The sequence below is a fragment of the Xyrauchen texanus genome, chromosome 50 (assembly GCF_025860055.1).
Source record: "Xyrauchen texanus isolate HMW12.3.18 chromosome 50, RBS_HiC_50CHRs, whole genome shotgun sequence".
NCBI lineage: Eukaryota > Metazoa > Chordata > Actinopteri > Cypriniformes > Catostomidae > Xyrauchen > Xyrauchen texanus.
The window spans coordinates 16,162,531-16,226,293 of NC_068325.1; the positions used below are offsets into that span (position 1 = coordinate 16,162,531).

Here is a 63,763-nt window from a genome sequence, read left to right on the forward strand (position 1 = left end):
GAGCACTACAGCAGATCGTGGGGCAGATTACAATCACAAGTGATCCTCCCTATGCCCTACTCACTCTGAAGTGCAGAGCCCTTGAAGTGGGTACTATGAAGGAAACATGGCATTACTATATGAATGTACCCTTCGCTAACAGCCTTGTGGAAGAGCCCTTAGAGAAAATATTCATTTTCTCACTTTCGTTTTGAACAAGCTTTCGAGTGGGGTCCCCTCCGGCAGCAGTGCCTTTCAAGAAGTACCTCAGACAAGTAACAGGTCGGATAAAAAGTCCACTCCATGTATTGTGCTGTAAGTTCATCAAGAATAATACTCGACCGCTACCACATTGTGCTGATTTATTAATTATAATGGGAGTGGTCGCTTTCAGTGATAGACATCCAATTAATCTTTTGTAGAATATTGATATAAACGGAAAGATCTGTCTGGTTAAGCCAAAGCCAGTTTGGTTTTGTTGAAACTAATAAGCCATCACTTTCAGAAAAATACCATTAGGTTACCACTGTACTGCCACGCCCTTTACGTATATTATGCAGTCTGCGTAGGGCACCAACTCCCTAGGGGGCACCGTCATGCCCTAGACAGAAACAGGAAACAGAACCTTCACCGGCAGCCCTTTCTTGGATGTTATACATTATTCAAGGACCCTATAGCATTCGCGGTACACAGTTGATCACTCTGCGCTCACACTTTCTCAGCATGCATTCGCACCATGCACCACGTTACTAGGGTAATGCCATGGTACTGAATGATTGATCAAGTACATATTTCATGATACTGTCTTGGTACTCCAAGGTACTTTAAAAATATCACGTGTCATGTCTGAAATAAATAAATAAACAAGTGTATTTGTAATGAACGATAGTGAGACAAACAGAACCAAGAGCAGTGGAAGAGTTCAAATTATTTATTAACAGTAATAATGAGCATTCATTGGGTTGGGGAATGTGAAAATCCTGTCTCAGCTTAGTGAGATGCATAACAACGCCCAGCAGAGATGAGCGAACTTCACTCCTCACACGCGGGCAGAGACAAGGTATCCCCCTTGGAAGACCAGCTGACATGCAGCAATGCTGCAAGGCAACCACACAACCGAAACGCCTGCAAACAACAGATACACGAGACAGGACCTACTAGGCAGAGAGAGTGAGGTTAGTACCTCCTGGTGTACCTGGCAGAGTTACTTTGCCGGAGGTGAAACTGAACTATGAGGGCGTGGTCCAGGATGTCCCGAGCCAGGACCCAGCTTCTCTCCTCTAGTCCATAACCCTCCTAGTCAACCAGGTTTTGGAATCCTCTAATCCTCCACCTGACTTTGATCAGTCTCCTAACCGTGTATACCAAAGACTGCTCCAACACCAACCTCAGACGCATCCACCTCCACCACAAACTGACGTGCAGTATTGGGAGTAACGAGGATGGATGCGGTAGAAATGTCAGTGAGTATTGGCGCTGACTACCACCCCTGGTGTCGCAAGTTTGAATCCAGGGCATGCTGAGTGACTCCAGCCAGGTCTCCTAAGCAACCAAATTGGCCCGTTTGCAAGGGAGGGTTGAGTCACATGGGGTAACCTCCTCATGTTTGCTATAATGTGTGGTCATCTCTCTCGGTGGGGTGCGTGGATGCCGAGGAGAATAGCGTAGGCCTCCACACATGCTATGCCACGTGATATGATGCACAGATTGACGTCTCAGATGCGGAGGCAACTGAGGTTCGTCCTCCACCACCCGGATTGAGGCACTACAGTGCCCCTATGCCCCTATGGGTGTTAAAAGCCGTCTTCCACTCATTCCCCTTCTTAATCTGGACAAGGTTATAAGCATTGCATAAGTCCAAGTTTGTGAAGACTGACATTCCTTGCAAGAGTTCGAAGGCTGAGGACATCAATGGCAAAGGATAGCGATTCTTCAACATGATGTCATTCAGCCCTCGATAATCTATACCTGACACAAGGGCAACCAACAGATACACGAGACAGGACCAACTAGGCAGAGAGAGTGAGGTTCAAGTCAAGTCAAGTCAAGTGGCTTGAGGTTAGTCCTCAACATCAAGCAACAATCTAGCAAAGATACTGAGAACACGTTGGGTTTAAGAAGGGAGTGAATTAGGGGAGAGGTGTTGCTCTGCATGCTAATCAATGGCATGATCAGAGTTCCCCCGGGAACAATCAGTGTTTCCATGGAAATGCAGATCATGCATGCCGGCAAATTTTTTCTGTCAAATTCACTAAACAGTTTACATTTTTAGGAATCACACTGTAAATCGTGTTCTGCGTAATTTTTTGTGGTATTTGCGTACTGTGCTAAGTGTCAATGGCCCATAAACGTTTTGATTATTTTTTTTCTTTTTTTTTTTCTTCATACAACCATTACTACTCTTACTACGCAGTATTTATATTTATGCATTTGGCAGATGCTTTTATCCAAAGCGACTTACAGAGCCCTTATTACGACAATCCCCCCAGAGCAACCTGGAGTTAAGTGCCTTGCTCAAGGACACAATGGTGGTGGCTGTGGGGATCGAAATTATTTTCGATTGACCGTGGTTTGGATACACAGCACTCCTACAAAATGAACAAGAACAAGAGAAGAGCTAAAAAGATTAGCTACTACACGGCCGAGGCTGCCAACTGTGATTATCCATAAGCACTCGTAGGCAAGCTGTATTAGTCACAAGAAAAATGAGATGGGAAAATGTGGCAAGAATGTACTGGAGAAACTGCAAATGTGAAAGCATCAGACACTAATCTCTTTATGTTTAATATACCCTTTAAATATAGAAGTGAGGAAAATCGTTTGTATTGCCTAAAGATGGGCACTGGACAGTAAGGAAGGGCTTGCAGGAAAACTGCAATGTTATAAGTGTAATTATGGCTTTTTATGAGATGGACTACATAGCCATTTTAAAACATTTTTAGTTTATGAGGCACAATAAAAAGAAGAGCAAGCTGTTCCGGATGAATTTATGGAGAACTATTTTCTTTGTCTGTTTAATAACGACCACATAATATAATTTTGTCGTTTGTTGGGACTTTCCAATTCCAATAGGCCTAAAATTCTATTTAATAATATTATTTGATTAATATGAATATTATTTTATAATTTTTCTTTGTTAAATGGTTAAGCTTGATGAATGCTGTCAACATAGTGTAAAAAAGGTGAAAATTCATGTTTTAGAAATGTTTTGTATTCAAATTAAATACAAACTTAATAAAGCTGCACTTCTTATACTGTACACTGCATATGCATGTATAAAATTATTCATATAATTATAATAATAATAATAATAATAATAATAATAAAATAAAATCAGAATATGTAACCAGACTGCAAATAGGGTTTGAAAAGCAGGGTTTAGCCAAAAATGAGGCTTGTTTGGAACCAAATGCTGGTTAGAAGTTATTGATAAATTTACATTTACCATATATTAATGGAAAATATTTGTTTGAGTGTTTTTCTAACAATAGCTTCACCAACAGGGATGAACGGATGAGCCAAATGCAGTCAAAACTACAATTTGTGCAAACATTGAGAAAATGTTCCTGCCATACACTGTAGAAAGTGTCCACATTATTTTATAATTTTGTATTATACTTTATATTAAATATGAGCTGTTTTATTTTACTTTTATTTTATATGGGGTTTGCAATTTTTCAACCCTTTTAACAAAATTTGAGACGTCTGCATACTGTTTAAAACTTAGATTTTTGTGCTTTTGTTAGTTTCTAGCAATAAACATTACTTAAATTTAAATCAAAATTAAAATTCATGAAATGGAAAAAAGATTTTGGTCATTATTATTAGTTAATAATGTGTTTAAAATACTTCATTTTTCATGCCTTGTAAACTTTGTTAATCCAATATATCTAATAGTTCTCACAAGGAAAAACATGGGATTTGTAACAGTCCACCAAAGTATGGCCTATTCATAAAAATGTGCCTGTTACATACAGCACTTCTGCAAGCTGCGACTAAATTGTGGCCAAAAATTCAAAAACTTTTTGACCAAAGTGATCTCTTGTCCCTCAACAGGGGGACTGACATTCATTAGTCTATCGCAGCAGGCCCTAAACTCCTTCCTCTCCTTAATTTGACCCACTTGTGCCAACAGCTGCCTCAAATTAACGTGCTTCTTCGGGTATGCAAATATATGCAAATGTGTGGGTGAATGCCCCCACTAAGCTTTGAAGACAGAGTACGGTAAAAAGAAGTTAGATAGTGCGCCAGAAACATATAGAGCAAATTTAACCAATGATTACGTATGTGTGATTAACGATATAAGTACCCCCCATACATGTAATTTGTTTATTAGGTTTTAGATGTACTGTATATTTTCACATGTAATGAACTATTTTACAAACATACCACTTAGAAATGTGTTTAAACTGTTATGAGACGTAGTCTGAATTGATTACTACTAGAGAATAAATAAAACCTTTTGTATCTAGAATATACTGAAATCTGAAATATGGCCAAATATGAACATATAAATTCCACTTATATTTGGGAAAATATATGTTAAATATATGAAAACTGCAATTTTTTGTATTTTGAAATGTGTTACAAATATGCACAAGTTTCTGTGACTTTTTTTTTTATATCTGTGAAAACCATATATGAGTGCCATATAACATATTTCTGCATGGAATTGTTTTTTGGTTTTGATTCCATTGACAGATTCTGAAATTCAAAAATGTCGGTTGCCAAGCTAAAAGCTTCACATAATTTGCAGTTGTTTAACTACAGTCAATGTACACATTTTAACTTGCTACACCGCAAGCTACTAACAAAAAGTAGCTAACTTTATTAAAGGGGTCATGACATGAGAAACCAAATTTGCCTTGATCTTTTGGTATATAAGAGGTCTTTGTATCATTAAAACGTCCTGCAAGTTTATTTTAAGACGTCCTCCCCATTCTAAACGAATCATTTATTTAATCAAGCTCAAAATACAGCTCGTTCTGGATTCATGGTTAGAAGTGACGTGTCGGTTAGAAGTGACGTAACAGCGTTTGCATATGACCGCCTCCAGCACAAGATAACTACGCTTTAAGCGCAAAGACAACTACGCTCATTTCAGTATCGCCGTCGCCTCACAAGTGTTCAGTCGATGGACAGCGAGCTCTGACAGAGACTACTTGTGCACAGGAAAATTACGATGCCACACAGATGTGCTGTTCCTGGCTGTGGTCAAACAAAACCTCTGAATAAGCTGCCGAAAGATCCAGACGTCAGGGAAAAATGGATGCAGTTTATTTTTTGCGGACGTCCCAGTCACGGCAGTGTTAACTTAAGCGTTTGTTCTGTACATTTTAAGGATGACTGTTTTGAGAACAAATCTCAATATGATGCTGGCTTTGCCAGAAAACTGTTGCTCAAAGATAAGTCCGTGCCGAATATTCTGGGAACAACGACGACGCAAACTGTAAGTAATCTATTTTAAACTTTAAACTACTTTTTAAAGCGCAATTTCATTCATTATGAATAATCACAGTGTTTTTACTTAGTTTACTTGCATATTGTTCTGGCTGGGAGCGTCAATAATTGATACATAGGCACTGACGTTAGCCAATCATAACAGTGGGCGTTAACACTGAAGTCTTAAATGGAAAACGCCCCCAAAACAGACTGTTTGAATCAGAGGATGAGAAACAGGGTGGGAAAAGGTCATAAATCACTAGATTTTAAAAGTTTTTCTTAAAAAAAAAAATATTAATACTATAATTGCACCTAAGGGAACATAATAATACAATAAAAAAAACCATGTCATGACCCCTTTAAAGCGGCATAAGGGGTCAATTGTGAGCCACAGTTTATGTTCTTCTCTCATAGCACTTATGAACGCATGATGGTAAACATACACCATACGGTGATATAATTTATAACGCGATAACTTGCATTGTTTTTAGCGCTAAACAATGCAAGTTCTCACTATCACAGTATTGTTTCAGAGATGAAGGACCCAAACACATAGATGGAACTAAAAGGCTTTATTAAACAAAGAGAAAAAATACAAACAAAAACTCTCCCAAAGTTGGAAAAATTATACTGAAAACTGAACTAGTAAAATACTAGAACCGGCCAAGACTTCTATGGTCAAACCGACAGATTGGGTGTATGACACACAAACTCACCAACAAATAAAACAAATGAGCAGGGAAAACAAGACAGAGGTGAGTTTAAATAGAGGAGAAAATAAAGGGACACGATCTGTAAACGAGCTATGCAACCAGCGCTGCTACGGCAATGCAGCACCTGTGCGAAACGAGTGGAAAACACGCAGGCACACACAGACATGACACAGACAGAGGAAGGGGTAACAATCATGGCCAGTCTGTGACAGTATCCCCCCAATGGACACCTCTTGGCATCCACAGCCAACATCTTAATGCTCCAGCCAGGGGAGGGAGGGTGGGGGAAAGACAAGACATGATCCCAACACCAGAACCGAAACCAAACTAGACAAAAGAGTCAAGTTCCAGACACCATGCTCCGAACACAAAACCGACCAAAGAGCGCATGGCAGGGAAACCACAACCTGAAGCCATGCGCTCACACAGAGACAAAAAACTAAACAGAACACAGACCGAAGAGCACACAACAAGGACACCACAACCCGAAGCTGTGCACTCACACAGAGATAAAAAACAAGGACAGGTAGAGCACATGGTCAGGACAATAACCCTGAGCCATGCGTTCAACAGAGTCTGAATGAATGCCGGCAACCCCTGGCAAGGTACAGATTGGTAACTGGTGTCTGACAGGTGCTGGTCACTGGGCTGAGCAACAGACTGGTGGTTTTGTGTATGACAAGTGCTGGCCACTGGACTGAGCAAAAGACTGGTCGATGGTCGCTGAGGACTGAACAGGCTCATTGACAGCCACGGGAAACTGGACAGGCTCATCAATGGCCACAGGTAACGGGACAGGCTCGTCGATAGCCTCAGGGAACTGGACAGATTCGATGACCACAGGGAACAGGACAGGCTCGATGACCACAGCGGCAGGGGAATGGCCTCTGTGGCTGTGGATGCTGGCAGCGGCAGTGGAACGGCCTCTGTGGCCATGAGCGCTGGCTGCGACTGGGGAGCAGGGGCCCTTCTCCTCCTCTTCTAGATGATCTAAAGCACTGCTGCTGGAATGACTGCCGCCTCCTGGTGGTTGGCAGCAGGCTCCTCCGCCTCCTGGCAGTCGGCAGCGGACTCCTCCTCCTCCTTGTGGTCGGCAGTGAGAACCGAGGTGTCCACTTTCATGTGGGGGATGTCCCCGTCCTCGGGTTGGGACGAGGCCTGTGCCTGTATGCTGTGATGAACGTCATGGCCAGCCTGATTGTCTCGAGAAGACACCCACCCTCACTCTGCTCTGGGACACAAGATTTAATGAGCTCAGTCAGACCTGCCATAAAAAGCTCAATAAGGCAGGCCTGTTTGTATCCCAGACCCGAGGATAGCAGCAAAAACTCTAGGGCATACCTCCACAAAAACTTCTGCCGTAACCCGAACAGCCTCTTAACAAGCGCCACACAGTGGCATGCAGGAGAACCAGATTTATAATAAATAAAAAAATCCATCGTTTTTAGTGCTAAACAACGCAAGTTCTCACGTGAACATGCAAGCCACTGTGAACGCTCAATCCGATTATATAATTTCTAATTATGCAAGAACTTGCATTGTTTTTAGTGTGTGAATACGCAAGCCACAATGAACAAGCTTCTCTCATAGCACTCATGAACAAGCAACAAAGTCAATATTTACACTGAAAAATTACATACATTTCTGGTTGTTTCTCAATAAAACATATTGTATACTTTCAGAAGACTTGGAATATAACACACAGGTCCCATGGGCTGTGTTTATGATACTCTTTTTAAATTTTAAAGTAAGTCCATTGCCATTATTGAAAAGACAGACCACGATATTCAATAAAGCATCTCCTTTCGTGTTCTGCAAAAGAAAATTACAGAATATATATTTTTGTGTGAACTATTCATTTAATTTTAAAACAATTCAACTTTTATTTGCACTCCCCGACACTGACCATTATAGATTTTTTATGTCAACTTAAAAATCAATTTTCCTTTGCCTGCAACACAACAGATCATAGCTGAATAGCACATTACTGAGCAAAACATTGTAGCTTACCCTGTCTATCAAAATGTCAGTGGAATACGAAAAAGATATTGATCAAAGCCTTTCAAAGTTTTCTGTTCTGCTGGGTAAGCACGATTTAATAAAAAATATGTCTTGAACAATGATATCCTGCTCATGAAAGTATTCAACAGCAGATTTAAATTCTTTTTTTGCCCAAGGGTTGATGCTCCCAAATACAACAGTGAATGAGATCAGGGTCCTGAGTAAGGGAGAACACAAGCAAAGCAGAATGTTGCAATACATACTTGGATATGTGCATGCTCCTAAACTTCCAGCATTAATTGGGCTAATTTGATGCGGCCGAATGCATTTTTAGCACGTCTTCTCATGACTTTTTAATACAAGCACCATAAAACTCAGGAAAAGATGGGGGTTGGAATTACTTTTGTGGGTCAGAAGCAGCCTTACTAAAGAATCATACTGCGATTAATCAAGTAGGCTCATTAAAAATAAACTGCCTGTGATGTGACGGTTATAAACACCCACGTGATTGCTTTACTTTTAATTGTGCAGAAATAATCATATCGTTAAACACTGATATTTCTGCTGGAATTCTGAGGTTGTGTTTATGCTATTAATGCAAATTTTAGGGTGGCTTGCCATATAGCTTAATTTTTCAGGTAGTAGTGTAATATTCTATCTACAGTGTGATATTCAGGGGCAAATTCACTATACAGTTGTGCAAGTTTTACACATGTTATATAAATGCAAAAAAAAGGCCTTTCTCACTAATCGCCCACAATCCAGTTTAACCGGGTGCTGATATTTCTTTAAAAATTTTAAAAAGGTAATTGTCATTCTTATCAGTGCAAACCTGACACGTTTCTATGTGAATTTGGTTTCATTGGTTTTATTCACAAAACTTGCCGTTGTTTACCTGGGATAATAAACATTTCACTTAATATAAACAGAATTTCATTCTGAAATTTCATTTCATGATTGTTTATATTTTCTAGTAAACATGGTAGCAGTAATTCATCAAATGATGATGATTAAATTACGGAAAAGTCGCGCAACTTTTTCAGCCATCTTGTTTCCAGAAGTATTTTTCCTATTAATTTTTTCCATAGGGATTTCGTAAAGTACTTCATAAAAGAGTTTTAAGCCATGAGCCAAACCAAACAGCTCTGAGGTGAATCACAACATTACAAATTTTGTTTTCAAGAAACTAAAAGACAAAGGTACAAGGCTGTGTACTGAGCGTCCTTAATGAGAGAACTACAATCACATATAAAACTGTGAATGATGTAATCGAATAAAATCTTTAAATTTAAAGTTGTTGATTGAAAGTATAGAATCTATATATTTAAATTCTATTGCAAAGTATTCAGATATACAGTGCCATGGGAGTGGGCAGTCTCTGCAGTGTTGATTTTTTTTCTCCCCAATTTAGAATGCCCAATGCACTCCAAGTCCTCGTGGTGGCATAGTGACTCGCCTCAGTCCAGGTGGCAGAGGACGAATCTCAGTTGCCTCCGCGTCTGAGATGTCAAACCAATCTTATCACATGGCTTTTTGAGCGCGTTACTGCGGAGACATAGCTTCACGCCATCCACCGCGGCATCCACGCACAGCTCACCACGCGCCCCACTGAAAGCGAACCAAATTATAGTGACCACGAGGAGGTTACCCCATGTTACTCTACCCTCCCTATCTTCCGGGCCAATCTGGTTGCTTAGGAGACCTGGTTCAAGTCACTCATGAACTCCAGGGGTGGTAGACAGCGTCTTTACTTGCTGAGCTACCCAGGCCCCCTGCTGCAGAGTTCTTTGGCAGCGATTTGTTAGCAGCGATTCTCTGATTGGTAAATCTTCACCCTCAGGCTCATGGGTAGTGTAGTTCTTCAAAAGGAATTCCGCTATTAAACTAAATTTTAAAATGAAAGTGAACTAGCGTGGACTGATGGCTTCAGCAGATGCACATACCATAGTTTAACAACCTAAGAGCTTGCGGTAGGTCAGTCTTTAAAGGTTTATAAGTTATTGTAAAAGCGCTCTGTTGTAGTCAAGTACACCTTCAGCATTTTGAAGAGCCAATTCATAACTGCAGTTGTTTTGTTGATTATGTGTAAAAACAACATGCGAAATAAAAGCATAATTAAAGCAACGTGTACAAATAAAAAGTCGATGTTCAGGTGGTTTTTTTGATCATCAGCAAATGGATCTGTTAAAAAATATTAACTAACAATGTCTCCATAAATATGCCAATACAATTACGAGTGGAACCAACATGTGTACTTACAGTCGCTACCCATACATCTTACCGAATGTGTTGGTGAGTTATTATCGGGGAGTTGTACAGTACGCTGACACTATGAGTGAACTGTTTCAAAAGAAAGTCAGTTTGCCTGAGGGCTACAGAGTCTGCAATCTCCAGCAGCAGTTGCCCAGGCAAAAAAATGTGAGACCTCAAACTCCTACACAGCATAAACATACAAACAAAATCAAGTTATATATGTTAAATAATGCAGAAACAAATGCATAAAGGGGTTATGCATTAGGGTTGCATGTTTACATAATGGATTATTTTTTAACTCATGTACATAAGTCTTTTGCACCAAGTAGCTTGACATGGATTTTTACTTGTTATGCAAGAGTAAATAATGACAGAAGTTTCATTTTTGGGTGAACTATCCCTTTTACACACTTTTTGCCCTGTAGAATCCTTTAACAAGCAGCTGGTGAATATGTCTGTGGATTTGGGCAAAAATCAAGCCACGTGGAAGGAGCGAAGGAGAAAAACAGTAAAGCGAGAAAGACAGAGGGTGAGAGGTGCAAGGAACAGGTCTTATGCCCGGGGACAATTCATCACGGTCACAGAGAAGTAGGCCACTGCTAAAAATGAACACTCGAAGCACAGACTCTCTTATACACGGATTTCGGGTAAAAAACATTGAAGAAAATAAGTGCGTCCTCTGTAAATAAAGGGGGGGGGGGACAGTTACTTTAAGCAGAAACAACTTTTTCCCAAATGAAAATCGGATTGGTGTGACTTGATTCAGATTAACAAGTTTTTATGACATTTTAAAAACACAAATTGTTGGTTTAGTCCAACTGAAATCAAAGTGCTTATGACAATGGCCACGTTTACCTGCACGTTCTTACACCGATTATGCTTAATAACGACAGCATAAGTCAAGTAAACGCAACAAACTTTGTTCCTTTCTCGGTGTAAGCTCATGAATGGCGGAAGAATAAACCGGTCGACACTGGTATATTTTTGCCTGTTATGCTGATTTCGCATGGCATGTTAACACATTTACCGGTGTTCTTACCAGATTATAGCATCTAGCGTCAGTCGCTAGTTCGCCTCTTGAGGCCAGGGGAGTGAGGTTTACACACTGCACAGCTACCTACCAGCTGGCTACAATTACATATGGTCACCCTATATTACATTATTTGTTTGCTTGTTTGTTTGTTATTGCATTACAAATGCCATGGAATTGGCTGGACTAGGAAAAAAAATCCCAAGTCCTAAAGGCTCGAGTCCGAGTCAAGTCTGAGTAAAAATGCATCCAAGAATTGGACTTGTGACTCAGACTCGAGTCCGAACTCGAGTACTCCAACTCTAGTTTTCCAAACATTTTAAGAATATTTTATCTATTACAGTATACATTATATAGACATAGTGATAACAGCATGATTTCTGTACTGCATAGTGGGAAAAATGTACAACTTCTTATTAAGAGTTTAAAGACCTCATGTGAAACTCATGCATTTGCTAGTGACTCAAGGTAAGCAAACTCATTGAGAGATTTACACAGTTTACATCAACACATCAGCAGAAGGCAGATTTCTGCATTTCATCTAAAGCTTTCCATGTCCCATGTATAATGCATGTTGCTGAGCTTGGAATACTTGTTATATTGCTTTCACAGTTTATTGCTTCTTTGATCGAGTACGATTGCAGCTGCTTCTAGTTTGCATCTTCCAGTATAGTGCAGTAATGGAATTATGCCTCCCTCTTCACTACATGGAACAAGCTGAGTGTCACTTACTTTTACAGCTAGAAGATTTAATTAAGAGACATAAAGTGTATGTTTTATTGCGTTACTCTGACGATATGGGGTTCAGTAAATTTTGCAGAAGTTCAGAACTTGTAATTGCGTAAGTTAAGCGAAGGGTAATTTTGTACACCTTGCCGAGTTTGTGTTCAAGTGCTTCATTAATTGAGTCAAATGTGCTTTCGAAATGAAAAGCTTGGACGCAGCTGATTTGATTTTATATAAGAGAGGACACTTTAGGATGTGACTTCAAATATGATTTTAATTAAAATCAACATTTTCTTTTTGTTATATGATCACAGAACTCACTTAGAAATGTTTTAAATTTTTGGTATGGTAATACATTCTAGAAGTCCACAGTTAGAGCAACACCCAGCTACATTTGGTATTTTCAGAATGGCATAGTATCATACTACTTGTACTATTTTTTGCAGTAGTATGCAGGATGTATACTGTGCACAGTATGCAAACAGCTACTTCTCTACTTTGTAGCATACTACTGTTTAAAATGAATCATTACATATGGCTTACTGTTTTACATGGTAAAAATAGCATATATACAACCTAGTATGTAGTAAGCAGGATACTAGCATTCTATTCTTAATATGGCCATTGTTTACTTGGTGCCTTATAAATTCTATAGAAACTCCAGATTTCTTTGCACCCATAGTACTAACCATCACTATCTGTTGAATCATTTATTAATGGTCATTTATGGCCATGAACTCATCTGAATCACTGTCGTATGGCTTTGTGGATGGATGTGCTTTTTGACACATTGACGGTACAAACTACATCCATCAGACGATTCATCGTACTGTAACTCCTCTCGGTGGCACATTTAGATTGATGCCAGACGCTTTTCAGAAGGGGGCTGGGAAAGTGATCAAACACATCCAATTAACAAAGGCGCGAGATTGCCCTGAGACCAATCTCCTTGTTAGAACTAATGGTCTGGATTATTGTCAAATATTCATGACTGTCTAACACTGTGGGTAATCTAAGATGGGAGGGCATTTATAAGAGGATTCATAATTAACGACAAAGGCTCTGTGCATTTTCAATGCGTTGTCGATCATCATGGAAATTTAATCTGAAGATTTGTGTCTTGCCATTCATAAAATCATAGACATACCCAGCATGTGTGTGGTTTGACAAATGCAATTCTCTTGCAAATTCCCAATGTTTGGTCCATTTTCCTGGATGAGTAAACCTGTAAATTATCCGCTAAAAGTTTTAAGTCATCTTTTATGAGTACACTAGCATATAGATGGCCTCAAAGGTAATTGGAGTGGCGGTGGCATAGTGGACTAAAGCACTAATCTGTTAAGCAGAAGGTTGTCGGTTCAATCCCCACAGCCGCCACCATTGTGTCCTTGAGCAAGGCACTTAACTCCAGGTTGCTCCGGGGGGGATTGTCCCTGGAATAAGAGCTCTGTAAGTCGCTTTGGATAAAAGCGTCTGCCAAATGCATAAATGTAATGTAAAATATATTTACAGTTAACTTCGAAACACATTTTTGCATCCATATGCACTATTTTTAAAAAAATGTCTTTGTAAACATGCGCTAGATGCACATATTTGACCATTGTGACCATTTGACAGTTTTTCAGCATTTAGAAAATTAGCACCAAGTTTTTAGAGGCTGTGTCAGTTAAAAAGAACTGCATTCGTGGGATGTGTACAGCCCCTACGGAAACTATGTAAATTATCTGATTTCTCTGATTTCACTCTCAAATCTCTCTGTATCAGAATCCTTTGTTCTTTCCTCTTCAGTTCATAAATGAAAGCTGTGCCCTAAGCCCCAGAATCAAACATTTAAAAAACTTTTTCATTCCTTCCTAGATACTTGCATTAGTTCACACTGTTTCCTCTTCACCGTGGAAAACCTAACAAGTACGCACACATATGTTGCTGAGATGTTTGTGAAAGAATGCATCACCTGCAAAGCAGCATGTTCTATTTTAAGTATAATTTATGTGTAGAAACCTTGTACTGTGTGCCTCGTTAAATTATATATAGTATTAAAAATCTTGTTTTGTACAATTTTATCCTTACATTCCAGATTTTGTTTTTAACAAGGAGAGGTATTCAAATGAGCCCAATTGGGTTTTAGACCTCTCCTGCACATAGTTCTCATTTGTTGTTTATTCCTGTATTGTTTTTATTCTCATGGTGCAAACAAACAATCAAACAGTCATAAACTCGCATCACCCCCACAAATGTCAGAATTGCTCCAAATAAGCAGTGTATAAATGTTGCATGTGAATCTCGCGAGATGTTACCACAGAAAGAGGGTTGCCATCTAGACATTACCATCTTTGTCCTTCTCAACATTGCGGTACCCCAGTGGTATACTCCCCTTCGTCCTTGTTTCAGTTAAAGTTTCTCTGAGCTGTACTATTTCTGACCCTGAACCCCAAGACCCCTTGACCGCCTCTGACTCAAAGCAAAAGTTCAGAAGAACAGAACGTCGGATGACAATAAGTTGTGATGGTGCAGAGCTGATCAAATGCAAGCTTCATAAGCTCTTTATCTGTAGCTGTTGCCGAGCGTCCTACTTTGACACCCAACGCTTGACTGCATCTAAGTGGAGAAGAGCAGAGAGAGGGAGGAGAGAGAGAAAAACAGCAGGAGGAGGGTACAATCTGACCAGACTATGTTGAGGAGCCAAAGGCTGTGCACAGCACATTGCTCTTGAGTTTATGAATAAATGAGGAAACTAGGATGAAACGAGAAAGACCAGAGGGTTGTCCCCAGCCAAGATTATTGCTGTGAAGATTTTGGAGGTGAGGGGAAGTGGGAACGTATTGACTTCTTGTATGTCGATACTGAGGACAAGATGAGAGGAAAGTGATTTTATTCAAAAGAAGCTGCAGACTGTTACTTGGTTTATGTGCTGCTGTGGAGGAGTGCGGAGCTTCTAATCCTTCGGAAAAGAGGTCATTTTCTTCTGCATAAACTTACTAAAATTACTTCTAAAGAGTTCTCCCATTTTACCACAAATATGTACCATTTTAATCCATGTTCTTTTCATTTATTCTTAGGAGGGCTTCTAAGGACTGGATTGGGTTTAAGACTTGGGGCATTGAAGACATGTTTGCAGCAATTGTTCAGTAAATAATATGCAAAACGCAAACCAAATACTTTATAAGGAATTCAGTTACTGATGTCTTCGATTTGGACTGACAGACCTCATAGGAGAGCCTTGTCATTTGTAGTTTGTAGATTCACTCTGAGGAATAGTGCTAGGACCTGCAATTTCACTTCTGGCGTCAAATGAGAAATTTAATGCAGCCAATCATTTCTAACCCACACTGCTGGAGAATATGTGGTTTATTCCATCTTCCCTCTCTGTTTTTTTATGCCGTGAGGCTCCTATGTAGAAAATACCAGCCGATAGTTATGCTTACAGACCGCGGGATCTGAAATATTCAAGACTCTGGCTGTGAAAGATGCAATTAACGATTAATGAAAAATTAAGCAGCTGTGATCAATAAGAATAGGTTGCCTACACTGTAAATAATATCTGTAATTTTAATGATTAAAGACTGAAAAGATTCTACAGTAAAATATACAGTATTTTTTATATGTATTAATATGTTAAAAGACAATACAGTAGTTTTTACAATAAAATGTTGTAAAAATTAATTTTTTTAGATGTAAAAAGTATGATTTCCTGTATAATTATGGTAAAAATGTTAAATTATGTTTAACAAGCGAGTACATGTACTTTTTACAGTGAATTATTGTTAAAACTAGAGTAAAAAACAATAATTGGCCGTTCCCATAATATTTCATTATATTTTATGGGAACAGTACGTTTCTTCTTATTTTTAATATCAGTTACGTATATTGGGGTGTTCTGTTTTATATTTGATGTATTGGTGAACTTCATGTCATCTTGTGCTCTTCTGCCATTTTTATGGTGATTAACAATAACTTACAAAGAAGGTTAATATCAAGTTTAACGTTTTTTACTATAAATTTAACATAATTAAATGGATAACACACTAACTGTTGCATCATTATCTGCTACCCAAGGGTGACAAACAGCGCTATACATGTGGGGTCATGCTATCTAGAAAGAACAATTTTTTAAATTAGAAAGGCATTCTTTAACAGCTCTTATTGGTCTCCTATCTCTGACAAATCCTTGGCATAAACCTGCCCAGCTTGATCGAATATTCCACTGCACATTCCATCTTTCTTACCTTGTCCCTGCTAATCAATATGGTCCCACCTCCCCCTTCTAACAAGCCACACGTATGCCTTTCGTGTGTGCTCATCATGAGTAGCATGGCTCTACTGGACGCCTACCTGGTGGAGCAGAATCAAGGTCCGCGGAAGGTGGGCATCTGCATCATGGTGATGGTCGGGGACATTTGCTTCCTCATTGTCCTGAGGTACATAGCGGTCTGGGTGGGTTCCGAGGTACGAACTGCAAAGCGTGGCTATGCCATGATCCTTTGGTTCTTCTATGTCTTTGTATTGGAGATCAAGGTCTACTTCATCTACCAGAACTACAAGGCGGAAGGCGACAATGTTGATGCACTTACCTGCAAGGGTCTGACGGTGCTACTCTCCATTTTTGTACCAGGACTTTATGTTACGTTAGCAGCCATTGACCATATGGAATACGTTCGGCCAATCAAGAAGAGGGAGGAGCTTAGAAGTCGGCTATTCTGGGTTGTGGTGGATCTACTGGACATTTTGGACATTCAGGCCAGTTTGTGGGAGCCTCAAAGGAAATGGCTCCCCCTATGGGTGGAGGGCCTTACTTTTTTCTACTGCTACATTCTACTTCTGATACTGCCGTGTGTTTCGTTGAGTGAAATTAGCATGCAAGGTGTCAACATTGTGCCACACAAGATGTTGCTTTATCCCATCCTCAGTTTGGTTGCTATCAACATTATTACGCTTTTTATACGTGGAGGGAACATGGTGTTTTATAGAGATGTTCGAGTGTCTGGTATACTCATGGGTAAGAACGTCATCGCCATTGTCTTGAAGACGTGCAGCTTTGCGCAGTACTGGAGCCACCTGCAGGAGGCGCCAGCACCTGCTCTCCCACCAGAACTACAGAGGGATGCAGTACCACACAGTTCAAGGAGCGCAGTACCATTGGCAATGCCCTTGTCTGTTACCATGCCAACTCCGCAGGTGGTCATACAAGATCTCACGACACTTCCAGAGGAACCCGAACTTGAGGAAACATGACACAAGGCAGAATTGGAAAACTTGGATGTCCACTAAAGAAATTTAGTTACCGTACAGCTTAAATTGCTTTGAGTTATGTGTCCTAATGTGTGTTCAAAAGTAATTAAATATCATTAGTTGTTAAATGCCATCAAGAAATTCACACTTGAAAGAACTCAATGACCTTATGATTGTACAATCGTAGACAGCTGTGAATAAATCATCTATTTTTGCCGTAGGTGTTAAGCAATGTGTTATATCATCATGTCCTGTATTTATTTAATTTTATTTTTTGAGTAATTATGGTGAAGTGTTTTACATATTTTGGCAGAAAAAACATGAATTTCCTCAACTCATTAAAAAGTGAATGTTTTATACTTATTGGAATTATGCCTCATATATTCGTTGCTTTGATATATTATGAGACTCAGATGAATTATATTTTGATATTAAAACATTGTTTATGTTCATCTCAGTGTTTTATCTCTCTTTCTTGCTGATATTTCTTTTTTCTTACACATTATTGATGTTTGCTGAGGTAAGCATTAGTATCACTACTGCTCATACTTAGGGCTGGGGTTATTTTTCACAACATTTAACCCTAAGTATTAAGCTTTGGCGCATAGCTAGCAACATAAATGATACCTCTAATCCTATCATAAAGCCTACTGAGAAGAGGTGTGCGTATAGTTTTCTTGACATTTGGACTAAAAAAATGGGTGTAACAAAATTATATATACTTCAATTAAAAAGGGTGCCCATATATTTAAGGAGCAGGGAATAAAAATGACTTGGCAGCATGTTTTTTACGGGCTAGCACCACTCACATTTTCTTCAGAAATTGTAAAAATCAAGATTTTTCTACAATGTTGTCATCATTTCAGCCCTCTAAATTTTAAATGTGACCCATTCTTTTAGTTATTAGCCACTGGCTAGTAAATGTTCAGATTTCACTCACCAGTTATTTTGTGTAGTGGTGAAGAAGAACTTTAGCACCAAGACCGAGAAGGCCGAATTCACTGAGTTTGAACAAAATCCAATCATTGCATGTTGCTTACGTCACATGAGCATGCACTCGAAAGGAAATTTCACTTATATTGCTGCAGTGGGTCCGGAGATGTTGCAGTGTTGCTATCGCTTTAGTTGAGCCGTGGTGATATGCCATATATTTACACTGCATTTAACGAGGTCAACTCTGATTTTGGTTAAACTTTTTCACGGACTATTTTCACAACTTTCTCCGTTTTGCAGCCCGGCCACAGACTAGTGTAAAGCGCCTATTGGACACATGTTGGGAAGAAAATGTGTTGCAAAATTAATATTTGTACATCTAAGTCAATACACATTAAGCAAGTATACATTTGGTTTGAATCATTCCGTGTAAAACGAAGATGAGATCCGCACATTCCATTTTCATTGAATAATGTTTTATAATACCCTTCCAGTTAGCCTACTTGCAGTCAGTTGTTGATCTAAAAGTAAGAAAAAAAAAACATTAATTCTAAACATACATGCACAGATGTGGTAAAAAAAACAACAAGTGCGTGACTCCACTCTCACCATCATAAGTACCATTTTAGTGCTTTTTAAGCATATCAATGAAAACTCATAGTCGATATTTGTAAATCTTACACATTATTCATAAAAACTTGAACCAAATGTGTAATACATGCGTACATATATACAGGAAACATTAAAAAGTGCAATCGCATATTATGAAATATTTTAACTTTAACAAACCCTAAAACTAAAGTTTGTTACATAATAAAGTTTTGAAATATTAGCACTTAATTGTTAGGTGTGAAATGATATTTTCATAATTAGGTTCCAACCTAATGAATATTTTGTTTAAAATGTTTATGAAACTTCAAACAGTGACATCTTGTATTTTTACTATACATGCAATTTCATGACATCATGTAAATTGATAGAATGTTAAATGTATATATATATATATATAAAAATCTGATTAAATTAATGAAAATATGGAATTTGGAATAAAATATACACTCTCAAATACTCACATTTTTTAGAAAATTATTAAAGCAAAGACTTTCCCAAAGCGGGACACAAATCCTGATTGTGTTATTCAGTCTGATCATTCTTTGAATGTTAAGAATCTGAAGTCTGTAATGAACTTCTCATTATCTCATTGGTGTGACATGAGTACAAAAGACAGCTTGTCTCTTTCTTCTACAGATCTTGAATGGAGACAGCTCATTTGAATATTGTTGTCAAAATCAAACACAAAGTTCACAAAGTTTGTCTCCAATTCTCAGATTATTATCTACCAATCGGCCACTTCAAACCTCTTTTTCTGTTTAAATGTAACCATAAATCACTTCATAAGTCTGGCTGCTTTTCTTATGTAGGTTAAGCAGATATTTTAGAGTAGCCTTGGCAAAAGTGCTCTACAAGCAATAGTTGTTGAATGACCATTGAAAAACCTCAAAAACAACCACTAGGTCGCACTGCCTGAGAATCAGCCTCGAAAATACAGCCCTCACACCATGGCAATAATAGTCCAATTACAGGAACAAAATTGTGTGAGTTGTTGTTTTGGACAGACGGTGGTATTAGCATGCTACTATTTGCCAAGAAAATGGAGGCCACTCATGCAGCTAGGGATTATGTGTCAGTCAATCCTAATGTGGGGTAAAAATGAAAAAATTATCTGTAAAGACATGGGGTGGCTGCCGGCAGTGCTCTAGTGATGCTAACTACTAAACCACTGCTGATAAATGCATCCTGTGGGAGCCATGAAAGTCAAATCAGAAATAGAGGATAGCATAAAATATATTTCTCTCTCTGGTTATTCTGGGTATGCACATATTTATGCATTACTGTGTGAATGAGAGAAATAACACACCATGGAAGAACAACATTTTTTGTCTATATGACATGTGCACTATATTCAAGGTCTTTTGAAGCCATACAATAGCTTTCTGTGAAGAACAGACCGGAAAGATTTCCATTTCTCCAGCTCTCAAATCAAATATGGTCCCATTAGAAGTGTATGTTTAATACAGTATGCATTCCTGTTTAATGTATTACATCAACTTGCTTTACAACTGGCTTTTGGTGCCTGACTTTGTGAACATTATACCTGAAATGCCCATACGTTCGACAACACTTCCAACCCCAGACACTGCAGGCAGTGACTTGAATTTTGGTAAGCACAGACCGATTTCTGAGGCAAAATTTTCAACCTACCAAGTGAATTCCCATCACTTTTATTTCTGTTTACTTCTATTTCCAAAGAACCTTAATCAGGATTTATCTAGATTTGAAATACAGTGTAAAATGTATGTAATAGGCTAGTGAGAATTCAAGCAGAATCCAAGATGGAAGTATAGAAAAGCTTTAAAATGCTTCCCCCATTATGATTCAGAGCCTTTGGCACCTGTTGACAGAAGCAGTGTGTGGCAATTAAGCCACATTTGAAAGAACATGGCATTTCTACACATTGCTTCTGCTGTCGAAACGCAACTGTCTCAGCTGTGTTTAATTGGACACATCATTATCTATCGGCCCTGCAGTTAGATTCCTGAATTATATGGAGATGTATTTGTGTTCCCAGCACAGAAACAATGGGGGTCTCAGCTCCTCTTGTATCCACTTCAATTAGACTAACATTGTATTTCAGTTAAGCTCCTGTGCCACCTCAGTGCCAGACCTCCAAACAAGACCGAAACACAATGTGTTATCTAGACTGCCAGCCTCTGTACCACCAATCTGTTACTCTGGTTAATTTAGACAAACTTGTCTCAGAATATTTATTTGATAATAACATAAATATTAGTTTAATTGGAACAGTTTTTCATCAGCTATTCTTGACTTGAAAATTCCTTGTTGTCATGGTGATTTATATAAAAAGCTGGTTAATATGGAACTGCAAAAAAACAAAACAAGTAAGACTTAAAACTGTTTATGTTGCGCAGACACCTAGCTGAGTAGATGCAGCATTTTGTGAAAAACAGAAGTTCTCGGTTACTGTTCTCGCCTCTATTAACAGTCAGCCATGATTTGCTCCACAAGTGAAATCATTCAATTACTTTGGATTACTGAAATAAAGCTAGTAAGGGCCGAATGAACTCTACGCAAATACGTGAATGCAGATGCATCTGGCAAAGTAAACACGATTTCACGTGTCATCGCGTTCTGAAATGTGTCAGACCACAATTCATACTCAACGTTGCCACACGGGGAGCTATAGCGAGATTAGTTTAAACTGTCCGCTTCTAGTGTGTTTTTTTCTTCTCCAATACAGTCATGCTGGAGCTACGGTTTGAAGAGAATATTGCTACCTAAATAGTGGTGGTGGCGTAGTGGCTAAAGCACAGGGCTGTTAATCAGAAGGTCACAGGTTCTAACTCCACAGCTGCCACCACCATTGTGTCCTTGAGCAAGGCACTTAACTCCAGGTTGTTCTGGGGGGTTTGTCCCTGTAATAATTGTACTGTAAGTTGCTTTGGATAAAAGCGTCTGCCAAATGCATAAATGTAAATAATAATATATACAGTTAAATGGCCCAAACTTTTGAGGGTAACTCTATCGCCCCCTTGAGTTCTCAGGTTTGTTCCCACCACGGTAACGCAAGAACACACATTAATCATGTTCAACCAGACTGTGCGTTGTCAATGTGATGGCCAAGCTTTCGCATCTGCGTTCACGTACTTGCGTAGAATATATTTAGTTTTTATTTTATATTCCGCTCATCATGTGATCCCAATGTGGCAGCGTTCATGAGTGTGTTCTCAGCAGCATATGTGGAAAAAAGTATATTTTTCGGCAAGTAGTCTCATGCCCCTTAACAATAATTAGTACGAGATGGCGAAATTGTAAGATATCGTACAACTTGGATTGTGGTGCAAAAAGGTACAGCTTTTATTTCCATAGAGACTAACCGATCAAAAAAATGCATTTCAAATGGATACAATACAGGCATCAAATTTTAGATAGCCTCCTATCCAACACTTTATTATAAGAAAGGTAACGTGTGTGGACAAATTTGGTTCCTCATTCCATATTATATTATGTAATAAAATCATAGTTAGGTTAAGGGTTTGGGTAAGGGGTTAGACTGTATGGTAAGGTTTAGATTTGGGTCAGTGTAACCGGTCCTACTCGCCCCGCTCCAAACGGGACTCCAACCTAGGTCTTCCGGCGTGGGAGGCGGGTGCTCTAACAAGGAGGCTAAAGGCTACAGCCTCTAGCTTCAGTCGCTAGTGCACCTCTTGAGTTCAGGAGAGTGAGGTTTACACACTGCACAGCTATCTACCAGCTGGCTCCCGTTACATTAGGATAAATCCAAATAACATCATTCCTTGGTTTGTACATTATTCTCTATGGGACTAAAAGTCGTATATTCTGTACGAGCCAAATTAAGATGCTATGGTTGCTATGACTTATATGACTAGAGTCATGCGAGTGTGGCCTATATCATTTTAAACATATTTTTCAGAAATACTATTCTATGTTTGAGGGGGGATTATCAAGGAAAAGATGAGAAACAATCAGCTTATCTGCAGTAAATGACATGTACAAAGTATCTCACACTGTAACCAAAGAAACTATTTGTTGGATGTTAAAAAAGCATCACCATCTCAACAATGAGACACAGTTGCGATAACTACCTCATACCTGAGGCAGTTCCTATGGCAACATGTGCCTCATGTGATACTATTGATATCTCAAGCTCAAAAAATAAATCTAAAGATGTCCTAAGGAAGAGTCAACAATAAATCATACTTATTGAGAGCATTGTCTATGTTCAAAGACTTAAAAGACTAAACCAGATGCTGGGATTAATGATCAGTCATTTTACTTCTAACTTTCTATATCTATATTTTCATTAGAAATGAAGCCTAAACAAGTGCATTACATTTGTGAAAATGATGTTAGTTTAAGGTTGGTAGCAGGTTAACTGAGTGATGTCATGATACCATTTGGCATTGACCTCCAGCGTTTTTTGCAATATAATCCCAATAGTCATTTTCCCATGAACTAAAGCCATTTATCCACAATTTACCATCAGTATGTTTTAGCTGCCCTTAAATTGAAATTACGACATGTGGATATGTTCTCTCAATCAGTTTTTGGCTTTGTCCCTTCATTTTTTAAAGTAATTTTGAATATATTTATGCATTTTAATTTTCAAGATTCATACACATCCCATAATTAAATAATGACTTGGTATGTTTTATGCAGGCTATAAAATGAATGCATTAAAGTTAAGATACAAAGCAATCTATCTTTAAATCTTTCACTCTTTTGATATTCAAAATGCTGTTTTAGAGAAATAATTACTTTCTTCTAGGCACAAAAGGCGTAATAAACTTTCCATAATGGTGTGATACTTTCAATTAAAATCATTCTATTCAACAACCTGTGAGCCAATATTTTGTCATCTTTTCAATCCTAGATAAGATGTGAGAAATCCAGTTTCTGAGAAGCTGAGGGGGAAATAAAGTCAAAAGTCTGTTGCAGAGTTGTTTTTGTCAGAACTAGTTCTCTTGAGAAGTCTTTAAACCTCATTCTTTGTCTTTGTGCATGAGATTTGTTTTACACATTTCTGTCACATTAAACCCTGATGAATCACTGCCTGATCCAAATTAAACAAGGATGATTTATTGTGGGAGATCATTTCTTTAAAATGAGTATTATATAAGCAGACAGACACCATTATAGTCAATGCTTTTACATAAATCAGCTCTCAGTACTTTTCAGGTTCGACAAACTGCCTGTTTGTTAGATAATTTTTTGTGTTATGTCATTTTTAATCTAAAAATATTCCAGGTCCCAATAGCCACAAGCTAATTTCTTTTGGCACCATTTATTGCAAAATGTTAATTACAACAAAAAGCAACCAAGTCTCATAGAAAGAACATTCCTATAACTCAATTTCGCAAAGCAAGTTTTACATGCCACTTTCTACATTTTGCTGAAGATTTCTGGTGTAATTAACACTAGAGGCGCTACAACAACTGTGCATTTGATTCACTTACACACAAGTCATGACTACAATGGCTCATTATGACTTTATTGACACATATGTTTCGCTCTGTTACTCACACACTCAAACACTTTTACCCTAATGCATCATTTGAAAAACTATACATTTTAACACTTGTATTACAAACCACCTACATTTACACACTTATTCCAATATGATTTGCTTCTGAGGTAGCTCACCTGATAAGAGTGTCGAACCCAACCAAGGACACTTGGAATTAAAGTGAAGCATGCAGAAGGGACACTAAATGACATGTAGCTTCAGTAAATGTGCTTTTCAAGTTGAATTTGCTTTTAAAACATTATCGGCTTAGGTGTTTCTTTAGGGTAAGGATGTCTGTTTGTTCACCTCTCATTTATCTTTTTGAACACTATTGTTTAGGTTTATGTAGGTTAAAGTTTTAAGATAGGGAGGTACATTATACTCATTAAAACATCCATCTAATATTCACCTTAAAACCTTGTCAGATTACAACACAATTTCTCTCACTTTTGGCACCCTCTGCTGGGCATTTCACTGGGAAACTGCAGCCAAACGTGTAATGAAGCACATCATTTTGCTTTACATAAATCTTGCAATTGTCTTGTAAATTTCATGAGATCAGGCTGTGTACAATAACTTGGGCTCTTAAAGGGATAGTTCAACCAAAAAATGAATATTCTCTCATAATTTACTCACCCTCATTCCATCTCAGATGTGTATGACTTTCTTTCTTCTGCGGAACACAAATAAAGATTTTGAGAAAAATAAAGGATGCATGACAGTATAATAAAATGTGAATCCATATCCTTTGTGCATGCGTCAAGTGCAAGGAAGTGCAATCGAGCTTGAAATCAAGACCGTGCCTAGAGACTGCAATGGCAAGATGTACAGCGAAAAATTAGTTATATTTTGGTCTGTTCTCATCCAAAACCGATTTGATCACTTGGATTAAACCACTGGAGTCATATGGACAGACACAATTTACATTTATGCTGCCTTTATGTTCTTTTTAGAGCTTCAAAACGTTGGTCACCATTCACTTGCATTGTATGGACCTAATAAATGTGCGATATTCTTCTATGACTGCCTTTCTACATCCATTGACCATTACAATAGCTCCCATTCATTTTAATAGAAGTGGCCCGTCTCTGCTAAATAGTCTCTGGGAGAACTCCCTAGTTAATTGAGTAGTAGTTTGCAAGACCGTTGTATTAAATCAGCAAAAGTGCAAGATTTTCTCCTTCCTGTTGTTTTCATAAGCTTATGATGTCCAGTGATGAAAAATGTTGATGAAAAATCGAATAATGTTGTCTGTAATGTATTTACATGTCACCTGGTGTTTTGGCGCCATCCACAGGTCGTACTCCGGATACAAATACAAGAAATTCATCAACCAACAGTAGTCTATATATATATATATATATATAATTTTTTTTATGACACAATGTCATCTAATGTATACAGTGTAGAAAAGAATGAACTCATATGTAACAGAAAATCAACTTGAAATCAACTTGATCAACAATTGAGACATATGAGTATGATATACCATAGTTCACATTACTACATTCACCATGCGGTCAAAATAAATAACATCTGAATCGTCCCCTTTTTAATTCATAGATAAGTAATGTGACATTTCAATGACATATTTACCACTGAACTAAAAATGTCTCTGTTTTTCATTTCATAAATCTGGTCACCATATCTAAATATTCACATAATATGCTGACATTGCCAAGACTTTCTGTGTGGTTTAAATGATGGAGGAAATTAATATGTGTCATAACCAAAAAAAGAACACCAGGAAACACTTCTTTGTTTAAATGCTAGAAATTCAATTCAAATTCACACCTTTGATTGTTTTAATCAAACAAATGCCAGAGAACATTTTTAAATCTGACAATAACATAAAACAATTTTGGTTAAAGTTTCAATAAGATTTTATGTGCTAACCTAAATGATGTGCTTTCTTTGAGGTGAATTTGGTCTCCAGGTTGAATGGCCTTTACATTTCCATTCTTAGTGTTGTGTTGCACGGTCTAAGCAAAATAAAGGCTATGCCAGTATAGACTTTTGAGAGACCATTAAAAATGACATTTGGGAAATTAAAGCAAATGCAATTTAACCTTTAAAGTGTTTCAGTCTGAAATAACTTTTCTATTCATCCTATATGACAACCTATACACTTTCTTTTGTGTTGTCATACCTCTGAGCCTAAATCCCCAATTACTGATTCAGTTAAAGTTCACACAAAAATGGAAATTCTGATGTAATTTACGTAAAATCTGTATGTCATTTTTTTTTTCCTTCTGTGGAACACAAACGTTGTTTGGCAGAATGTGCAGTATCAGTCACCTTTCACTTTCATTGTATGGCAAAAAAAATGCAATGTAAGTGAATTGTGTCTGAGGCTATTAGTCCCCAATATTATTCCTAACATCTCCTTTTGTGTTCTGCAAAAGACAGGCTTGGAACATCAAGTTGCACTACACAGGGTGCACTACATTATTTGCATCTGCACAGTGTTCAATCCCTAAATTTGTCCTTGATTCTCTTTTGTCACCTCATTTGTAAAATCTGTACATACATGGTCATAAACAAATCCCCAGCCTTGGAGAGCAGACACGTGAAACTTGGGTGCAGCATCTTGAAAATCCACGTTCCAGTCCATGGTCAGGCTCGACGCATCAGATGGATAATCTGATGGTAGAGAGAAACGGTGCGGTGCTGTAATTCAATTCAAATGGCAGTTTAGTTCTCAGCACTCAGTCAGCTAACACCATTATGGACAGGACTGTCGTTATGTATCAGGGGATATCAGAGAGCTGTCGCACAGTCAGCGACTGTAAGGCAGACAGCTCCCTCCTCATTTAGCAGTAGATTTCCCAGCAGGCCACCCCAAAATGGATTGTTAGATTTTGGCGAGACACATTCTCTTAAGTCTTGCAGAGGAGAGCTTAAAAATGGAGAAAATTAAATTCTAGTTGACTCTCTTGCACTCTTGTGATTCTTAAGGTTTTATCATGATTGTCTATTTGATGAAGTGTTTGATCTAGGCTGGTAACAAAAAGGGTGTAGGTTTTAATCCTGGAAGGGTCAATCCATGAACTAACAACATTAAGCCCTTGAGGTTGATCCAGGGGGACTATCACTTATAACTGTGTAATTTATGTGAAGAAAAGTGGAGAGTCTCCTAGATACGACCATGATTTGAAGCTCCTTGCGCTTGACACGTGCAAAGCTACACATGCTCTGCACATACATCGATCAGCTACAACATTAAAATCACCTGCCTAATATTGTGTCGGTCCCCCTTGTGCTGCCAAAACAGCACGAACCCGCATCTCACAATAGCATTCTGAGATGCTATTCTTCTCACCACAATTGTACAGAGCACTTATCTGAGTTACCGTAGACTTTGTCATTTCGAACCAGTCTGGCCAATCTCTGTTGACCTCTCTCATCAACAAGTATTTCTTTCCACAGAAATGTAAGCACAGCGTAATTCTAGTGGGAAGACTAGCAGCTGTACATCATCACACCATTAGCTAGGTAACTCCTAGCCAATCTCATGTAAGCCATTGCTTTATAAGTCTGCTCACAATCTATCACATTGCTGTTTCAGTGTGCTAACACAGCAACCTCCACCACCCCACCATCACCAGTTGAGTCCCTTCCTGCTTGGGGGTAGGCTCCTTGCCCCTGCCTCCTGTATCTAGCCAGATCTGATGGTTCAGAGTACAGCTTCTTCGAACCACCAGATAGGGTTTACACCAAATAAAGACATTACATTCCTGTTTCATATTCATCAAATACAGTTGAAGTCAGAATTTACATACACCTTAACCAAATACATTTAAACTCAGTTTTTAACAATTCCAGACATTTAATCATAGAAAGCATTCCCTGTCTTAGGTCAGTTAGGTTCACTACTTTATTTTAAGCATGTGAAATGTCAGAATAATAGTAAGAGAGAATTATTTATTTCAGCACATACCCAGTAGGTTAGAAGTTTACATGCACTTTATTAGTATTTGGTGGCATTGCCTTTAAATTGTTTAACTTGTGTCAAACGTTTTAGGTAGCCTTCCACAAGCTTCTCACAATAAGTTGCTAGAATTCGGCCCATTCCTCCAGAATTTGTGTAACTGAATCAGGTTTGTAGGTCCTCCTTGCTCGAACACGCTTTTTCAGTTCTGCCCACAACATTTCTATCGGATTGAGGTCAGGGCTTTGTAATGGCCACTCCAATACCTTGACTTTGTTGACTTAAGCCATTTTGCCACAACTTTGGAGGTATGCTTGGGGTCATTGTCCATTTGGAAGACCCATTTGCGAACAAGCTTTAACTTCCTGGCTGATGTCTTGAGATGTTGCTTCAATATATCCACATCATTTTCATTCCTCATGATGCCACCTATTTTGTGAAGTGCACCAGTCCCTCCTGTAGCAAAGGACCCCCACAACATGATACTTCCGCCCCCATGCTTCACGGATGGGATGGTGTTCTTCAGCTTGCAAGCCTCACCCTTTTTCCCTTTTTTCCTTTTTTTACATTTCTCCAAAAATTAAGATCTTTGCCCCATGTGCACTTGCAAATTGTAGTCTGGCTTTTTTATGGTGGTGTTGGAGCATTGGCTTCTACCTTGCTGAGCAGGATTTCAGGTTATGTCGATATAGGACTTGTTTTACTGTGGATAAACGTAGATTCCTCCAGCATTTTCACAAGGTCCTTTGATGTTGATTTGGGATTGATTTGCACTCTTCGAACCAAACTAAGTTCATCTCTAGGAGACAGAATGCGTCTCCTTCTTGAGCTGTATGATGGCTGCATGGTCCCATGTTGTTTATACTTGCATACTATTGTATGTACAGATGAACGTGGTACCTTCAGGCATTTGGAAATTTGCTCCCAAGGATGAACCAGACTTGTGAAGGTCCACAATTTTTTGAGTCTTTGGTTTGAAGGTAGGCCTTAAAATACATCAACAGGTGCACCTCCAGTTCAGTACACCTCCTATCAGAAGCTAATTGTCTAAAGGCTTGACATAATTTTCTGGAATTTTCCAAGCTTCTTAATGGCACAGTTAACTTGGTGTATGTAAACTTCTGACCCACTGGAATTGTGATATAGTCAATTAAAAGTTAAACAATCTGTCTGTAAACAATTTTTGGAAAAATTACTCGTTTCATGCACATGGCAGATGCCCTAAACGACTTGCCAAAACTATAGTTTGCTAATATGAAATCTGTGGAGTGGTTAAAACATTTGTTTTAATGAATTCAACCTAAGTGTATGTAAACTTCTGACTTCCACAGTAAATGTCATCTAAAACTTTACTGGAGTAAATTCTAAAGACAATTGAGTGTGAAAATCCCAGGAGTAATATACAAACCAGCCCATCTGGCACCAACAATCGTGCCATGGTCCAAACCACTGAGATCAAATTTTTTCTCCACATCCTGATCCATATCTGCATGATCTTATGCATTGCACTACTGCCACATGATTGGCTGATTAGATAATCGCATGGATGATTGTTGGTTCCAGATGGGCTGGTTTGAGTATTTCTGTGACTGATGATCTCCTGGGATTACACAACAGTCTCTAGAGTTTACTCAGAATAGTGCCAAAAACAAAAAACTTCCAGTGAGGGGCAGTTCTGTGGACGTAAATGCCTTGATGATGAGAGAGGTCAACAGAGAATGGCTAGACTGTTCAAACTGACAAAGTCTACAGTAACTCAGATAATCACTCTGAACAATTGTGGTGAGAAGAATATCATCTCAGAATGCTATTCTGAGATGCAGGTTGGCGCTGTTTTGGCAGCACGTGGGGGACCTACAAAATATTAGGCAAGTGGTTTTAATGTTGTAAATGGTCTAAACTAATATAGCGCCTTTTTAACCTTAGCAGTATTCAAAGCGCTACACACTTCATACACACTGCGTCTCATTCACACACACATTCACACATCAATGACAGCAGAGCTGCCATGCAAGGCACTAGCCTGCCATTGGGAGCAACTTGGGGTTCATTGTCTTGCCCAAGGACACATGTGGAGTCATATGGGCCAGGAATTGAACCACCAAACCTGCGATTAGTGGTCAATCTGCTCTACCACCTGAGCCACAGCTGCTCAGGTGGTAGATGGTTTAATCCTATGAAAATGCTTAAATCCCCTTACTGCATGTGAAAACTTGTCGATCCATGTACGTTCTGAAACGCAATTGTCCTTGTGTTTCGTCGCTGGACAGCAATTCAGAGTAAACTTTGCATTGCCTAGGAATGCATTGTGAAGGTTGAACAAAGTAACTTTTATCTTTAATAAAGCTCTCAAATTGAATTACTAGAACAATAATGCTGCTATATTGTGGGCTGCCATCTTGATTGTTTTGGGTTAAATGGATCACGTCTGCGTCACATTAAAAAAAATATGTCGTCCTTTTCAGATATCTCTGTCTTCCCCTTCCTCATCCACTTGGGACAGCAGTTTCGAAAAGCTCAATATTTGCTGTAAAAAAACCACCGTCTCAGTGTGGACGAAAGGTCAAAATGTCGAGAAAAAGATGCATTTTCAAACAAAAATGTTTTAGTGTGGATGTGACCTGAATAAGCACGTTCTATTTACACTTGGCCACATCAATATGTCTCCGCCAAATGGATATGAATCAGATCTTGAATTCCCACAGTACATGCAAATAAAGCAATGTTCTGTTCTGTGATTATGCTAATGCAGGGCAGTGAATTTTAAAGATGTGATATATTACTTGATTCCAATTGACTTTGCCCTGCGTGGGTATCTGTGTATCCTTGAGGCTTTTCTTAGTTCAGATATGTCCATGCAATTCAGCAGCACTTACTGTCAGTGTCCACATTTACATGCACTCAAGAAAATGGTTTATTCCAGGGTTTTTGCAGAAATCAGCATTCTAAAATGTCATGTAAACGAGAACGCTGTTTACCTACGCCATTTAAGGTATTAAGAGAAAACGGTTTAAGACACCTAGGTTTCTCCCATAGAATGCGGCCTAATGTGGTCATGTAAATGAATAAGCAGTGTTTTACAGGTTTTTGAGGAGTGTGCATGTGTGTGAACAGACCGGATAACTAACGTCATAGAATGGAGCCCAATAACACGTCAACAGAGCAGAAAGTATGAAAAATATTGGGCAGTACATTGGGAAAAGTACGTTTACTATAAACTATACTCACACTACTGTAGTGTTAAATATTGACTGTCCCTCACGTTTGCATATATGCGGTCCTGCATTGGGGAACGCCATAGTTTAACATAATAATAGAATAATTTATATATATATATATATATATATATATATATATATATATATATATATATATATATATATACATAAATCCCACTATTGCAGCATAGAAAGTTAAGAAAACAAACAGTAACATCTGTGGAATATATGGAAATAAAGCGAAGCAACAGAGAATAAAATAGCAAACACTTCCTTGGATGCCATGTTTGTTATTAACATAAGGGTCATTGGGAAATTATGTTGCTGTGAAGCTGCTTTCTGAGTAAATGCTGACATAGCACTGTTTGGGCAGAGTAAAGTTTACATATGTGGCTTATGTTTTTCTGGAATTGAGTGATCAGATTTCTATCCAACTTGAATCGACTTGGAGGGTATTTCTATTTAGTCTTTTCATGATCAGTTAGCAATTCGATCAGCAAAAATGCATGAAGTTACCAAGTGTAAATGCCCCTTAGGCCATGTGAGTTTGAGACGACATACAATTATCCATATTGATTAATGCCCATCAGTAAAATAAAAGCATCAGCTATAAAATACATAAATAAAAAAAATTCTGACAATTTTTTTTTTTTTTACCCATTTCTTTTTAAAGATCTGGTTGAATCGATTTGCAAAGCTTTAGAAAGCACTTCACAACAAGAACTTGATATTGGTTAATGCAGTAGTTAACAAGAATTAATATTGAGCAATTTACAGAATTTGTTAATATTTGTTCATTAATTTCCAAAGAGTGGTGGTGGCTTAGTGGGCTAAAGCAAATAACTGGTAATCAGAAGGTTGTTGGTTCAATACCCACAGCCATCTCCATTGTGTCCTTGAGCAAGGCAGGTTGCTCCAGGGGGATTGTCCCTGTAATAAGTGCACTGTAAATCGCTTTGGATAAAAGCATCTGTAAATGTAATCAATGAACAACTATTTTGATAAGTGAACATTAACCAAAATGAATATATGCTGTATAAACTCATTGTTCGTTCATGTTATCTAATGCATTAAAAATCTAACCGATTTGCAAAAAAATGAATCAGACTTCCAAAAAATAGCCTGTTGCGAATGTCACTGTTGTTGAAAGAAGTCTTAAATGGTGAGATTGCCATGGATTACTTTTCTGTACATCATGAAGGCTAACCAATAGCCAGCTCAAACTAGCGCTCATGGAAAATGATTGCAATATTCTTTGTGGTTAATAATTCCCTGATGCCATCTCCTCTCCATTGCATCAGTCACACCTGTCCCAATGGCCATATACTGTAGAGTATGACAAATGTTACAATTTCCCTTTTAGCCAAAGCTTTAGTCACTGATCCTGAAAAATACAACCACATCTTAACAGGGCAGATTCAGGATAAGAGAAGGGATTGTTTGCTATAGATTTCAGACCCAAGAATTGCAAAAGCCTTGGGTGACCCAAAGAGAGGGATTAACTGCAGAGGAATGACTCCAACATAAAACCGGAGGTTAACAAAGTCTATCTTTCTGTATTCAGCAAGTATTGTGCCAAACATGAAACATGTACAAGGACTCAGTTGGAGTGCCCCGTTTAAAAAAATAAAAGCCCTTCTTTAAATTAGCATTAAGCATTAATTACAATCCCGTAGGGGAAGTGATGGAAGATTTATAACAGCGTTTGTCCCATCCTTTACACAAGAATGTAATTAAATGATTAAATGAGGCCTTTACCATAGAGGGGTGTCTGTGCAAAGACAGCAAGGTTTACTATAAATAAAGAGGGTAAATTCAGGAATAAAACTGAAAAAGAGGGTTTAATATATCAAACTGATGCAAAGAATTATTACATTATTATTTTGGGGAGAACTATGCCTTTAATTATCAAGGCGATTTCATTATACAACGGAGTGCAAAACTTCATGGATTTAGCACAAAAAGCATCGGCCAAAACAGACCATGTTTAAATGGGTCATGATCTAGACGAATGGAAAAATATTTTTGGATTTTGAGAGGGTAGATGAGAATAAGAGCTGACTCATCCAGCAGACAGATGTCGGTGTATGAAATGGGTTTATGTCTTGTGCCCTTGAGGTCGCAAAATGGATCAACGTCATTCAGTGGTAGTTCATATTTTTCTGCATATTAAGTTCCATGGATTTGAAATTAGGATTGTGCTACATGTTTTTAAAGAGTCATTAGCTCCATCTAGTGGTAAAACAGGAAAAGTGTCAAAGAATAAATGACTCCACTGCTGTCTGGCCAGTGATTTGATTTTATCTAAAGAAAAATCCCAAAATATTAAACACATTTTAAATCACATTTTAATTAAACAACAAAGAATGGAAGAATGAATGAATGAGTTGCTATGGCTATTAAGGTAAAACATCCAAAACGTAAAACTTGTTCACAAAATAAATCTTTATCCAGTTCTGTACAACTGAAATTTTAAAACAGTATAATTGAAATCCCTCTTTTGACATAGCATAGTCCTCCATTAAACATTACTTCTTGTATTTAGCAGACATAATTCTACATCATCATCACACTAAGATAACAATCCACCCAAGGTGCAGCAGATGAGCTGTGATTGGTCTGTATTCAGCGTGCCTTGTGCTGATTGGGCAGCTTTTTGCGGTCCTTGGTGGAGTTACGTTTCCTCTTCTTACTCAAGAAGTTCTCCAGTTTTCCGCTCTTTTTCAGCTCGCTGTATTTATCCGCCAGTTCCAGCTTCTTCTTATCAGCTGCAAAGAGGTTTATTAAAATAAAATAAATCTCATTAAAGTACATTGAACAAGTAGATAAACTAACATATGAATAATGTTTGTTAAATGTCGCAACATTACAGGCACTGACGTAAACAGACTCAAAGACAGAAACTTTGCCTTAAAGCCACCTACGATTCTTCTCCAAACGATTCAAAATATTCTACACAGGGTCAGAAATGAACAGTAGGTGTTCCACTTAAGGTGCCACCAAAAGTGGAAAAAAAATTGCAATGTTTTATTTGTAACATCTGATATATTTCTTATTATGCGTCTCTCTAGAATACTTGATTCTGATTGGTCAATTGCAACATTCAACAAAATATGAATTCAACAGGAGTTATTTCTGAATAATAACCATTGCCCAGAGTAAATAAAATAAAATAAAGTGGTAAAAACTGCCCTTTAATGGAAAAGGTCATTTCTGACACTGCTTCTTTATAAACTATAAATACAACGGAACAAGGGGATACAAAAACAAGATGAAGAGATGAATAGGCAGAATAAAAAGATGGCTAAATTTACATTTTTTCAGGTAGAAGGGTTTGTGTCCCTGGCCAACCAGCTCTCTCTGTTTCCTCTTGAACTGAAGTTCTTTCTCTCTTTCATGCTCTTGCCTCTGACGAGATCTTTGCTGGTTCTCCTGTTAGCGCACACGCACACACAAAAATTAGATATACATGAGAGCATAAGCAGAAGTATAAAGGACAGTATCAGAGCTGTATAGGACACTTTAACATTGACATAACCAATAGAGCACAACTGGTTCTGGTATTAAAAATAGGCAAACTCCTGCGTACACATGCATGGATGTTGTATTTTGACTTTGCTATACACAACGTATAATTTCAATGAATTGAAACCAACTGATCTCAGTTCAGAAGAATCTGTGCTCTCAGTAAAGGGTTAAACTTTTGAAGCACCGAGTCATGTGACAAAACAACATGGTGCTGATCAAAGCAGAGTTTGTCTTTAGGAGAAATGGCAACAAAACTACAACTGATAAAAAAAAAAAAATTGTGTCTAGTTTCTTCTGATATGCCATTTTAAGAATTTGAGCGATTTATCGTGAAACGTCAAGCTGTTAAACACAATGTACACTATTGTGTGCTTTAGCACACTGGAGGTTGAGTCATTCACTAAATAGGGAGCAAGAGAGCATCATATAGCTCTATAAGTCACTTTACTCCTAAAATTAGAGCAAAAGTTCAGTTTCAGGCTGCTGATGATATTTGAACCACTCATCAAGATTGGCAGACATGGGACAATGGTAATAAGCACATAGATTCAGAATTGTATTTTAACATGGTTGGCAGTGAATGGATGATTTTTCTCATTTCTGATAACATTTAACAATATACGGTAATGTATATAACATCTCAAACACTTGAATAACCAACACTCCTTGAAAAGTAATAAGCAATATGTTAATAATAAAAAATAAATAAACAGACTTTCAGTAGCTTAGTATTATTTAAAGGGGACCTGTTGTGCAAAATTCACTTTTACATGGTGTTTGCACATAAATGTGAGACGGCAGTGTGTGAACACAACCACCCTACAATGTTAAAATTCCACCCACTCCTCTCTCTTATATTTCTATTAATCAAAAACAGTGTGTCAAAATGAATGGTTTTCATATCTGCTCTAAAGTGACATCACGTTAGAGCAGGCCTCGCCCATGACTGGTGACGGCCGCCATTTTGTTCCACGCTGTAGCAGATACGGTGAGAAGAATAATGTCTCAGCTTCGTAAGCATCATAAGTGTTCTGTTGTTGGCTGTGAAATTTATCATAAGAGTCTTCATGTACTCCCGGCATCAGAGCCACTGAAGACGCAGTGGACAAGCTTTGTTTTTGAAGGAAATGTGCCCCAAAACATACAAAAATGTATTTATGTTTGTGCAAATCATTTTACACCAGACTGCTTTGTGAATGAGTGTCAATATAAAGCAGGATTTCCCCAAAAAATTATTCTCAAGCATGGATCAGTACCATGTGTTCGCGTTCTAACTTTATATCCTGAAGATGCAAGTATTGCACTTTATATTTTGTGAATGTTTGCAAATCGCCTTTCCGAATGTGCTCGTTAGCTGATTCCATGCCTAATGCAGCTAAAGTTACCATTGTCTCGTCTTGTATTCACGGAGACCAGAGCTATGTCGGGGGCGGGGAGCAGCAGCTCATTTGTATTTAAAGAGACACACACGAAAACAGCGCGTTTTTGATTCCACCCAAAAAGAGGTGTTTATAACATGGTGTAATAAATTATCTGTTGGGGTATTTTGAGCTGAAACTTCACAGACACATTTTGGGGACACCTGAGACTTGTATTACATCTTGTAAAAAGGGGCATAATAAGTCTCCTTTAAAATTTCACAACTTAGTCCCGCTGTCCACATATGTGGACATCATTTATATAGGAAAACTATATGGTCTAGGGTTACTACTATGTTTCTTTTTTTTTTTGCATGTTTTTGCATTTTGCATGTTTATTAGGTGCTACTAGATACAAATCGAAAAGGGAAATGAAAAATGCAGTCACGCTCGGGTCTCATGAGGTAAAGAACAAACCTACCAAGAGGTTTTAAATGGAAGGTACAGTATATTCTTCTTTTGAAGCCACCAGTGTGCCACCAAAATAGTGTTAAATAGCAGAACTTCTGGTGACGTACTACACTAATACTGAGGGGAAAAACATCCACCAATTAGAGAATCGCGGAAAACAAACTGCAGTAAAAGAGCTCTACAGCAACCGTGACGCACTTTCAACAACGCAATTTCCTAACACTCTTAATATACAATAATCGCCAAAATATATTGAATCTATACTTGTAATCAACAACTCCAAATCAATAGTTTTCACCATTCACAATGATTAATGGGATTATAGTTCATTCCCTCATTTACATTAAGTACCCAGTCTTGTGTTTGTCTTTTCATCTGATTTTCAAATACTTTTAGCTGCAAATCAAAGTTTGTAATGTGATCCACCAATTCACATTTAAGCTAACAAAGGTTAAAGTTTCAAAAAGCATTACATTTACATACCAGTCTCTTAAGCAGGGCTTTCAGTTCTTCCTTCTTACTCTCCGATTTAGCTTTCTTGAGCTTTTTCCTCACTATCTGAAACGAATAACAATGGATATGATTTATAATTTAATGAAAGCAACGAGAAATCAATATATTCCACACACTTATGAGTTTCCCAATACCTGTGTTTCCTCTTCTCTGAGGTTATTAATGAATTTGTATGTCTGGTTAAATATTTCAGGCTTGTATTCTCCTGAGAGATCATCGAATCGCGGGTCCCTTGAAATCTGCAAAATATAAAGTCTCAAGTTTTCCCACAAGATCCAATGCTGAGATGAGAATGTTTGAATGCATTTAAGGCTTTGATGAAACCAGCCCCAAACAGGTTATATGTGGAAAACAAACATTAATTTACCATTTTCTTGACAGGAATCACTTTTCTGAGGAAAGGCACATGTTTCTTTGCAGAAATCTCCTGAGGTCTGAGACAAAACAAACCCAGATTAGACAAATAATAGACAAATACTGCTAGACAAAACAACTCATTGATCATATTCACATAAGTAAAATGCATCATAACAAACAATGATCAAAGGTGACAGGTGACAAGCAATACAACCATAGTTTCAATTTAAAGCAAGGTAACTTACTTGTGTTTGCTCAGTCGTTTCATTGGCTCATTATTCTGCTGCTGCTGTCTTTTGGCACCATAAGCAATTTTATTGTATGCTTTAGTTCCAACTTTATTCTGTAACATCATTATTTCCTCAAATGACATTGTTGATAATTCTGTACAAACACAAACACATGCGTGGAAATTAGTTGTCGCCCCATATGTTTTTTATTTAAAAAATTATGGACGATGCCGATATCTAGAGAACAGAGTGGTCGACGTTGATGTCTGTATGTAATCATGCCAAAAAAGATTATTGGTGAATTTAGATTAGGGATGATACGATTAGTCGGCATTATCGACAACGTTAACAATAAAAAATTGTTGACGAAAATGTTGTTGAATAGTCGTTTGATCTCATTTAACGTAATATGAGATCATATGAAACTTAGCAGCACTGGAGCTCGTGCCTAATTGAGGAGATGCAATTTTCATGTAACGTAGATTGCACAGTATGAGGGAATAATATGCACTGTGCATTTCTTATCGTGAAATGGAAAACAAGACAAAAACACTCGATAATATGATTTTTTGCAATGAATTGCTTTACTGAATTAAAATTCCTTTAATTCCATGAATGCCATTTAGAGGTATTTTTAAAAGATGATTTTGTCCTCTTTATTGTTAGTAAGCATGTTTAATACAACCTTTTAAGTCAGGGCACAAGCTGAATTACCGGTTAATAGCTAATGATTAATCATATCAATAATCGCCAAATAGTCAAATAATCGTTCTAATAATAGTTAATTGATTATCAAAATAATCATTAGTTACATTCCTAATTTAGTTGGACATATATTTTACACAACAATTACTGAAAATTCATAAAGCAATATTTAAAAACATAAAATGTATTGACAAAGCTGCCATACAATTTTAGACAGGAAACTGAGGCTGCAATGGGCACAGGCTTACCAAAACTGGAAGGTCCACAAATGGTAGCCCCACTGCAGCCTCAGTTTTCTGTTCTTGGCTGACAGAACTGGAACCTGATATGGTCTTCTGCTGTTTTACCCCATCCACGTCAAGGTTTGACGTGTTGTATATTCTTAGATTCTAATATGCTCACTACAATTGTACAATTGCATAAAAATCCCAGGAGATCAGCAGTTAAAGAAATACTCAAACAACCCGTCTGGCGCAAAAAATCATGCCACGGTCAAAATCACTGAGATCACGTTTTTTCTCCATTTTATGGTTGAAGTGAACAACTGACGCTCCTGACCAATATCTGAATGATTTTATACATTACAATGCTAAGATCGGATATTCACATGAACATGTAGACATACATGTGTACCTAATAAAATTATCGGTGAGTGTATGTGTAAATATAGTGTCTAATAAACCATTGGCAATGTAAAATTAAGTTTATCTTGCCAATAAAACTTGATAATGATTTGAATCGGACCATTTGATCCTATTATTAAAAACGTCCACTGGAAAACGGCAAAAGATTTTTTTTACAGCATGTCCACTGATTTTATGGCAACTGTATCATAGATTTATTTAAACTACTTTTATGTACTTTATTTTTGGTCCATTTCAGATCTTGACTATTTCTTTTTCACTTTTGTGATATTTATAAAAAAGGCAGCCTGGGCATTCTGTTAAATATCTTATTTTGTAAACCTGGAAAAAGCCAAATCAAACAGGTTTTTAACGACAACAATGGTGAACTATCCATTTAAATAATTACTATTGTAAAGGCTACATAAAAATCTAATTACCTCATACCTTTTTTAATGTCTTCTGTGTGTGATTTGTCTTTGCTGCCTCCATTAACAGCTTCCTCCTGGTCACTATCTGACTCGGACAAATCTTCTTCACTCCCTGAGTCCTCTTCATCATCCACAGCATTGTTGTCATCATGTTGTTCAGGGGCTTCGTCATCCTCTGCAGATCCATCTTCCTCTCTCATTTCCTCATCAGAATGACCCTCTTCGTCCTCTAATAAAGTTTGCATGGAGCTCCTTTTACTAAGTAGAGCAAAGTTTTGCTCCATTTCTAAAGCATCTTCATCATCATCATATCATCATCATCATCATCAGAGCTTTGATCTTTCATTTTGGTGGGTCTCTTTGCATGGGCCTGCATTTGATTTAGTTTGTCCTTCTTAATAACTTGAGATGAAGAACTCTGACTTGGTTTGCCTTGTTTGATTCTGGAAGCCATTATTACCTGCAGCAATTATGAATAAGGGTAGTTGACATTAAATACTTCACATGTTCTGCAATGTGACGTGCTAAATTACATAAAAAAATATTTTAAATGCATTTTGATCATTCTTTTATAATTGGCATGCATGCAGTTAAGACCTCATATTAATTAAGAGACACATGGAATAATAAAAAAATGTACTGATGCGGATAAAATGTTTATGTACATACAAAAAGATGCTATACGAATGCAAAATATTATCTGAAGTCAGACAACATTTAAAGTTACTGTAATACTGGTAGGACGGAGGTCGTAATCACCGCTGTGATTTCCAACTTGAGAATGACTATGTTCTATGGTCATTCGTCAACAATAAGTTTTATATTATATCTTAGATTTGTTTATTACTAGTATTCTGAAACGTTAATGCCTACCGTGTTGTTTTCATGCAGACATCTGTGCTTTAGAATGGACCAGAGGAATTTGAACGTGAAATAAATTTATTTTTAACATGGGAGAATATAACAATATGTCAAATGTATTGTCTACGACGTACTAAAGATAAATATTTAACAGAAAATAGCTCTTCCCGTACACACGCGGATGAGGATTGAGAACAGAGCATGCGCGTAACAAGACTCGTGTCAAAATAAAGGTCACATTTTAAATCTCCTGTCAAAATAAAAGTCTCAAATTAAAGCTCTACTTTTGTAAAACTCCATCTGAAATTGTGAAATGAAGAATTTTAGCGCTGTCAGAGTATGAGTAGTCTGGATGTATTTATGTACTTGTTGGTTTGTTTGGTCTTTTTTTGGTTTTTAAGTAAACAAATATGCCTATAATCTATGGAGGCCCAAACCTGCAAAAATGATAAATATATAAATGTAATAATAAAAAAATAAAAAAGGCATAAATGTCTTGATAAAACGAATATAATTAGTTTTTAATTAAATTTATTCCTGAATGTATTATTGTATGACTTTATTATTTTCTATTTTTATTTTATTTTTATTTATTAGTTTATTTTGCATTGTTTTTTATTAATTTATTTATGTGTTCATTTATTTTTTATAATTATATATTCCCACTTATATTTATTTCCATATTGATATAATCCCATATATATTTATTTATTTATACATGTATTTATTTTTACTTTTCTGTGTGCAACATGGAAATGAGGGAGGCGGTCCTTACGTAGCTCAAGTGCATCATTGGTTGAGAGCTCAATAGTACTTATCGGAAGCAAATAAGGTGGACGTTCCAACTTAGCACCCTTAGCACAGATGTAGAATATGCAGGGAAACGTTTTACAGAGAGTCTAACAATCCAGGATGTGCTTCGACATTCATACCGGCCTTCAGCTCTCCTAAACCATCAATAAGCACCTCTACTCTAAATGAAACATAGTCATTTGATGCGTGGTTATGGACTTCCGCTTCATTCGCAAGTTGCGCAACTCTCTAGATATATGTGAAGCGTCAGCTATAGTTTTTTATTGCAGAACTTACACATACATACATACATAAACGATCAGGGAAATGAAGCATGGTTGTTTCTTTTACTATGAACAATCATAACAACAGAAAACAATATTATGGATTTGCGGACTTCAAAATATGAAGTTAGCCTATACACAGAAAAAAAAGCATAAGGTTAAATCATATCATTTATGAAACATGCTCATTTTGTGGTTTTGTTGAAGAAACAGCTCCGCATTTATTTTGTGATTGTAGTATAACCAATAAATCTTGGATTGACTTAAGCTCTTATGTTTTTAGCCCCACAAATAGCTATATATATATATTATTAAGCTTCAAACAAACAAACAAAGTCAATGTACAGTCAAAACTACAATAATACATATATAAAGAGAGAAGAATACAGCCAGGGCAGAAGGCTAAATATGTAAATATATTGAAGGACTCACATATAGAAAGAGTTTTAATTGTGTTCTTATTATGTGAATGAAAAATAATCTTGATATATATTTGAATTTCTTTTTCAAGAACCAAAAACAAAGGTTGGGATTTTCTGTACTTACATTTATGTATATGAAATTTTGCAAAAATGTAAATGAAATGTATAATATAGTATTCTTTCCTTTTATTTGAGGGGATATTAGTAAAACAAAATATAACATTTTCTAAACATAAAGAAAAAGTGGGTTCAATGTTATCAATTATAAATCTAGATACATCTTTCCAAAATGTCCTTACATGAGCACAATGCCAAAATAAACTAAACAAGGTCTCAGCCAATGTATTGCAAAAAGAACAGTTCAAATCAATATCCAATATAAGAAAAATATTAACCGTATCGGTGTAACATTTTGAAAGTTATTTCCTTAACTTTATTTACTAATAAATATTTGTTTGGTAAAGCCCAGATGGCCTTCCATAATAAACCTTCCACCAGTCTATTCCAATAAACAGTACAGTTTGGCATAGTGACAATGTCTTTGAAGTAAGGAGCGAATAGTTTTATTAATATTTATAAGACCAGGCAAAACAAAGTTTCCCAATTGCAGTATCAAATAAATCATAAGCAGGAGGGGGCGCAATACTGTTTTGAGTATTAGCTCTGAATAGTGCCAAGACCTCTGTGGGAATCACATCCATGACAATAGAAAACTCCCTTAGTGTCACTGGGATATTATGGACATCGAGAAACTCAGAATAAGTGAGCAACATGCCTTCTTTATTTAATAATTGATAGACTTGTGTTATGCCTGCTACAAACCATCTTTCAAAAAATAAAGATGTATTTTTAAATAATATAAATATCTAAAGTTATGCTTATAGATACATTTAGAGGTCCACCTCAAGGCCACCTATTTGGAGAAAACAAAATTGGGTATAAAATTCCAGAGAGAATTTGGATTTAGAATGAAATGTCTAATCCAATTAGTTGTATAAATATAATTTAGAGGACAGAAATCAAGGAAGTTCAACCCACCTGATTCATAAGTATTCATTATTATATATTTCCTAATATAATGTGTTTATTAAACATGGAGTGGAGTGGCAGCATAGACTAATCTTGACAGTCCCTCAGCTTTACACAACAAAACTCTACATTTTAGGGATAAATCCCCCAAAAGCCATTGATTCAACTTTGCTTTAGTTTTCTGAAGAATGGGATCAATATTGATCTTACATCTAGATTTTTCCTCTTTTGAGATAACAATCCCCAAATATGTAATTGATTCCTTCACTAGGATATTAGCAATATGTTGTAACTGGCAGTCTTTAATAGATAATAGTTCACATTTACTGATGTTTAAACTAAGGCCAGAAGCTTTAGAAAAGGCATCTACTACTTTAAGAGCAGCTGAGACCTGATGCTGATCTTCCAGGAACAATGCAGTATCGTCTGCTAACTGGGATATGATAATATCCCTGCCAGCAATAGATATACCTTTTAAGTGGCTTGATTTAACATAAATATTCATAAGCTGAGTACAGAACAAAAAAAAAAGATAAGGGGAGATTGGACAACCTTGTCTAATACCGCGTTTTAGATCAAATCTAGAGGATGAACCACCTTTAAGTTTAATAGAACAGTTTGCGTTCCTAAACATTGTTAGTATAGCTTTACAGAAAAAGTCTCTGTAAAGTGGTCAATGGAAAGGAGGAGGCGAGAACCGGCTTTTCAATATAAATAACAGTTTAATGATAAACTTAAAAGACAACTGTGGCAGGGCGGATGGCGGGGCCGGGTCGTGATCCTACACACCCGGTCCCGTATTAGGCTAATTATGCCTCCGTGAGGGTTAAAGGTCGACTGCAGAGGATCATGCGGGAGAGAGAGATTGTTAACGGACATGTCCGTCATGTGTGTGTTTGTGTCTTCTTTTAAGTTTATCATTAAACTATTATTTATATTGAAAAGCCGGTTCTCGCTCCTCCTTTCCACTGATCACTTTACAACAACATAAACACACACATGACGGACATGTCCGTAAACGATCTCTCTCTCCCGCATGATCTCTGCAGTCGACCTTTATCCCTCTCGGGAGGCTTGATTAGCCTAATACGGGACCGGGTGTGTACGATCACGACCCGGCCCCGCCCTCCGCCCTGCCACAGTCTCCAAACCCACATTTTTGTAATGACCTAAAAATAAAAGCCAAAAATATAACCCACAAATAGCTATATATATATATATATACACTCACCTAAAGGATTATTAGGAACACCTGTTCAATTTCTCATTAATGCAATTATCTAATCAACCAATCACATGGCAGTTGCTTCAATGCATTTAGGGGTGTGGTCCTGGTCAAGACAATTTCCTGAACTCCAAACTGAATGTCAGAATGGGAAAGAAAGGTGATTTAAGCAATTTTGAGCGTGGCATGGTTGTTGGTGCCAGACAGGCCGGTCTGAGTATTTCACAATCTGCTCAGTTACTGGGATTTTCACACACAACCATTTCTAGGGTTTACAAAGAATGGTGTGAAAAGGGAAAAACATCCAGTATGTGGCAGTCCTGTGGGCTGAAAATGCCTTGTTGATGCTAGAGGTCAGAGGAGAATGGGCCGACTGATTCAAGCTGATAGAAGAGCAACTTTGCCTGAAATAACCACTCGTTACAACCGAGGTATGCAGCAAAGCATTTGTGAAGCCACAACACGCACAACCTTGAGGCGGATGGGCTACAACAGCAGAAGACCCCACCGGGTACCACTCATCTCCAGTACAAATAGGAAAAAGAGGCTACAATTTGCAAGAACTCACCAAAATTGGACAGTTGAAGACTGGAAAAATGTTGCCTAGTCTGATGAGTCTCGATTTCTGTTGAGACATTCAGATGGTAGAGTCAGAATTTGGCGTAAACAGAATGAGAACATGGATCCATCATGCCTTGTTACCACTGTGCAGGCTGGTGGTGGTGGTGCAATGGTGTGGAGGATGTTTTCTTGGCACACTTTAGGCCCCTTAGTGCCAATTGGGCATCGTTTAAATGCCACGGCCAACCTGAGCATTGTTTCTGACCATGTCCATCCCTTTATGGCCACCATGTACCCATCCTCTAATGGCTACTTCCAGCAGGATAATGCACCATGTCACAAAGCTCGAATCATTTCAGATTGGTTTCTTGAACATGACAATGAGTTCACTGTACTAAAATGGCCCTCACAGTCACCAGATCTCAACCCAATAGAGCATCTTTGGGATGTGGTGGAACGGGAGCTTCGTGCCCTGGATGTGCATCCCACAAATCTCCATCAACTGCAAGATGCTATCCTATCAATATGGGCCAACATTTCTAAAGAATGCTTTCAGCACCTTGTTGAATCAATGCCACGTAGAATTAAGGCAGTTCTGAAGGCGAAAGGGGGTCAAACACAGTATTAGTATGGTGTTCCTAATAATCCTTTAGGTGAGTGTATATGTATATATATATACATATATATATATATATTTTTTTTTTTTAATGATTATTATTATAGAACAATTACCAAAAAAAAAATACATACAGAGGATCACAATGTACTTACTGTTACAATCATAAGCATGTTACAGTTTAGCATCAAAGAGTATAAACAGAAAAGATAATAATAATAAACCAAATAAAGCCAGGGGATAACTTAAAATGGATTAACAAGAGAAAAGGTTTCAATATTCTATACATTCATTTTGCCTTTTTATTTCTTGCATCTTTTAGAGTCTCAATATAATTCATCAGTTCAGTTTTAAACGGTATGATGTTAGGTTTATTGTTTGCCCATTTATTGCCCATTCAATATCAATCCAAAAAAATTGGGTAAACACACATTCAAAGAATACATGTTTTATGGATTCTTCCTCTAAGTTACAAAAGACACATGTAGTCTCCATGTCTCTAAAAAATCTTGAGACTACTGTCTCACTGGGTAAATTAAATGAATAACTTTATATGTGATTTCTTTAACTTTATTGGTGAGATAGTATTTACTAGGTAACTTCCAGACCTCTTTCCATTCAATCTGATTATCTGACAATGAATTCCAATATGGTTTGCATTTAGGTAACAATGTATTTCTGCATATTGTTTTTTATAAAGAAGTTGTTACATTTTTTACCTAAAACCCCCACACCATTAATACTTATGTGAGTATTATATACAGAGATACACTCAGAGGATATATCACCTGATAAGAGATGAATAAGGCCACCAGGAATGGCATCAAAAACGTTAGCAGTTACTGGAATCTTATAGTAATTAAGGAATTCACAATATAAAAAAATTGTCCATTACTTTTAAATAACTGTCTCACCAGTACAATACCGTTATCGTACCAGTTTCTAAAAAATAAAGATTAGTTTTTAAATACAATATTCTTGTTATTCCAAATTACAGATTTGTGTGGAGAGAAGTTATGTTTATAAATGAGAATCCATAATAAAAAAACCTGTCTATGAAAACAAGATAGCTTTATCGGAACCTTGTTTACATCAAAATTACATCTCAAAACAAATTCCAAACCTCCCAACTTTTCAAATATCAGGTCAGGGATGATATTCCATATTTAGTCTTTAAAGCACAAATAATTCTTTATCCATTTATTCTCAAATACGCAATTAGCAATATTAAAATCAAGTACATTCAGACCACCTTCTTCAATTGGATTGCATAGTATCGTCTTTTTTAAATAGTGCGGTATACACTAAGCGTGATTACCCTTCAGTTTTGGATAATAATATTCTACCCTTCAATGATAGATCTCTCATTAACCATGAATAACATTTTTGTTTAATTTTCCCAATAATTGGTGTAAAATTAAAATTATTTCTTTCCTTTTGATCTTTACAGATCTTCATACCTAAATAATCTACCACCTCCTTCACTGGTATACAATGTATGTTATTAAGGTAACAAGTTCTCAAAGGACACAAAACACATTTTGTAATGTTCAAAAACAAACCAGACACAGATGAGAAAGTATTAAGACAATCAATATCTTTTTTTAATTCACTTTCATTTTTCAAAAAAAGGGTAGTATCGTCCGCTAATTGTGAGCATTTTATTTCTTTCTCCAAAAGTTTAATACCACAAAAATGATCTCTTTTAATATGTATGGCCATAGTTTGTGTTACAAGTAAAAAAAGAAAGGCTGAGATTGGGCAGCCGTGTCGTATGCCTCTACTGATTTTAAACCTTGATGTTGTTCCATATGGCAACTTAATTGATCTGTTTCAGTCATTATATAATGTTCGAATAGCTTGTTTAAAGAATACTCCAAAACCAAAAAAAATGTAAGGTCTCAAACATGAAATTATGGTCAATAGTATCAAATACTTTAAAAGAAAATCAATAAATAATATAAAACTATTATCTGTAATAAAATTGTTGTAATCAATTAAATCCAAAATGAGCCTTATATTATTGCAAATGTGTCGACCTCTCATAAATCCTGAAGTCTTTCAGCAAATATAAGTGCGAACATTTTTGCATCATTATTAATCAATGTAATCGGGCGCCAATTTTCTAAAAGTAATACATTTTCATTGGGCTTTGGTAATAAAGTTATTAAACCTTGTCTCAGTGAACTTGGTAAACAACCATATTGTATAGCTTCTAAATACAGCTAACAAAAAAGGTGATAATTCGTTTTGAAAATATTTATATAATTCACTAATCAAACCATCGTTCCTGGCTGACTTATTGTCTTTAAGTTTGTTAATACAATGAAGTACTTCATTTAAAGATATCTCTTGATCACACATTTTCATAGAAGACTCACTTATCTTTTTAGCATCCTCTTTAATAGAATCTAAGAATGACTGTGCATTACTCAATTTGTTGTCATGCGAATACAATTGCTCATAAAATTTGGCAACATATCTTGATATTTCCACAATATTTTCTGTTAACTGTCCATTAATACTCAGTTTGACCATAGATGTGAGTTCTACATTTATTTTTTCCATGTTAAAAAAATATTTCCTCCAACCATTTCTTCCTTGATCTAATAAAGGCACCCTTTGCTTTATATTCATATATTTTATCTAAATCTAATTGTAATTGTAATCATTTATTTTTCCCTTCTTGATCTCCCACAAAAAGCTATAGTTTACACGATATGGCCATGACCCTACGTCACATCAAAACAAGTCAAGATTAATCGAGCACACGCTTCAATCTACGATAAACCAATGGTAAGTAGGACCCGCCCACATAATTATCATACAAGAGACAGAAATGTAAGAATAAATATAAAAATAAATATATGTGAGAATATTTAAATATGGAAATAAATACAGGTTGGAATAAATAAATATACAAATAAATGAATGCATAAATAAATAATAATAATAAACAACAACAACAAAAAAATGAAAATAAAAAAGGTTTTAAAGAATAAAAATAAAAAGAGAAAATAATAAATAAAGGAAAAAAAAGTCTACAAAAATAAATTCAGGAATAACTTTCATTAAAAACGAATTATATTTGTTTTATCAAGACATTTATTCCTTTATTTATTTTCTTATTATTACATTTATTTATTTATTTATTTATTATTTTTGCAGGTTTTGTCCTTCATTATAATCATCCTTATTTCTAAAATATAGTGAACAATTTATTGAAGAGGTATAAGTGTAAACATTTATCTACATTTACAACATGAGTGTATAAATGACACTATTGATAAACAAATGACACTATTGTTAATTCAGATTGTTGCTTTCAAAAAACTGTACATATACCATTCAATGTACATAATTACCAGTGACCATATCAGATTTTCAATCAAAACTCACCATAAATAGCCAACCAGGCGCATTTGATGCCATGCTTTTTATAGTTGGTTATTATGATAACTTTATTAACATTTGTGTAGATATTGATAAACATTGATTAAAACTTTTCAGAAAACATTTAGTCTTGTCATTTACTTTCAGAAACTCTGTTTGGTGGTGCACCTTGGGTGGTGTAGTAGTTGTAGATTCATGACATTATATAACATAATATTAATGTGTTATCTTTCAGCCAAATAACTCCGAGATGTCCCAGTTAAAGTCAAGAGAAAGACCCTTTGTTCTTTCTTGGTAGACCTGGTCAAATTTTTCATTCTGAGCCACTGTTAATGAGTTCTTCCAGTCCCCGACTGTTCCTGTAACACAGTAGGTTAAAACACATTAAGCGCAAATCCTTAACCCCAAAATATGAGCCCCAAATATTAGCAAGCACCACTAACTGCTTCAAAAGTCTTGCGGAAAAACCTGGAACAGAAATTGCATAAAGATGAAGTTGGCTACACGTATCAGTGAGACATTCATTCACAATTTAGATTTTAGATTTTGAAATTCAGAGTTTCATTATTTTATCATGATGTCGAAGATTGGAAAATTGATAACGGTGATGCTTTCGGAAGTATAGTTCATAAATTTATATCCTCATGTCCAACTAATTTATGATGACAATCAGTGTGATGCTGGATATGATGTGGCTCGAATGACCGTGGATGACTATGAACACATTTTTTCCCCCTTACCTTTGCGCAGAAATAGTCCTTGTGGCTGATTGGTGACATTCTCAGAAAGGAATTCATAGTTGGCTGTTGGGTCTTTTTTCATGTGATTGAAAGTGGCTGTCTCCACCACTTTGTCAATCGCTGCATCCGACAGATTCTTCCCAATAAACCCACAGATTTTGAGTATGACAGACCTGAGATCCTTTTTAAAAGATAGAAGACATTATATTTTATTGGCCAATCCTAATTATTCATAAGCTATGCCAAAAAGAAAGATAGACTAAATCTTGATGGAAAGTATACAGACATTACGTTTGGCCAGCCATTCCCAAACAAGTCTTTACCTTGATCATCTCTTCATACGTGAGGAACAGGATGGCATATTTGTCTTTATTTGTGATCCATCCTTTAATGTGGTCAAACCAACAGCCACCGACCACTGCAAAACAAACACAACATAAAAAATTTGAATTTAGTTGGATAGATCTTCAATTATTACTTTGGTAAAGTTCACTTACTTAACCCTGTGAAGAACTTCTCCAACATCTCATCATAGCTCTCAGAAGAATCCAGCGTCTTCATGTTCTTCGAAAAATGGAAATATGACACCATGACATCTTTGGGGTTTCGCATGACATAGATGATCTGGGAGCAAAGAATCGACATATGAAAAAGCGTGCATGACTTCAAGATAGTTTATTAATTGATTAATGCTGGTTGAGGCATACACACTTTTCCTTTTCCTTGCAGCCCCTTGGGCACCATGTGCTGGTGTAAATGGGAACAGAAAAGTCTTGGGGATGGACGTGAGGTGTAATCTTTCTCCTTTTCCCGAAACTCTAGCCAAGGCATCTGCTCATACGTGATTTGGTTCACTTTTTCAGGGAAATCTTCCTCAAATAGTAAAGTCATGATCCGTTGGGTCCATACAGTACCTGCGGGAGCAAAGTAGAGGCAATCAATTTTACTCTAAATTCGAAAGAGACAAATTAGAAATTACATTTTGCATAATGAAAATGAGGCCTATTTTGGGGACCATTTAAATTTTTTACATTGACTTTTATGCTCATTTTACCCCACAATTCTCAAAAAAAAAAGAATAAAAGAAAATACATTATTCAAGTCAAAAGTATTCGAAAACAATGGGAAACATCCAAACGCATTAAAGTAATGAGAATTGGTGGGTAAAATGTGCTTAAATGTCCTGAAAATAATGTTACATTGTAAAACAATTCTCTCTCTCTCTCTCTCTCTCTCTCTCTCTCTCTCTCTCTCTCTCTCTCTCTCTATATATATATATATTATTTAGGGTTTGTGATGATCACCCAAGTATGATGATTGTTTTATTGCAAAATTTTGTATTTTGTTGAAACCAATACTTTTTTTTCTGAAAATGTTATGATTTGTAATGGAGAAACATTATACCCTGTGGTAATGATTTACAGGGTTATCTCAAGCTACAAAGGGTGATCAGAGGTACTTGGGACAGTGACAGATTCGTAGATGTATATTTACCATGGCTAGGTCTAATGGGGGGCTAGAAGGGATACTGCCCCCCTATTTCTTCCTTGTAGCACCCCCATTGGCACAACACCCCCCTTGGGCCTGACGTCGAAACACGATCAAGAACAACCTGTTGCCTACCCTAAAGATTCATATGCCTCCTAGTAACCTTTTCTTTTGGCTTTAGACCAATCATGGAGATCATGTTCTAAAGTACACTTTGGCAATTTGCAAATGCACTGATCTGACCCTTAAAGATGACATTTATTGATGTAACCCTATGTAGTCAGGTTGATTCAGTTCTATTAAATCAGACTGTTGATATGAATAAAACCAGATAATTTAGATGTTACCATATAAAACAAACTTAAGTTAACTGACAATTTGCTTACAGTGCAGTTTAATACAACTACACAAGTCTGACGTAATTTCTCTTATTCAAAATGTGTCTTTTTTTTGACAATATTACTTTAAGCTATATCTCTGATGTTATGCCGCCAACTTGTATACAAAACAAAAAATGCAAAAAAATGCTACAACTTTATATTTTGCTGACTTCTCATACTGTATCTCAACTTACCAGATTTCGGGAAGGTAACAAGAAAGAGATCATCATTCCTTATTTCAAAATCCTCCAAACTGTCAATATAATCCGTAGTAAGGTCATGCGTGTCATTCAGTGGAAAGACCATTCCTTTGTACGTGAACAGTTTGTCACTAAGCAACTTGTATTCTTGTTGAGCCATGTTTGAGTTGTTTCTGAACCAAACTGACAAACTGTCCCTCTTGCCAAAACTAAATTACGGTTTTACCCAGGCAGAGTAATATGGGTCAGATTTAATTGATAAAAGGGGTGTTCTCTTTGCCGTTACATAATGAGTTCAAGTGTAATATATTTTTATTTAGTTTATGGCCAACCTTTGGACTTAAAATATCGACCTGAATTTTTATCTCTTTCTTTTCAGTCTTTTAACTGTTGACATTTGGCCTGTAAAATATGGCCTATTATCTGGGCTATAAAATCTGTTCAGTAGTTTGCAAGTTAATGTTATCCTTCAGTGAGGATAGCGTAAACATATGTGGCTTACTATCCCTGGCTGAGGGCTCGAGGCTCGAGACTTGACCTGAGCTTGAATGTCCCCTCTGTACTGGATTAGTATTGATGGAATAGATGGGAATAGATGGGGAGATGGTGGGATGCCAGAAACTCTCAATGCTACGTAGAGTTAAGCAGCTGTTTATATACTCTTACTCTGGCTGTGTGATTGGTCGGATTAAACAAACTTGCACCTTCCACTCTTTTTTAATATAACACCATTTAATACAAATGACAATTGCTACTGCTACGCTCCTTGTGCACTTTTATTGCTGTAAAATATAACCATGGCAATTACAGGAATTATGCAGTGACAAACAAATCAAAACTACTATTCAATATTGTGTTTTTTTACTGCACTCCCTGGTCTGTCCATTCATAGCTTCACGGATAGGTGGGAAGTTTGTCCAGAACAGAACCAAACCGCCAACACAAACAGATTGCTTCAATTGTTTATACAGTTAGTGAATAAAGCTATTTATTCAAAGTATTTAAGTCAAAATATTAATTTGATGGAAGTGTTCCTGAATTAAACAGTGTTGTAGAAGCTAGAAGAAAATTCAGTGGAACTCTGTACAAGCTTAAAATGCCCTGAAAAGCATATACAGCCTACTCAATACATGTCTCTTTTACATAAAGTAACATTAAAGCAGTTGCACATGCAAAGATGATGAAATTTCACTAAGTTTCAGTAGTTTGCCATCACTCAACAAACATGCAGTTCATGTAAACCATTTAATCTATTGTGTAAGTAAAAATCATATTCTAAAAACATATAATTTGTTCTTTTCCATTCCGTGCGATCTAAAAGAAAAATACTTTAATGTTCTACAGTAATATTCTGAAGTCCAAATAAAGCTTTCTTGCCTTCACATGTCTCAAGATCTCACTTACCTGATTTCGGAAAGGTAATAAGAAAGACATCATCATCTCTTACTTCAAATTCCTCTAAACTGTCAATATAGTCTTTAGTAACAACATGCAAGCCATGCACTGGAAAGACCATTCCTTTGTATGTAAACAGATTGTCACTAAGCATCGTGTATTCCTGCTTAGCCATGTTTGAGCTGTTTCTGAACCAAAGTCTTTCTGTAAATTATGGAGGGGCCATGGTTTGATCCACACAGATTTATACACTCCAGATTTATTTAAAGTTTAAGTTTTTGCTTGTTAAAGTTTAATTTTTTGCTTGTTTTGAGCCAACCTTTGCATTCCCTATAGTGATGTTGAAATGTATCTCTTCTTGTCAGTCCTCTTCAAATTGGAAATGTAATAGTATAGGTCAAAATACATGGCTAATGATTAATTGTGTATACTGTATTTTGGAACCAGTGGAAATGACTCAAATGCAACCATAATTTGCACAATGAAAACTAGGGCTAATTTAAGGTGTGAAAATTATGGTTGCATTTGAGTTCATTTCCACTGGTTTCAAAATACAGGTGTGGGCTCCTGAACACAATAAACTCTGGGATATACTTCATCTGAAAGACTGTTCAGAAGTAGAATTTGAGTTAGTGTGGATTTTGTGTGGGTTAAAATAAAAAAAAATTCCCCATTCTGATGGTTGATGTGAACATTAACTAAAGCTACTGAATCGTATCTTCATGATGCATTGTGCATGATTTTAAGCATTGCAGTGCTGCTACATGATCGGCTGATTAAATGAATAAGGTGGTGTACAGGTGTTCCTAGTAAAGTGCTCAGTGAGTGTACATCGTCTTTCAGCTAACTCGAGAACGCGCATGCACATTAGCTGAACCAGCTGAAAAATAGTGTTTTTTTAGTATGATCTGAGCAAAAGCACAATTTATGTTACCAGTGTGGTCCGATTTTACAGCTGATTTGAATCGCAGACTTGAGTGAAATTGAAGATGACATTTATTTGAGGAATATAAAACAGAAAAGTAATGTCTCTCTTTGGTGTAGTCCCCGTCTGGAGGTCTGAAGTTGTAATACTCGGAACCGTCATATCCTGCTGGAGATAGGAGGCAGGGGCGAGGAGCCTACCCCCATGCAGTACAAGACTAAACTTGTGGTGGTGGGGTGGTGGAGGTTGCCACGTTAGCACACTGAAACAGCAATGTGATAGATTGTGAGCAGACTTATAAAGCAATGGCTTACATGTGATTGGCTGGGAATGACCTAGCTAATGGTGCGATGATGTACAGCTGCTAGTCTTCCCGCTAGAACTACACTGCACTTACATTTAACTTTAATCTTGACCAATCGTTTTGGAGATTTCGATCTTTCCCCATTCAAGAAGATAGAAGCTGTAGTTGAATGGCAATGGTATCAATAGAAAATAGCTGACAGTGAACATTCCCAAGATGGTCACCAAGTGGACTGACTTGCCTTGAAAGAGACTTTGACTGTTTTCTGGTTATGGTCTCCATAAAAATCAATGCAAAAACTACCGAAATGAGCGATTCAGTTGGAGAACACAAAAAAATAAAGCTTGAAGTTTGAAGGCCTTACAGTCAGACAGAAAGTCAGATCCTAAATACAATCAATTAAATAATATTTTCAAATAATTTTCCCATAATTTGGCAGAATTAAAGCCTGATTGGAAATTACACCCAATAAAAATATTCTACTAAGTATATATATACACCTTTCTTTGTTTTCTTCAAACATTACGTCTCATTACAGAGTCTCAAAGACCAGCTCTATGTGCTACGACCGTGCTCAACGTCTTATCCAATTGTGCAAATTGCAGGTGGGTATGGGAGGGAATGATTGCACTACTGCGGGTTAATTGTATGTAGATGAAGTGGCACAAAGCAGAATTTGCTATTTTGTGCTTGGACATTTCAATACCACCTCTTAACTCAGCACAAAGTCAAAATTCAGTTCCTGCATTTGAAGATTGTAGATTCCACCAGCATCTGGTAATAAACTTCATGTCCAAATTCTGAAAGTACAGAACATCAAATTGTATCCATGACGATCACTGAGATCTGTGTTAAATTGTCTAGAGGTCATGGTTTATTTTTTCAATTATTATTTTTATTGTTATGTATTATGTTTTGTTATTAGTGTATTTTTGCATAGGTATTTCTTTTTTAATTAGTAGCCTACTAGTAATTTTTTAGTAAGTCAAAAGGGGCCAGTGGAAGGAGAGATAAAATGTTGGTATGATTTTTTTGACCACTTCTTTATTTTGAAGTGTAATTTGAATTTAAAAATATTTTTTGTTTATAGTTTTTTTTAAAATTGTATTAATTTATCGAAACATGAAAAAATGTAATCGACCTGAGTGATGTGCGTGCGGATACAATTGTTGTTAACACTAGCCACGATTTGTGTCTCAGTAGAAAAACAATTATTAATAATATTTATATTCTCTTTAATTTAACGGGGCTTACATCCAAATTCTGAAACGAGGCGTGTTACTGTCATAGAAATATTCCAGACATTCAACAAGGAGGCCATTAGTGCACAAAAGAACATAATTTTCAATTCTTCTAATACATTACATACAGTCTATTTACACAAACAACTTCTTATTAATGTGCGGTCTTTGTTAAAATTATTGGTGCTTGAGGGAATGGACTATATAACAGGACACAGACGGTGGAAAAACCAGAGAAGAACCTCAAAATGAAATTGCACTTGACCCAGCCCATTTGCACATTAAACAGGCAATTTCGCCAAAGCCACTTGCATCTAGACTGCACGAAAATACCAAAACTTCATGGTCATGCCCACTGAATCTTTGCCCTGCGCTCAGGGCCGGCCCGTCCTACAGGTGAAACCAATAGTGCCCCTACATGCCTGGGGGGCCCTGTGAAGGCGCTAACATGTGCAAAGTAAATGAACATGTCATAAGATAAAGAAACATTAATCACACTCAGGCAAGTGCACAATGCGCGTTAACCTGATCATTTAACATACAAATCACAATGATGGTTGAAACTAAAAACAACACTTCAAGTATAAAATGAGCTCTGAATAATAACTAAAAGACAAATACACTAAAAGACAAATAATTTAAAGTTACAACAAATAAAATAACAGCAGTAAAGTCGTCAAGATGTAAAGACTTGACTTGACATGAACAAACTATAAACAATTTCATCTTTATAAATTTACATTAGCCAAGATAAATAAATGCTGGAAAATTTTATTATACATTGTTAATGAGACCTAATGCAAACCCAGTTACCCAGTAATTTTCATACTTGCAGTTTCCGTATCCTCATTTTAATTGAGACACTGGTTTATTTGTGCTTCTAGAAAAAGGTTTAAATAAAATGGTGACTTGTCACAGCACCTAAAATACACATATTCCATTATGCATGCATATACATTTTAACCTAACATCTTCATGTTGCTGAAAAAAAAAAGAACTATTGGACATATTATTTGTCATCTACCGAGCTATACAATATAGTGCAATTTTATTAAAAAACAGATCTGATAATCACGTTTGCAGTGGTTCTTGGATGTTTTAAAGTTATGACAATTTTCACACCGAGGGCACATTTTCATGATTTGCCTAGGCCCTCACAAACCCATGGGCCGTACCTGCACTAGTTGAAAGATACCCAATACGGTCAAAAGTATGTGGACTTTCAGGGGATTTTCCAATTAATAGAAATAACACAATGAAGTCTTTGGATTCTTTTTACAATTAGAAGAAAGTTTATTCGGCTGGGTAAGAAGTCCCTCATTCAAAAGAAGTCTCCCAACAATCATCCCAATACACCTGTGTTTATACCATTTCAAACAAACAAGATCTTACCACATTCAACTACAACTCAAATTGGTTACTTGCATAAACACACTATGTCACTATGTGACTCAATGACTAACTCATTCTCTGGCCTATGCCATATCAATTGTAAATGTTTGCCTAAGCTGAGACTTATGCTAGATGGCTATGTCTGGTACACTATCTCTCCTAAATCTTAGACACAGTAATGTACCAAAAAAAGCAAGAGCTAGAACACAGGTTAAATATGAGAATAATACATGTGAAATTAATTTTTCCTTTACAGGACACTCTCTTTTAATTAATGGATTTTGCTATACTAGTGACAAATCTTAATGCTATGGCATACAATGAAACTGTATATTCAATTTTATTGCAACATTTGGTGAGGGGACCCATAACTGTTCCGGAAAAGTAGGTGTCCACATAGCGTGTTAAAAATTATTTATATAAACTTTTCAGACATCTTGCCATTGCATATAGGCTCAGAAACTCAGTTTAGTGATGCACAATTGGCTATATACTAGATTTTTATATTTGATAACATATCCACAATGCATGGTTTTTAACCAAGTAACTCTGAGATATCCCAGTTAAAGTCAAGATGAAGACCCTTCATTCTTTCTTGGTAGACCTGGTCAAATCGTTCATTCTGAGCCACTGTTAAAGTGTTCTTCCAGTCACCAACTGTTCCTGTCACACAGTATGTTAAAACACGTTAAACAAATCAATGAATCAGAGTTTTGAACCAATTGATGTAAATGAATTGAACTTTGCTACTGAACTTTATGCTGTGCTCAAGCTCCTATTATCGCCAGCACAGCAAATCAATTTACCTTTATGCGATCCAAGCCTATATGAAACAGTGAACTCGTGAAATGCTATTAAAACATGTCATTTACAAGGATAAAGTGTGAAATTACAGCACTCTTATGATGTGGTCATCAACTCATTAAAATCATTGCAAATTTCACAGTAGTATTCACACATACAGCCTTTTCCAGAAAATTACCTACAATATCCAGTTAAGAGGTAATTTGTGAACATGACCCTTTTGAAAATACTGGTAAATTTTGCTCTGGCTATTTTCCTTGATGCAAAGTATCATTACCTACAAATTTCTTATTGATGACACTGTATGTGTGAACAGCACATTTGCCAGTAAATGTAAACCAACGATTTTCCTGTAATTTACCTAGTTGCATGTATGAAGGGGGCTTGCAAATATATTGAGAATATTCTATATATATCTGCCAGTGCTAGATGACTAGTGTGAGACTTTATATGATGCTTTTTTAATTACTAATGGATGATTCTACTGCAAACTAATGATTATTAGTTTTGACTGACCTTTGCGCAAGAATAGTTCTTTTGGACGGACAGCATAAGGAAAGAATTCATAGTTGGCTATGGGGTCTTTCTTCATGTGATTGAAAGTGGCGGTCTCCACCACTTTATCAATCGCTACATCAGACAGATTCTTCCCAACAAACTCACAGATTTTGAGTATGACAGACCTGAGATCCTGATAAAAGATGGAAGCTTTAAATGTAATTTGATTCCATTGGTCAGTTTTAAAGGTATGTATATACTGTATAAAGCGTGGTCAACCATTCCCAAACAATTATCACCTTGATCATCTCTTCATAAGTAAGGAACAGTATGTTGTATTTGTCTTTATTTGTGATCCATCCTTTGACTTGGTCAAACCAACAGCCACCAAGCACTACAAACCAAGCACAACAAGTCAATAAGTCAACAAGGAGAATATCATATTTTGGGGTCCATTGTATCAACAATTTTGAAAACCCTGAGAAATCAAAGAGACTATTTAAAATATACATTTCAAGTTCTGTAAGGTTCTTACTCCGTCCTGAGAAGAACTTCTCCAGCATCTCATCGTAGCTCTCAGAGCTATCCAGCGTCTTCATGTTATTGGAGAAATGGAAATATGACACCATGACATCTTTAGGGTTTCTCATGATGTAGATGATCTGTGAGCAAATAAATTATGTATTAAACTACATTTAATCAATTAAATGTTATGACTGCCTGTTTTTTTTTAATTAATTTTTTGGTTAGTGCTGGTCTGGTGATTGAATTATTGGTTGATTGATTAGTTGGTTGGTTCACTGATTGGTTGAGGTATACACACTTTTCCTTTTCCTTGTAGCCCTTTGGGCACCATGTGCTGGTGTAAATGGGTAGAAAAAAGTCTTGGGGATGGACGTGAGTTGTAATCTTTCCCCTTTTGCAGTAACTCCAACCAGGGCACCTGCTTGAATGTGGTTGTGTCCACGTTTTCGGGGAAATCTTCCTCATACACTAAAGTCATGATACGTTGGGTCCATACCGTACCTGAGAAAAGTAGAAAGATTTTGTGTGTCTCTCTCTCTCTCTCTCTCTCTCTTTTTGGTTGTTTTATATTAAAATATTATTTATATTGTCAAGCCAGTTCTCGCCTCCTCCTTTCCATTAATCCCTTTACAGTGAGATTACTGGTTAAAATCTGAGAAGCAAGAGCATACGCCTCCATTCAATCTCTTGGCTGTCTAGAAGAAATAATGAAGGAATACTAATGTTATTTATGGTAATTTGTGATTTTACCATCCTGTGGAATGTTCAACATGGTCTCTAATGTTCTTAAGTAATGTTATAAACTTTTCAGTCCACATAAACTTTGTAGGCTCACATGTAATTTCTCTTCTGTCGATTTACAGCCTCAGTCACCATTAATCTTTTATGGTGTGGAAATAAAATGCAATGAAAGGCTAACATTTTGCATAAATTTTGTATTATACAAGAGGGTGACTGAATTATGAAGACCAGAGCAAGCTGTCCAGGTGTAAAAATGCCTTCTCATATCTCAGCATCTCACTTACCAGATTTCGGGTAGGTAACAATAAAGACATCATCATCCCTTATTTCAAATTCTTCTAAACTGTCAATATAGTCTTTTGAAATATCATGCAAGCCATCCACTGGAAAGACCATTCCTTTGTATGTTAACAGGTTGTCACTGAGCATCTTGTATTCCTGCTGATCCATGTTTTAGTTCTTTGTGAAATAAATCAACACAGTTACTTGCTTGTCCTCCTGCTGAAACACTTTAAATTATGGAGAGGACCTTGCTTTAGTCACACAGATTTATAATGCACTGTTGCATAATCAGTAAATGAATTATTTCGGCTAAAGACTTGACCTTTGCACTCAATATCAAACTGAATATATCTTACTTCTTTTCAGTCTTGATTTGTGCTCTGTAAACAGGAAATGCAATAGTAAAGTTCAAACTGTGGTTGCATTTGTGTCCATTTCTATGTTTGAGCATTTATATATTAATGCATTGGGATAAAAATTGTAAAAAAGTAATGCAAGAGTCATAAATTGTCATGAAGTGGGAAATAAAGGCAGTAAAAAAAAATCTTTTTTTTTACTCTTTTAGGGGTATGACCCAGGTTAAACCCCATAAACAAAATAATAATAATAAAAACATGCATACATATATACCACTATACCAGTTCCCGAACTTTGGCATTGCTGTTAAATTATGAAAATCATGCGGTTTTGTACAGATGACTATGAAGCAATATTTGTACAGTCATGCATGCCATGCACTATAAAACTACACCGGAATTTAAAGAATAGGACATAATCCTGATAAAATCATAACTTTTTGGTTTAAAATTATTTGGAACATCTCTCATACCTGTACACTCTGATGAACTCCACCAATAATTGATTCAAATAATTTTATATATATATGGTATAAACCTTTGTGGTTACAATGGGAAAAATTATTAGGTTTTTGACCTAGGATAACTTTGATAAGCAATTTGTGATATCTGAATTTGTTTGTACAGTAAATGAGAAAGTGACTTGAACTGGATGGTGTTTGCTGACATCTACTGGTCATCCACTGAGGAACTGAAGCATCTCAGAGATTTTAGAAGGGCCTCATCTCCATTCAAGCTCTTTATCCAAATGTTGTCATCTTTTACTTGGAAATGTCTTTTCTGTTATATATAATATTTTGCCCAGAGACCTGAATAAATAAGCTGTTTCAAAATATGCACTTACTACTGAGTTTAAAAAAGTAATTTAGGCCTATTAGGCCAAAAGAGTAAAAATATCACAATTGTGCACAGCTTCTGATTTTCTGAAAAGTGACAATGGATCATGATAGTGGAATGTAATGTTTAAAAATGCTGTGTATAATTTCAGCGCCATTTGTGCCACCAAACAAAATAGGATTTCTACCCGTCTAGAACCGGCCCTGATTATCGTAACTGGCAATGAGACAAGCATCTGCTGATCTAAGCTTAGATTGGGATCTACATACTGCCGTAACTAAATTTAAACTGTGTACTGTCATGGCAGATTCTCCAAAACAGCCATTGAAGCACAGTCAATTCAAAGATTTTTCGGAGGTACAAGATTAAAAAAATAGACTTTATTATAAAAATAACAAAGCCGAGTTCATGAAGCATCTGAAGTTACATTTTAGAACATGCCGTTTTTATACAGTTTCTGTTCTCTTTGAGGATGGCCTCTTCGTCCAAAAATTAACCCATGATATCATCCAATAAAATCTTGATTATTTACGCCATCACTCTTTCTAACAGAACATCCTGGCTTTACTTACTTCAGTGGTGGAAAAAGAATAACTATTTTATTTTATATGCATAAAACACACTGTAATCACTTCATATGGTTACATATTTTATATTAAATAACAATCATTACTTTCTGCATTAATTTGATTAGTATATGAATACTACATCTCGATTCATACCAATACTCCCAATTCCACATATTTTCTGCATCAAATCCTGCATTATCGGAGCATTGACTCATTATTCCTTGACACAGAGAAATTATAAATTGTCTATTATATAAAAGAATATTCACAGAAAGAGCCTTACAAAGAGACACAGAGAGAGACTGTAATTCTCCCTAGAGAAGCCAAGCTGCATTTTTCCATTGGTTTGAACTTTGATTATTAAACTGAGTAAATGATAATTAAATAAATTAATGAATGATTAAATATTGACATATATTAACATTGATGATGCAGTTTATCCTAGTACATTAATTACACATTGTCATTTTTAGATCATTCATATTGCATGCATGTTAATGCAACCATTGAAATAGTCTAAATGAATGAATACATTTAAATATACTATACCACTAAATTTAAGAAGGCAATTTTTTTTTAAATTACAGAATGAGTATTTTCCATTTATTTCTTTACTATTATTCTGTGGTGTTTGCGAAGGCAGAACAAATCCACAATTGAGTTCTGCTCTTCAGAGCTTGAAGACCAAAATTTGTGTTGACTAATTGATTAAAGATTTTATTTCAGACCAATAGAAAGTAACTGTGGCAGGGCGGAGGGCGGGGCCGGGTTGTGATTATACGGTCCCTTATCAGGCTAATTAAGCCTCCGAGAGGGATAAGGGCAGATGGCAGACGGTGGTGCGACGAGAGAGAGATAGTTTACGGACATGTCCGTCATGTGTGTGTGATTGTCTTTTGGTTTAAGTTATTCATTAAAATATTATTTATATTGCCAAGCCGGTTCTCACCTCCTCCTTCCCATTGAACTACTTTACACTGGTGCTGAAACCTGGGTTTGGAGGAGAGCGCCGCTATGGAGCCTTCACCGCTGGCCGAAGTCATCAACGCCCTCACCAACATCCAGCAGACACAACACCATGCCCTCTTTGAGGTCCGCCAGGAGCAAGAACAACGCTTCCATGCCTTGCTCAAGGCACAAGCGGAGGACCGGCAAGCGCTGCGGAGCCTGATAAGGGACCGGGTGTGTATCACGACCCGGTCCCGCACTCCGCCCTGCCACAGTAACTTTTTGGGAAAGTATTTTTGGTTAGCTATTAATTAGTAGTGCTTGCTAAGGCAAACATAAATATTAAGATTGCTCATACTTAAGGTCACGGATTTGGCCTAAACATACTAAACTTTACTGTGTAACTCGTCACATGCAATTGTGTTATGGAAAGATACCTCAAATTGTGTGACTTGGTTGGAGAGAAAACATTTTTTTTAATCCAAGTGAACAACAATAAAAAGGTGGTTAACAATGGTTGAAAAACTCTGTATTTGCCTTCCATCCACCGAGACTGCGTTTTTGACAACGAAAACTGAGCTTTTCGAAAACACTCTCCTAAGTCGATAAATTTGAAAACACCGGCTTTGCATTGTAGTGAGGACAGAGAAAACAGAGATATACGAAAACTATGACATATTTGTTGTCATGTACGCAGTCATGTGATCCATTCAACCCATGTTGTAACAGCATTGTACTGCCTGATATTCACTTTGATAGCGTTGTTAAACATAAATATAATTTTGTACAACCTTCACATTGCATTCCTTCAAAGGCAATGCAAAGATTACTTTGGTGTCCAGGGACAGAACATGACAATAATTGCATTTCAGACCGTACATGGAATGGCGATTTTTCATACGATTCAGAATGGATAAGAATCTGTTTGAAAATGGCAGTATGGACAGAAAGCATTTCAAAGATGAAAACGCTGTTTTCAAATGTATCAGGATTAATGTGGACGTGGCATAAAGCTACATCCACAGTTTGAATCCTCCTTTTTTGTTTTTTTAATGTCATAATTTTCCAAAGTATGCAGTTATGTAGAACGTTTTCAAATGTCTCCATTTTCACTGGAGGAAAAAGCCTTTCTGTTATGGATGAGAGGCATAGACTTAGTGAAGTTTATGTGTTTTCAA

The 63,763-nt window shown here is 36.7% G+C and overlaps 4 protein-coding genes across 5 annotated transcripts; 1 reads left to right on the forward strand and 3 right to left on the reverse strand.

Annotated features, from left to right (window-relative positions):
• Positions 1 to 16,238: 16,238 nt before the first annotated feature.
• Positions 16,239 to 17,376, forward strand: LOC127641477 (transmembrane protein 121-like). The gene has a single exon (XM_052124506.1). It carries the CDS (start codon positions 16,390 to 16,392, stop codon positions 17,374 to 17,376), a length of 987 nt encoding a protein of 328 aa, XP_051980466.1. The 5' UTR covers positions 16,239 to 16,389.
• A 16,049-nt stretch (positions 17,377 to 33,425) lies between these two features.
• rrp36 (ribosomal RNA processing 36) lies at positions 33,426 to 40,839 on the reverse strand. Its single transcript, XM_052124302.1, has 8 exons — positions 40,651 to 40,839; positions 39,794 to 40,237; positions 38,034 to 38,172; positions 37,799 to 37,865; positions 37,566 to 37,670; positions 37,402 to 37,476; positions 34,876 to 34,993; positions 33,426 to 34,329 (listed from the first exon to the last, which is right to left on the reverse strand). The coding sequence occupies exons 2-8, from the start codon at positions 40,059 to 40,061 to the stop codon at positions 34,187 to 34,189; spliced, it is 915 nt and encodes a 304-aa protein (XP_051980262.1). The 5' UTR covers positions 40,062 to 40,237; positions 40,651 to 40,839; the 3' UTR covers positions 33,426 to 34,186.
• A 7,841-nt stretch (positions 40,840 to 48,680) lies between these two features.
• sult3st2 (sulfotransferase family 3, cytosolic sulfotransferase 2) lies at positions 48,681 to 53,356 on the reverse strand. 2 transcript variants are annotated; one of them, XM_052124363.1, is made up of 6 exons: positions 53,173 to 53,356; positions 50,412 to 50,614; positions 50,198 to 50,324; positions 50,024 to 50,118; positions 49,701 to 49,881; positions 48,681 to 49,319 (listed from the first exon to the last, which is right to left on the reverse strand). In XM_052124363.1, exons 1-6 carry the CDS (start codon positions 53,336 to 53,338, stop codon positions 49,192 to 49,194), a joined length of 900 nt encoding a protein of 299 aa, XP_051980323.1. In that variant the 5' UTR covers positions 53,339 to 53,356; the 3' UTR covers positions 48,681 to 49,191. The 2 variants fall into 2 exon arrangements, with proteins under 2 accessions (XP_051980323.1, XP_051980322.1); XM_052124362.1 differs by lacking the exon at positions 53,173 to 53,356 and adding an exon at positions 51,763 to 51,995.
• A 3,554-nt stretch (positions 53,357 to 56,910) lies between these two features.
• LOC127641337 (amine sulfotransferase-like) lies at positions 56,911 to 60,095 on the reverse strand. Its single transcript, XM_052124299.1, has 6 exons — positions 59,878 to 60,095; positions 59,151 to 59,353; positions 58,863 to 58,989; positions 58,627 to 58,721; positions 58,346 to 58,520; positions 56,911 to 57,688 (listed from the first exon to the last, which is right to left on the reverse strand). Exons 1-6 carry the CDS (start codon positions 60,041 to 60,043, stop codon positions 57,561 to 57,563), a joined length of 894 nt encoding a protein of 297 aa, XP_051980259.1. The 5' UTR covers positions 60,044 to 60,095; the 3' UTR covers positions 56,911 to 57,560.
• Between the last annotated feature and the right edge of the window lie 3,668 nt (positions 60,096 to 63,763).

Bases quoted from the DNA above. Each gene is read 5' to 3' on its own strand.
- LOC127641477 (XM_052124506.1), top strand. From the start codon at position 16,390: ATGGTCCCACCTCCCCCTTCTAACAAGCCACACGTATGCCTTTCGTGT.
- rrp36 (XM_052124302.1), bottom strand. From the start codon at position 40,061: ATGGAGCAAAACTTTGCTCTACTTAGTAAAAGGAGCTCCATGCAAACT. The intron at 37,866-38,033 runs GTAAGTTACCTT...GTTTTGTCTCAG, and splicing joins AAACGACTGAGCAAACACAA to ACCTCAGGAGATTTCTGCAA. The intron at 37,477-37,565 runs GTATTGGGAAAC...TATTCGTTTCAG, and splicing joins TCAGAGAAGAGGAAACACAG to ATAGTGAGGAAAAAGCTCAA.
- sult3st2 (XM_052124363.1), bottom strand. From the start codon at position 53,338: ATGGCTAAGCAGGAATACACGATGCTTAGTGACAATCTGTTTACATAC. The intron at 50,615-53,172 runs GTAAGTGAGATC...TTGCTCCCGCAG, and splicing joins TATTACCTTTCCGAAATCAG to GTACTGTATGGACCCAACGG. The intron at 49,882-50,023 runs GTAAAGACTTGT...TCTTTTAAAAAG, and splicing joins CGTATGAAGAGATGATCAAG to GATCTCAGGTCTGTCATACT.
- LOC127641337 (XM_052124299.1), bottom strand. From the start codon at position 60,043: ATGGATCAGCAGGAATACAAGATGCTCAGTGACAACCTGTTAACATAC. The intron at 59,354-59,877 runs GTAAGTGAGATG...TACTTTTCTCAG, and splicing joins TGTTACCTACCCGAAATCTG to GTACGGTATGGACCCAACGT. The intron at 57,689-58,345 runs GTCAGTCAAAAC...ACTGTGTGACAG, and splicing joins AGAACTATTCTTGCGCAAAG to GAACAGTTGGTGACTGGAAG.